This window comes from Mixophyes fleayi, chromosome 10, assembly GCF_038048845.1.
Source record: "Mixophyes fleayi isolate aMixFle1 chromosome 10, aMixFle1.hap1, whole genome shotgun sequence".
In the NCBI taxonomy this organism is placed as follows: domain Eukaryota; kingdom Metazoa; phylum Chordata; class Amphibia; order Anura; family Limnodynastidae; genus Mixophyes; species Mixophyes fleayi.
Genome location: NC_134411.1, coordinates 80,923,460 through 80,995,548, shown reverse-complemented (window position 1 = coordinate 80,995,548; position 72,089 = coordinate 80,923,460). Strand labels below are relative to the sequence as shown.

The window sequence follows — 72,089 nt, the reverse complement described above, 5'->3', positions numbered from 1 at the left end:
AGACGCCAACATTTTAATATTTCGCTTTTTAATTATTAAATTCATTTTTAATGCATATCAATAAAAAAAAATGTTGGTTTTATGAGTTATGTATATGTATTATCCATCTTCAAAAATCCCCTCAATGATATGGAATAATTTCCCAGTATTGGACTAAATATTTACGTCTTTATTGTGCCTTCGTTGGCAGTAGTACTGCTTTTCTTTTTTATTCTATTGTGATATATTACTACTAGAAGTAGCACCTGATAGCAACTACCTCAATTTTTGCACTGCCCTTGTGTGTAAAATATTATAAGAGAAAAAGAGAAAAAAAAATTCTTGTGCGGGGGATATTCTCTAATGATTATCCAACACACAGAGCCATAGCAGGCACACACAGAGCCACAGCAGGCACACACAGAGCCATAGCAGGTACACACAGAGCCACAGCAGGTACACAGAGCCACAGTAGGGACACAGAACCACAGCAGGCCCACACAGAGCCATAGCAGGCACACAGAGAGCCACAGCAGGTACACAGAGCCACAGCAGGTACACAGAACCACAGCAGGCCCACACAGAGAGCCACAGCAGGTACACAGAGCCACAGTGGGGACACAGAACCACAGCAGGCACACACAGAGCCATAGCAGGCACACAGAGAGCCACAGCAGGCACACAGAGCCACCGTGGGGACACAGAACCACAGCAGGCCCACAGAGAGCCACAGCAGGCACACAGAGAGCCGCAGTGCAGACACACAGAGCCGCAGCCTGCACACAGAGCCGCAGTGCAGACACACAGAGCCGCAGCCTGCACACAGAGCCGCAGTAGACCCTTTCCAGCAGAAAGGAGTAGAGGAACAGCTAAACTGCCAATTTCTGATTGATACAGCAGTGCACATTACCTTGAACTTTAAACAGTAATTAATTTATTAGGATTATTCTGTTCTGATTCAAATCAAAGATAAATGTTCTTAAAACGATTTACTTGGCTAATAAATATAGCAATCATTGTGCAATGCAGCATATAAAACTAATAATGCCAGAGTGATCAAATGCCAGTGTGGTTACTGTTGTTTGAATTGTGCTTTACAGCCTCTAAACACACACCGCTCTGTGTAGCTGGGGACAATTTATCAAATGCAAAAAACTTCATTGCCACCGAAAAAAAAAGTATTTTGCTGGAGTTAATGCTTTATTGCTTTGCCCAATTAACGGGATTACTTTTAGAGATTCCTAGGCTTGTACCAGCCACTGTGATGGCCACTTTGTTAATTCCCTTTTCCTCCTACTATAAGGCCCTTAAATTGCCAATGGTATGTGTGACCAGCACCCACTCCCAAACTTTTAGGCTCTCGGGACAGTCCCTCAAATCATTCATCAACAAAATATATCCCTTCCTCCAAAGGGGATTGTCCAGTGCTTCACAAGTGCTGAGCTCCCCCAGACCACTTCCCCTTCTGTAAAATGCACTCCTTCAATGCCGCACGAACTAGCTGCGGGTATGCCCCACATTGAAGGGCCACCTTTAGTGCCAATCTGACAACTATGCTAGAATTGAGACAAAAGCCATGGTCTGCAGAACGCCAGGACTGTCCCATCAAATTCAGGATTGTCCCACCTAAATTGGGACAGTTACGAGATATGGATAAAATAACATCCCTACCTCGTTTAAACCTCAGTTGCCTTGTCTCACTCTCTCAGGTCTTCTTCTCTGTTTTGACATTGGGACTATGAAGGAAAATCCCGCAAGGGCAAGCCTTCTATTCCGAATGTTACATCTGCTCCTGAATGTCACTGTGATGGGCTGTGTTTGATAGCTTGTTCCAAAAACATGCAGAATCCCTAGTGTTAAATCAAGCAGCAGAGCAGCAGTCGACATGGGAGGTTTTTATTCATTGCCCCCTATAGTATTCAATCCCCCAAAACATCTGTAGAGCGCAGCCAGCTGACCCCTATCACCATTGACCCCCTTACTTTCCTTGGTGCCATCCCCCATGGCATCCTATCTGTATAAAATAAATGCAATTAAATCATGGATAATTCAGTCCATGAATAAATATTTATAATATAGCAAACGTAAAATATGAATACAAAACAGCAAAGAAAAACAAAGTGCAAAGAGAGGACAGTGCACCCCTGACGTTCCTGTCACTCTAAGCCACAGTTGTCAGCATCTTAAAATAGTTTCTACGGACACTTGGCCGCTGAGCTGGTGCATCTGAGCATGTTATGTGCGATGCTGTCTTGGTGGATCTTTGAACACGATAATCTTCATGACGCCAAGTTTCCTGCATTTAATAATAAAATATTGCTCGATGTATCATCCTTCTTGTTATTGTAAACAATAGTGCAATAGATTGTAGCAATAAATATCACTGCTTGCTGCGATTTACCACTATGTTATATCCAGAATAGTAAGAGTTGTTTATCTCTCTAGACCCCCGTTCTGCCCTACTGAACAGGCACAGGTGCCTGGTGCATACGTGGAGAGAGGAACAACCTCATACTTGCCAACTTTTATAACCTTCCCTCCGGGAGATCCTGGAGGGAAGGTCATGTGACGGGGTATGAGGGTGCTTGGCCCCGCCCCTGCTATGAAATGCCAAGAAATAGCGACACTGCCTAATGGGGGGGTGGGGCTTGATTATGCAAATTTGCATCATTAAGCCCCACCTCAACCGCACTCTGGGAGAATGCCTACTCTTCCAGGAGTCCGTGATAGTAGGCAAGTATGAATAACCTTCAAGGATTAAGGGCCAAAATAAACTTTTTCCGAATTAGATGAACCACAGAAGCAAGGTTATAGGCTTCCCTCTTCCCATCTGCTATCCTCATACTTGCCAACTCTCCCGGAAAGTCCGGGAGACTCCCGCGTTTCGGGTGGGTCTCAAGGACTCCAATCTCCCGCATCTGCCCACTTCATGGCCAAAATGACGCGATTCTCCAGGAATCTCGTCATTTGCCCCCCACCCCCCTCTGTAAAATGACGCGTTTGCGTCATTACATTGCGCACGCCCACCTCCCCCCGGGAGGCTCCTGGACGCCAACTACAAAAAGTTGGCAAGTATGGCTATCCTTGACCCAATGTCCTCTAGCGCTGGTTACTTTTTTGTTCTATTGCATACTTAGAACTGAAAGCATTGGTTTGAGCTTACAGTTCCACTGTTATTTTGTTAGTTTTACTAAAAACAAACAACTTCTATATATAATAGAATTCTAGATTTAAAAGGGAAGTAGTAATATATCTATACCCCCACCCCACCACCCAGAAAATAATATAGACCCAATTATTGTAAAAACTTAGTTTAAAAAAAATAAATAATTTATTTCAGCAACAAATTATTTTCTGTTTCTCATTATGTTCATCCTGAGAACACTGTACTTGCATTGTGCAGTTTTCTGGATTTTGACAGCATTTAAAAACCTGCTCGACTTTAAAACACAGCATTTCAATGTTTGGCACTACGGACGTTGAAAGAGTTAATGACAGAAGCCCCAAAGAGACAATAGGCCTGGGAATTCATACAAACCAGTAATGAATGATCACTTGACTCATTTAATCATTCCAGATAAATGTGTAAGCTTTGAAAAACACTGCCCCCTACTGTCTGATTGTTAGATTTCCACACTTAAAGTGTCACAAGAGTCTCGAAACTGGAAAGAGATCTAATGCAGGGTCCACATCTACCATCTCACGCAGTTGCTAACGATAATGCTGTACAAATCTCCCTGGATGGTATTAGACTCAGCAGTGCTGTGTAATGGATTTAATTGTGCCCACTTGTAATGTATTCTTACCTCTCTGTCTGTATGTATGACCCAGTATTGTTTTATTACTGATTGTTCCCATTTGTAAAGCGCTACGGAATCTGCCGGTGCTACATAAATAAATGTTGATGATGATTCTAATGTTTGTCACTTACTTTTTCTAATAGGGTTGACCCAACAAACATACATTTACCACTTATAAGTATAAACACCAGGGGCCTGATTCATTAAGGATCTTAACTTGAGAAACTTCTTATTTCAGTCTCCTGGACAAAACCATGTTACAATGCAAGGGGTGCAAATTAGTTTTCTGTTTTGCACATAAGTTAAATACTGACTGTTTTTTCATGCAGCACACAAATATCAACTTTAAATTTCAGTGTACCAATAAGCTATCAAATATTTGTCATCTTATACCCATTATAAAATGCAAAGCTACATATATGAAAATGATACAGACCCACAGCTCATAATCAGGATACAGTATGGACCGTTCATCTAATGACCAGTATATAATGCAGAGCGCCCCCTGGTGGCCTGTATACAAGGCAAAGACCCATCTAATGTCATTAATGTCATGGCATTAGAGCAATAAATATAAAGGAGCAAGTAATGAGTAGGAGTATATGGAAAAGTGAGGGGGGGGGTTAATAGAAAGGTCTTTCATATTGACTGGATTATTTATAGGGTTCCTGATACTCATGGGGCAACACAAGCTGTGATATTGGGTCAACTGCCCAATGTAACTACAGATAGAGTGTGTGGCCAGTATAACGGGATTGATTACCACTGCTGACTTATTAATAAATCTATTTGCAGTTGATGATCATTGTACGGTGGCTTAGTGGTTAGCACTTCTGCCTCACAGCGCTGGGGTCATGAGTTCAATTCCCGACCATGGCCTTATCTGTGTGGAGGTTGTATGTTCTCCCCGTGTTTGTGTGGGTTTCCTTCGGGTGCTCCGGTTTCCTCCCACATTCCAAAAAAACATACTGGAAGGTTAATTGGCTGCTATAAAAATTGACCCTAGTCTCTGTGTGTTTGTGTGTGTGTTAGGGAATTAGACTGTAAGCCCCAATGGGGCAGGGACTGATGTGAATGAGTTCTCTGTACAGCGCGGCGGAATCAGTGGCGCTTCATAAATAAATGGTGATGATGATGAAGTATTGTTTATTCTTCCATAGCTAGTTACATTGTACATAGCAACACATTCATTCCATCGAACAGCCCGCAGTATTCTCCACAAGCACATAGACAGCATGCAGAGGATGCCATGGACTTTCTAATCTCAGACCAATGCCAAATCCTGGAGTCCTTAGAACATTAGTTCAACCATTTATTATTTTATCACTTGTTTACTTCTCACAAGAAAACCGGCTATCAGGGTCACACCCTGGGTGTTGTCAGAGGATCCAAAGTACAGGTCCATTACAGAACACTTACACATTAACAAATGCATCTTTCGCTATTAAAATCTCAGTTTTCCATTAAACTCATTAATAATGTAGATCATCAACCAAGATTGTTTGATGCAGGTTAGGGGATTGTAAAGATATGTTTTTTTCCCACAAAGAAAATTTGTTATTTCACCAGCTCATGGAACTGTCTAAAATGCAACTTCTGACTGCATGAATTAGCCATCTGTAATAGATCATTTATAGGGTCAGACCCTTTAGAAATGGGATTATCCTTACTGTTAAATGCTGCATGTAATATCCTGCAGAATGTATATTATAGTAAAATGTGCTTCTTTAAAACATACAGTAAAATAATAGATTCTGCACTTGCAGACAACTCTGATTTTCCTTTGTGAAAAGCGCCCACTTCATTGTCTGCAACTTACTGTGTTTAAAAGCAACTGTTTGGTCAAGTCCAGTATTCGACCATTGTCCATGATTTGATCATTAGAAGGGCTTTTCCGTTGGAGTTTATGGGTTGTTGTAAGCAATAAAGCAACTGGCATTTACGTATCTTAAAGTATTGTTTACTAGTTCCCCTCTTTCCTCACCACCAGTGCTGCTCATACCCAGACATAGCAAGGGTGACCTGACACAGTGGGCCTCATGTGGAGCTGGGTGTCTATAAAGTAAATTACACATATCCAGACAGCTCATGCACACTAAAGATGTGTACGCGTAAGTCCCTGTTTAGACACATCTTTGAGTTACTACTATGTATGGAGGAGGGAAGGGGCGGGCAACTATTGGGACAGTACAGTAATGGCTTATTGACATCATTACGGCGCATTCCGAGGTTGAATCACTCGCAGATACGTCTGTCAGGAGGCGCATCAATCGCTGGTAATCGACCACTGGGGCAGATACATGCTGATGATGATCAACAACGCGGACCTTGTTAGTGTTCAACATAAATTATATATATATATTATTTTTTTTTTTAAACAACGTGACCACCCCAACACTCCCACTATAGCCTAGGCTGGAAGATGCAATTCCAGCTGAACAAACAGCATGAGATCTCCCTGCAAAACCGCTACCAGCAGTTGGCTATGATAGGCTAGGCTGGTGACACTTGAAACCCGCAGCGCGGAGTCCCGCTGGGACCTGCTGGTGCATCTGTAACAAAATACAGTAACATAAACATGTACACTACAAAAAGTTCTTTAAAACTAAAAACACAGCCATGCACCCTCCTGCACCAATATATTTCTCACCTAAATCCTTTGCGGGAATCCCATTCTTCCTTCCTGCTTGGTAACCGCTTTGGGAGGGGGAAATTGTCCAGCATGGCTGCACCCCGCTAACCTGTAGATCACATAGCGGGCACGTCACCTACAGAGGCGGTAGTTCAGCTCTGCCTCCAAGGCTGCTCTGTGTTCCAGTAAGGGTCCTACATGCTTACTGACTCCTTAACCGCATGCAGACCTGGGAGTAAATGTATTAATCTGCGCTTCTAGCAAATCGCCCATATTCGGCCACTTTGCCAGGGCAAATTTAAAAAAGCAATGTGTTTAAAGACGACACTTGACTCGACTCAGCTGTCTCCTCGGTTACCTGACTTTTTATTGTAACCTTATAACAGACGCCGCTATCTCTGTGCATAAGTCCAGCGAGCACATCTAGCGCTAAAGGAATAGGGGTTGCTATGGGTTAAAAAGTGCACCTAGCTGGGTTATTGGTGTTCAACAAAGGGGTTTAAGTGTCTGACATTACAGTTCCATGGATCCTTACACATAATAAAATAAATCACTAGCAGAACTGGATTAGAACGGAAACGTTATTTTGAGAATGACATTAGTATAGCGTTTCGCTGCCAGGTAGGATCACAGTTCACCAGTGTAGTAGTTTCATGTACTCCGCACACCACCCTAATTATGGCTTCCCTGGGAGCCTACCTTACATCAAGAGAATTATGTGTAACATATATATATATAGTTGATCAGACGAAAACTGCAGACAGTTTTGTTAACCCACTTGCTCCGGACGGCGAAGTGGTTAAGCAGCGAGCACATGGCCTGGGCTGTATAACCATAAAACAGCAGCAATAAAGGAATATGACCTGGATGAGAAACAATTTGACACCGTTTTGACCATAAAATTGCACAAAAACATAACATGCTCTGCACAAAGCCTTCCACTCCGCAGGACACTCATTTGGATTCATTGAAGTCTGTGTCGTGCTGCCATTTTTTTATTCCACAAAGCAATTTTCATTCTTTTAATGTAACAGCATAATTACCCCCTTTCTCCCCTTTCAAGTTGCCATTTTATTAAATAGAGCGCTGATATAGTAAAGGTTTTTTTTTTTGTTTTTTTTTTTGTCATTTGATCTAAAACAAAATGATTTAGCTTTTAAAGTCGACAAATGCAGAGATCTGCCTTTAACTTCCAGGGGAAGCGTGCGCCTCTCAATTTCAAGCTGTACGACATCAGATGCCAAGGCCTGCAAATTAAATTAATTTTGCTTTCTTCTTTTAATAGGTTTTCCGACATGCTAATGAACAAAGAAATGAGAGCGAGGGATAGACGATGACTAATTTAAGACTCACAGGTCTCATGGAAGAAAAAAATAAAATACAACTACCTCCGCTTCATCCATGTGAGCCGCATGGCTTCATACTTTCAGCGCTCTTATCTCCTTACCGAAAAATTAATTACAAAACCTGTAGAGTAGTCGGTAAGAACTAGAGAGGCTGAAGGGGCTGGTAATATTTATCACTGTTCTGCAGATTTAGTGAGGCCCCCTTTCGTTTTCTTGAAGCCTACTCGACTTGTCACAGCAGGAGCACTATGGAATTGGAAATCCCCATAACACATAACTTAGTGGTTATAATCCTCTGCTGTGAGATAGGCATTGTTTACCATTCATAATATTCTGCTCTAAAATGATTCTAGTACTGTCTACACTCGTAGCTACAAATACTGCACTGAGACGAACAATAAATAATAGTTTTTATTTTATATAAAAGAAACGTGTTTTAGATCTCAATGAAACCAGCTGTTATGTTGTCCTATTGGAGACTCCTAATTAGGAAAAACAGGTTCCTGACCAATAAAGTCTTGCTAGTATTCAAAAAGGGATTTACACCATTATGCAACTTTAACTCCTTTTTTTCCTACAACTTTAACTAAAATACTATTTTATTCTGCTTGCTTCTGTGTTTTTTAAATGATGTCTTGTAATATATATTATACTTTTGTATAGTTTTGTATATGGCTTGCTTAACCACGTACATGCATAAATCAAAGCATAGCTAATGTGTGTTATATCTAAGGGCAACCAAATATTCTGTCTGGATAATGCAAAGGGCCTTAGCAAAAAGGAAGGATTGCAAAAATATAAATAAAGTAATGTTGCAGGAGGGCATCTACAATATTGTAAATTAAAGTTGTCTGGTCAAATCGTGGTGGGAAACCCTTTTAAATTAGAAAACAAAAGAAGAAAAGCCCTGTTGCTCCACATAGCTGCCAACACTGGTGGTCGTTTACGAAGGGCAAAATAGCTGAGGCGCAGAGTATGCGAAGGAGCAGAGGTTAGCACTGGCGACAAGACTAGTTGGGTAAACAGAGGGTGCACCTTGCAAAGTACGGAGTGGGCGCAAAAGTGTATGGCACAGAAGTTTTAAACCATTATTTCATCTTGAAGAGAGAGGTGTTCCTAGCTGTGTGGAGGAGTGTACGGTCAGAACCACTCTGCAAAAGGACTTGACTTGCGTTTACTACGAGCTGGGGATATTGGGTCTCATTCTCTTGCCCATTCCAGTGTCACTTTGGCAGAGAAGCACATTCCTAAGCATATTTTCTCAAAGCAAAACAAAGCTTCACACACATAAAAGTGCCCCATGTAATTAGACTGCCTTAATGGCCATTCGCAGGAAACGGGAACTCGAAGGCTAATGGGGAAGGTATCCGCCCCGAAATGTATTTATTTTTTTCCCGTGGATGGGCTAGCGGCGATCCCAGGTAAGCATGGCGCCCTCCAGCAGCAGTCTGGGTAGGAAGTTTTTGATGCAACATGTACACTTTTGCACATTGCGTGTCTTGAGATTTTTCAACCGGTTTGCACACTTAGGTGCTATGGGGCAAACGCAGGATTTGCAGAGGGGGGTTTCCACACCACGCTGCCAGTGGGCGTGACCAGCATGCATGGGGGCGTGGCTATGATTTTAGAGAGTGCTTGGCCGCTCTCCAACTCTCCCTATCCCCATTATATACATGGGCAATACTGCGTGCACTACTGTTAGGTGCGCACAGCTCTCTTCTTTCAAGCAGAGCCGTGTGAAGCGGGGGCAGGGTCCAGCCACCTCAATTATACAGTGCCCCGGACTTGGATGGGGGTTTCCAGGCACTAGAAACCCCCCTCACTTTGCCTATGGTGCTTTTAAGCTTGCAGACACATCTCCCAAGAGTGGAGAGTTGGCAAGCACATCGATGTGCGCTAGGCAGTACAGATAGGTGCACAGGTGCAAAGCCAAGGTGTTATGCAGTACGCATCGAGTGTGCTAGAAAAGTATTTCCAAAGTAGGGTCACATTACATTTAATTAATAGTAAATGAATAGAAAAATAATTAAGCAAAATAGCATTGTATTAAATACACAAATACGGAATGGAACACATGACAGCCACAGAACAACTTGAGAGGCCTAGCATCAATCGCATATGTATGTATATAACTTAGATGTGCAACACAAGGGGCCTGATTCATTAAGGATCTTAAATTAAGGAGTTTCTTATTTAAGTCTCCTGGACAAAACCATGTTACAATGCAAGGGGTGCAAATTAGTTTTCTGTTTTGCACATAAGTTAAATACTAGGGATGTGCACCGGCGACTTTTGAGGTCTCGTGTTTTGTGTTTTGGATCCGGATTTTCGTTATTTTTGAGGTTCGGATTTGTCTCGCAAAACACTTGACGAAAGGTCTCGGTTCGGATTTAAGGTTTTGGATTCGGATTTTTTTGCAAAAAAACATAAAAAGTTTAAAAATCAAGTTTTTGGGCTTATTTTCACTCCTAGACTATTATTAACCTCAATAACATTCAATAACAAGCATTTCCACTAATTTACAGTGTATTCTGAACACCTCACAATATAGTTATTAGTCCAAAACGTTGCAACAAGGTATCTTTCTGGACTGCGTAGAGGAGTGGGTCACCACAATATATATTAAAAACCCTGAACTTTTATGATTCGCACCAATAAATGTACCTGGACTGCGTAGAGGAGTGGGTCACCACAATATATATTAAAAACCCTGAACTTTTATGAATCGCACCAATAAATGTACCTGGACTGCGTAGAGGAGTGGGTCACCACAATATATATTAAAAACCCTGAACTTTTATGAATCGCACCAATAAATGTACCTGGACTGCGTAGAGGAGTGGGTCACCACAATATATTAAAAACCCTGAACTTTTATGAATCGCACCAATAAATGTACCTGGACTGCGTAGAGGAGTGGGTCACCACAATATCTTAAAAACCCAGAACTTTTATGAATCGCACCAATAAATGTACCTGGACTGCGTAGAGGAGTGGGTCACCACAATATATATTAAAAACCCTGAACTTTTATGATTCGCACCAATAAATGTACCTGGACTGCGTAGAGGAGTGGGTCACCACAATATCTTAAAAACCCAGAACTTTTATGAATCGCACCAATAAATGTACCTGGACTGCGTAGAGGAGTGGGTCACCACAATATATATTAAAAACCCTGAACTTTTATGAATCGCACCAATAAATGTACCTGGACTGCGTAGAGGAGTGGGCACTGGGCACCACAATAAAATATATAAAAAACCTTCAACAGGTCTGCATTACACTACACATACGGCTGCTCCTCCATCCTCTCCATCATATACATGTTGGAGTTTTAGCGTGTGACAACCTCTTGTTTTTGATAATGTCAGTGCATTTTGAATATTTTTCAATTTGCCCCACACCACTGAATGTACTTTATCTATGATACGCATCTATCTATCTTGACTGCGTAGTGTGGTGGCCCCGGTACACAATTTGGTACCGAGGCCACAATATAATTAAAAAACCCTCCACGTGTCAGAATACCGGGGCCACAATACCTCCTCCAAACATGGTACAGACAATTCGTCATTGAGATCCCAGACAGACAGGGTCAAAGTGTTATTGTTTGACTTTGTAAACCCAAAAAACTGTCCCTGTTGCACATAGTCGTGCAATGAAGACTGACTTTTTCATTTAAAGGCACCATCTTTCAAGTGTAGTGTTTGTAAGTCTAAGTCATATTATACTTTTGGTAAAATTGGTTTATTTTGTTCCTCTTTATGGTAATTAGTAATAGAATTAAAGTATGAAATAGAATTAAAGTATTAAATAGAATTAAAGTATGAAATAGAATTAAAGTATTAAATAGAATTAAAGTATGAAATAGAGTGGTATAGAGTTGTAGTGTGGTATAGATAGAGTGGTCCCCACAATATAATTAAAAAACCCTCCACGTGTCAGAATTCCACCAAAAAAGGGTATGGACTGCGTAGTGTGGTGGCCCCGGTACACAATTTGGTACCGAGGCCACAATATAATTAAAAAATTGGGCATCAACTGTCACCGTTGTTTAATATCTGATACACCTAAATATGGACAGCACAGTGGAGTGGCCCCGGTAGTAAATTTGGTGCCGGGGCCACAATACCTCCATCAACCCTCTAAATCCCACTCCACTGATGGCGGACACCGGGCGCACGTCTAACACCAACATTGCAGTTACAGCCGCAGTTATACGCTTTGCAATAGGGTGACTACTATCGTATTTTGTGGTCATGGCAAACGACTGTTGGACGGTCAATTGTTTTGTGAAAGACTTAGCGGTCTTACGACTTCCCCTCTGGGAAGATGACCGACTAACAGCAGCAACAGCAGCAGTGGCAGTAGTAGGCGTACCGCTGCAGGATTCCTCGGATGAATCCCGTATTGAGGAGGACTCAGTCTGGCTGCTGACTTGGGCTGCAGGACTGAATCTGATGGAGATTGTGGAGGAAGTTGACGAGGAGGGTGTTGCTGGTGTGTATCCAACTGGACCACGGGATTTAGGTGTCCCTGTACCGATGAGGGTCCTAGCCCCAGTTCCTGAACTAACCACTGAACTATGAAGGTTATTCAGGTGACGTATAAGGGAGGATGTTCCTAGGTGGGCAAGATCCTTACCCCTGCTTATTTGAGCTTTACATAAGCTACATATTGCCATACATTGGTTGTCTGGATTTGGATAAAAATAACTCCAGACCGAAGAGGTGCATTTTTTGGTCTTCTGACCAGGCATGACGATGGGCTTTTTCATCCCATGGACATCAGCTGTTTCCCCCCCTGGTGCCTCATTTACAATAACCACATCACCATCCTCATCATCAAGTTCCTCCACAGCGCCAGCTACATCATCAATAGCCTCCTCCCGAGCCACCTCTTCCCGTACAGTGATGGGAAGGTCAGGCTTGACAACCACCAACATCCTTGGACTCGCCTTGTGGATTTGTGATAATTTCTCTTTAGAAGGCAGAGTTGTTTGCTGTTTTGTTGCTGACAGCATAACTCTCTTCAATTTTTTGTAGGGGGGGGGAGGAGGAGGAGGGCTAAGATCCGTGGGTGAAGCTGAACCACTAGTCATGAACACGGGCCAGGGCCTAAGCCGTTCCTTGCCACTCCGTGTCGTAAATGGCATATTGGCAACTTTACGTTTCTCCTCAGATGATTTTAAGTTTCTCTTTTTGCTACTTTTTCTTAACTTGGGCTTTTTGGATTTTACATGCCCGGTACTACGAGATTGGGCATCGGGCTTGGAAGACGACGTTGATGGCATTTCATCGTCTATGTCATGACTAGTGGCAGCAGCTTCAGCATTAGGAGGAAGTGGGTCTTGATCTTTCCCTACTTTATCCTCCAAATTTTTGGTCTCCATTATATGTAGCACAAGATACTGCAGAATGTGTGAACTTGGTAATATTGCAGTACCAATGGACTTATACTGCTGTATTGGTTTTGCAAATTTGGTTATAATTATTATATATTTTTTTTTTTTTTAAATTTTTTATTTTTTTTTACTTTTTTTTTATTTTTTAAAAACTTGGGAATAATGGGGAAATAACTATGCCCTTAGAAGCACAGAGCACAGGACACAGCACCACTGGACTGAACAGGACACGGCACAGGACCCAGCAGCACTACGGAACTCAGCAGGACAGAGCACAGGACACAGCACCACTGGACTGATACTGCAGAATGTGTGAACTTTGTAATATTGCAGTACCAATGGACTTATACTGCTGGATTGGTTTTGCAAATTTGGTTATAATTATTATATTTATTGATTTTTTTTTTACTTTTTTATTTTTTTTTGACTTTTTTTTATTTTTTAAAAACTTGGGAATAATGGGGAAATAACTATGCCCTTAGAAGCACAGAGCACAGGACACAGCACCACTGGACTGAACAGGACACGGCACAGGACCCAGCAGCACTACGGACCTCAGCAGGACAGAGCACAGGACACAGCACCACTGGACTGATACTGCAGAATGTGTGAACTTTGTAATATTGCAGTACCAATGGACTTATACTGCTGGATTGGTTTTGCAAATTTGGTTATAATTATTATATATTTTTTTTTTTTTTTTAAATTTTTTATTTTTTTTTACTTTTTTTTTATTTTTTAAAAACTTGGGAATAATGGGAAAATAACTATGCCCTTAGAAGCACAGAGCACAGGACACAGCACCACTGGACTGAACAGGACACGGCACAGGACCCAGCAGCACTACGGAACTCAGCAGGACAGAGCACAGGACACAGCACCACTGGACTGATACTGCAGAATGTGTAAACTTTGTAATATTGCAGTACCACTGGACTTTTACTGCTGAATGTGTGAACTTGGTAATATTGCAGTACCAATGGGCTTATACTGCAGGATTGGTTGTGCAAATTTTGTGGTAATTAAAATAAATTTAAGTAGTTTTTGGTATTTTTTAAAAAAACTTTTTTTTATTTTTTTAAACACAGGGGAATATTGGGGAAATAACTATGCCCTTAGAAGCACAGAGCACAGGACACAGCACCACTGGACTGAACAGGACACAGCACAGGACCCAGCAGCACCACTGACCTCAGAAGGACAGAGCACAGCACACAGCACCACTGGACTGATACTGCAGAACACAGCACAGCACAGCACAGCACAGCACAGAACTAAACAGCACGGCACGAGATCTACCAGGACAGAGGACCACCTAACACACCCTCCCTCTACCCTGATCAATGCCCGAGTGAAGATGGCGGCGACTAGCGGGGAATTTATAGGATCCGAGTATCGCGAGATCCGACAACGGGATTATGAGTCAGAGCCTCAGTTTCACATTTGAATTTGGCGCCAATACCCGGATCTGTCTCGGATCCGACTCGGATCCGCAACGTTCGGGTGGGCTCGGATTTCATAAATCCGAGTGCGCTCATCCCTATTAAATACTGACTGTTTTTTCATGTAGCACACAAATACTTGATAGCTTATTTGTACACTGAAAGTTAAAGTTCATATTTGTGTGCTACATGAAAAAGCAGTCAGTATTTAACTTATGTGCAAAACAGAAAACTAATTTGCACCCCTTGCATTGTAGCATGGTTTTGTCCAGGAGGCTTAAATAAGAAACTTCTTAATTTAAGATCTTTAATGAATAAGGCCCAAGAGCTGGATTTAACTAGCACCCAATATGTTACACATTGATTTAAAGGATTCTACAGTTCTCTGTGGAGTATGATCTTTCTCTGGACTTTCAGAAGCGTTATTTGACCGAATGACAGTGGGAAGTGTCGGCTAGAAAGATTACTAGAGTTTAAAAAGTTGCTTGCCTGCCCCTGATCTGAAGTCGACCTAAAATAAAAGTGAACTATTGCCTCTCTGTGAATCATTAACATTAAATAAATGGTAGTTCGAATCTGCTGGCTGATTGTGCACATCAGAAAAAACAACTTGTTAAACCATCACCTGTAAAATAAACTCAATGGACCACGCAGCTGACGGACATGAAAAGCAGAAACCCATGGAGGATTGTGCGAGAAAATAGTGAACAACTTGTCGAAGATTCAATGTCAATTAGAGTAACATCCACGCTTATTAGAGCGTCATTTTTCACTGCAAACTGTGAGACTGCACTAAGACCCTATCTAGTGTACAGAATATCTCATACAGAATAAAGCCACAATAAATGGGAATGTAAACTTCACAGAAACATAAGTCTAGACCAGAAAATTAAAATAGTATGAGAAAAAAATATACACACAAAAAAACCCACAAAATGATTGTGAGGGCACCCGACCGTCTCCTGCAACTTATTTTCCAGGCCGCCCTACACTGTTTTCTCCTATAGCGTTCCAGGGTGGTCACTACGATTATTTTTCCAGAATTCTTTTACATTCCCATAATTTCTTTATCTATCAATGTTCAGGAAGATCAAATGTAAATTCATCAAGAAGTCTAGGAATGACCATTTTTGCTCTGCACTTCTTAGAACTTCTAACAGTTTTACATCAAAGCAAGCCTGATGATGTAAGTATACATAGAATACTATCCAGCACCTTCCAAAGTGATTAGGATGTCACCACATTAACACTGCAAACTCCATAGTGTTATTATAGGAGTGCAGTGTGTTTAGAGTTGAACAGGAGTACCAATAGGGGGATAAGAAGTGCAAAGATCCCGGCCTCCCTTGGGAGCCCGGTGGTGGCAGTGATTTTTGCGGGCGGAGGTGTGTACCTAGGGAGTCTGCATTTTAACACCTTTTAGGCTACGTATGCAGCTCCAGCTTTTGTCAAGGCTGCACTCACAGCCTATGGGGATCTGAAGAAAGTTAGGTAGCTCTCTGCAGCCCTGGAGGTGAGTGGTGGGATTGGCATGCCATTAGTCTAAAAGTGGCTTGTTTAATCAGATATATCAACAGGCCTCGCTCTCCAGGCTGTGTGCTCTGAAGATTCATGGACTGTAGGAGCCGACATTGGTGTCCCCCCTAACCATGCCTGGGACCCGCGGCATTCTGTAGCAAAAGGCGGAAATTAAATTAAAGGGACGTTAAGTTAGCTATACAACCACTCGCCTCCTCCTTATATAGAAACCAAGCAAGAAGGTCATGGGTGGTATGACTGCCTCTGTAGCATCCAGATTTGGGCAACATACTAGATTCCTCTTACAAGCAGTCAGGGGAGGGCTGGCAGACTTTAGCCCTCGGGGGCAAGTACACAACACTGGCCCATAAGTAGCGGCCCATCCTTAAAGGGTGGTTTTTGGTACAATATATATTTATCTATATAAAAAGAGACTATTTTTAGTGTCTATTAACACATATATATTTTTATGCCCAGGCCCAGAGCTGGATTAAAGCTCTGGCGGGCCTGGGCACTTTAGACAGGGTAATCTCCTATGATGTAGCATGATTATCATTTTAGACAAATACACAGGCAATACTGTGTGCATTACTGTTAGGTGCACACAGTTCTGCCTTCACGAGCAGTATACGGTGAAGCGGGACATTCCTCCCAACTGTCCTAAGCGAATCAGTCACCCAAATTCAGGACTGTCCCACCAGATTCAGGTTGGCAGACTGTCCTGCTCTCTCCTACCTGTTCTTGTCACTTTCACCACTTGTGGCTGCTGGTTACTTTGCTGGTTGTCTGGATTCTGGAATATTGGAGGCCCCATTTGGAAAAAATGGGTACATAAAATTTAGAAAACTCCAATCAGTCCCAGTGTTAAATCAATAGCACCCACATTTTATAATTAGGCCTCCCTCCAGCCACAATATTAAAATAATAATATTCACATTTGCTAAATAGATCTCTTTCCCTCCAACCAACCCTGACATTAGATAGCAAACAGCTCCAGCAATATTTTAAATAGCATTTAAGTTTAACAAATATAACTATTTCCCACAACAATCCCAGGCATTAAATAATTCATGTTCACATTTAATAAATAGTCCTCATTCTCCCCAAACAGCCCCACAATCAATTAAAAGCTCACCACCCCAGCATTAAATTAAAGGTCCAATTACTCCATTGTAAATTCATAGGACCCACTATTAAATTAAATTGCCCCACCATCACCCCACAAATAAAATAGCACCCAATAATTAGCCCACACGTGCACTCCACAATTAAACTAATAGCCTACCTACATTATATTAAGACCTCCCCCCTCCCTCTCACACACACATATATATTCATATACTGGCCCCCTAACATACACACTTTAATTTATTATACTGACACAAACATACACTATATTAATATACTATCACGTGGTGCGCTTCCCATGTTACACTACTAGACGTCAAATGGTTGAACTGACGGAGATCCGTGCCGCGGCCAATTGGAGAAGGTGGCTGGCCTGAGGGAGGGGCCAGTCACTAAGTAGAGACCACAGGAACCGGCCCAAATTCATCTTTGTTGGCCCGGCCCAGGGGGCATGTGCCCCCTCTGCTCCCCGGCCCAGCCCGCCCCCCGCAAGCAGTCAAAAAAAATGGAGACTTATCTGGCAATTGATAATAAAAGTCAAAAACATTATTTATCTCATATTAAAAGTGCAAAAGCAGCATCCCAGCAAACCAGGTGTATAACCTCTCATAACTTTTTATTATTCCTGTTACAAATAGATTGAGTTTTGGCAATCATGGAGAGTATGAAGAGGGTCAAATCAGCCTTAATGGCCAAGAGATTTATTGGTCATGTTCATGTAACAATATTCATTGAGAAGGCATAGGTTTATAGTTACAATATCTAATATTGCAAAGTACTGTAATACTGCATAGTAATAGTAATTATACAAGCAATCTATTTAGCACACACACACTAAACACTTAAACCAAACAATGTCACATTGGCAATGGTAGGGCTATTTACTTATGGCATCTGCATGGATAATTAAGCAACCATAAAATTGATTTTCCGTAGGATACAATGTCATTCTCTCCTGCCATTGTGCGTGTAGGCAGCAAGTGTGCCTACTTGTTCAATAAATAGGATTTCTGCTCTGAAAAATCCTGTAGAAGAAAATCATTTAGTACAAATGGCAGCCACTGTAATAATGAGAGGAAATGGTAATCTATGGATTGCATGCAATTAAAAGCTATTGTCTCCAAAGTACTTTGAATGAGGTTGCTCATCCTTCAATACTTCAAACCCTTGTGCTTCAATACTGTCAATTACGGGATGAGCACTGCTGATGCTGTGTTCAATATGGAATCCTGGGCTGCACTTTTCCTCTACATTACTGTCAGTCACAAAGCTATTATATGCCAGTGTCTGAAGTCCGATCTCCGAAAATAATGCTCCTTTGTTTTAAAGAAACCTTAACATAGGCTGTATAGAACAGAAGATGTATGGATGAACACTTTAGAAAAGCATTATACATTAAGAAAGCTATATCACACTGCTATTGCTTAATGGGTATGGAATTCCACATTACATGTAAGCAATAGGCAGTGGGGCTGTGTTTTTTTGCAAAAGTAGACATCCGCTCTGTGTTACTTAGCGTGACATGAATGTTTTTTTAACACCGCTGTATGCGACGCATGGACAAGGGGAGAGATTTGCGGAGTTGTTTGGGAAGTAATGCCCAGTGCAATGGAGCTGAAATTTTGTGAAGCCCCATCTCTATATTATTTTTTTCTTTAGAAGATCTATACAGGGGCAAAAAGGAAGCAAAAAAAATGTTTTGGTTTTATTTAAAAAAAAAAACACCTCTCTTACAGTTTGACACTTCATGGAATGGTCCTAAAGGTCAAGTGTTTTCTTTGTAGTACTATAGCCTTAAGATTACAGTATTTTCCTTACCAGTATAAGAATTTAAAAATATGTAAACCAAAGAAAGAACATAAATATTTATATCAGCTGTAGATGAAGAACGATAGATATTTTTAAGGCACATGTTGACTACAAGCTGTTTAAAAAGTTTGACTAGCCATCCCTGGATCTAGCAGTAGTCCCTGCTTTTACAGGGCTGTCCCCAGATCAAAAATGTCCCAGGATGCATATACACGATCCACATCCCAGTATCATTGCCTTTCCATACTTTACAACTATTAATATACACTGATAAGCCACAACTTTAAAAAAAAACCTGCCTAATATTGTGTAGGTCCCCTATGTGCCACTAAATCAGCTCTGACCCGTCGAGGTGTGGATTCCACAAGACCTCTGAAGGTATCCTGTGGTATCTGGCACCAAGATGTTAGCAGCAGATGCTTTAAGTCCTGTAAGTAGTGAGGTGAAGCCTCCATGGATCAAACTTGTCTGTCCAGCACATCCCACAGATGCTCGATCGGATTGAGATCTGGGGACTTTGAAGGCCAAGTCAACACCTTGAACTCTTTGTCGTGTTCCTCAAACCATTCCAACACTTTTTGCAGTGTTGCAGGCGGCATTATCATGCTGAAAGAGGTTACTGCCATCAGGGAATACCGTTGCCATGAAGGGATGACTTTGGTCTGCAGCAATGTTTAGGTAGGTGGTGCGTGTCAAACATCCACATTTATGCCAAGACCCAAGGTTTCCCAGTAAAACATTGCCCAGAGCATCACAATGCCTTCGCCAGCTTTCCTTCATCCCATAATGCATCCTGGTGCCATCCCTTCCTCAGGTTACCGATGCACACTTACCTGGCCGTCCACATGATGTAAAAGAAAACATAATTCATCAGACCAGGCCACCTTCTTCCATTGCTCCATGGTTCAATTCTGACACTCACATGCCCATTGCAAGTGCTTATAGAGGTGGACAGGGGTCAGCATGGGCACTTGGACCGGTCAGCGGATGCGCAGCCCCATATGCACAAGCTGTGATGCACTGAGTGTTGTGACACCTTTCTATCATAGCCGGCATTATCCTTTTCCGCAATTTGTTATACAGTAGCTCTTCTGTGGGATTGGACCAGACGAACTAACCTTGATTCCCCACACGCATCAATGAGCATCGGTCGCCCATGACTGTTGCCGGTTCACCGGTTGTCATACTTTGGACCACTTTTGGTAGGTACTAACTGCTGCATACTGGGAACACCCCACAAGACCTGTCGCCTTGAAGATGCTCTGACCCAGTCATCTATCCATCACAATGTGGCCCTTGTCAAAGTCACTCCGATCTATTAAATTGCTGCCTAATATATCCCACCCCTTGACAGGTGCCATTGGAACAAGATAATCAATGTTATTCACTTCACTTGTCAGTGGTTTTTATGTTGTGGCTGATCAGTGTATAATACTGTATGTGTATATATATATATATATATATATATATATATATATATATATATACTGTATATATGTGTAAAAAAATAGAGAACCTACTATTTAATACAAAGTCAATGCTGGCGTTAAGTGTGCAGTACACAGCCAATTATCATCATCATCATCATCTATTTATATAGCGCCACTGATTCTGCAGCGCTGTACAGAGAACTCACTCACATCAGTCCCTGCCCCCATTGGAGCTTACAGTCTAAATTCCCTAACATACACACAGACAGAGACTAGGGTCAATTTGAAAGCAGCCAATCAACCTACTAGTATGTTTTAGGATTGTGGGAGGAAACCGGAGCACCTAGAGGAAACCCACGCAAACACGGGGAGAACATACAAACTCCACACAGATAAGGCCATGGTCGGGAATTGAACTCATGACCCCTGCACTGTAAGGCAGAAGTGCTAACCACTGAGCCAACGTACTGCCCTTGTATACAATAGAGTGCTATTCTGGTCACTAGTAGCCATCACGGAATCCATTCTGATGGCAAGTATACATTACATAATACCATATAGAGCTGTAGTAATATTAACACTAAGAAACAAGCACTATATACGCTATGCCAACCATAACAAACAATTTCAAAATCAATATAACCATATATATATATATATATATATATATATATAGGTGTATAAAAAATATACACAAAAATATGTACATATAGCCACCACTTTTATGTCCTGAAGGAGGCGAATTCAACTCCCTAGAGAATTGATGTGCTTCCAATTCCTGATAGAATATTTATAATTTATAGAAAAATAGGAGCGCTAGACACTTTCTCTTCAGTACTATGTCCTGACGCAGTAGTAATAAGCCCAATAATATGTGTGGTGGTATTTCCCAGTCATATGCCCAGCACTGATAATGCTAAGTAATACGTATAGTATTAGGAATGCCTAATGCATGCCAGCTATAGTTATGTTCAGTTATATACTCAGTAATATGTCCAATAGTAATGCCCATTAATATTCCAGCTATAATAATGTCGTTATATGCCTAGTAACATGTACAATGGTATAGTAACGAGTAGGCCTAGTAGTATGTAGAACAGGAAGCAGCCCCAATAATATGCGAGAAGTAATTATAGTAAGATATATGCCAGTAGTAGAAGTGCCCAGTATATTACTGGTAATGACCAGTAATATATCAACAACAATGTCTAGTTATATGCAAGTAGTACCAATGGGCAGTCAGATATAAACATTAATATGCGTTGGGCTTACTGACCCATCCCGGTCCACCAGGACTTAAGAGATTTTATTGGTTGTCACCAACTTATCATCACTGACGACTATTTCTGGTGACATGTGGCCAAGCTTGTCACTCACCGAATGTGAGTGTCAACTGCACATCATTGTTGTGTTGCCAATTGAGGAGGATATCACCGCCAGTACCAGGGTTCCGTCAACAGCATTCTAGAATTTCTTGGATAATGGGTGCCACAACTCCTCTGTACTGGTTGCCCTATCTGAAGCCTTCCTGATCACTTACCATCATAATCATCACCATTTATTTATATAGCGCCACTGATTCCGCAGCGCTGTACAGAGAACTCACTCACATCAGTCCCTGCACCATTGGAGCTTACAGTGTAAATTCCCTAATATACACACACACACACACACACACACACACACACACACACAGAGAGACAAGGGTTAATTTTGATAGCAGCCAATTAACCTACTAGTATGTTTTTGGAACGTGGAAGGAAACTGGAGCACCCGGAGGAAACCTACGCAAACACAGGGAGAGCATACAAATTCCACACAGATAAGGCCATGGTTGGGAATTGAACTCATGACCGCAGCGCTGTGAGGCATAATGCTAACTGCTTGAGCTGGGTACACACTACACTGTTTTTGTCCAATAATCGGCTCAAACAGCCGACATACAACCGCTCGTTCAAAAGTCGGGTCAGTGTGTGCAGTGACACGATGGTCGAAAGTCTGCCCAAATGGACGATTATCGCCTCATTTGGTTGGTCGTATCGTTTAATATTTTCGTTCCAATCTCGTTTCCGCTGTGTAGTGTGTATAAACTTCCGACCGATCCACAACAGTGAGTACAAAATTACAGTCATTGCTCACGACAACATGGCTGTAAAAAGTCGCTAAAGGGACGTCCGCTCTTCATTTTATCGTCCTAAACAAGGCTAGTGTGTATGCAGTCCATGGACCGAGCGATCGGAACATCGATCGCATATAAAATCGCTCGGTATAAAAAGTTGGTCGAAATTTCTGTAGTGTGTACCCAGCTTTAGCCCCCGTGCTGCCCTGATGTATCAGGATTGCTGGATAGCTAGCAAAGCACTGACGACAGGCGTTGCGCTCAACGCAGCAGGATGGCTTAAAGTGTGCTCTTTATTCTGATTGTCACGGGACTACATCAGGATCCGACATCTACCAGGAACAAGCAGGACCTTAGTGTTAATTGTGTTTATTGGCTCATATAGTGCTTACTAGAGTCGTTGATTCAAGTACATACATGCACTACTAGAAGGCAGTGATGTTGGACAACTGGGGCAGGGGGGTAAGATAAGATAAGATGTAATAAGATTTGAATTAAAAAAAAATGGGTGCAGGAATGGGCACTGGGTTCTCATTTGAAAAATATGGTCACATTACTTTAAAAGGGCTGTATGTGAGAGTAACACATTATCACCAAGAGAAAGGCTTAAAATATAACAACTAATCATTAATCTAGCATCATCATTTATTTATTTTCAGCGGAAAAGTTCAGAAACGCCATCTAAATTTGGAGCACCAAGTTCACTATGGTTAATGTTTAGTAAATATTACACCAGAACATAGTAACGTCTTTAGTTGACATGTCGGTAATTACATAATAGCTGGAACAGATTAGCAGGTGGTTTAATATTTGTTTTTTGGTGTTTTCTGTAGTAACAAAGTGATTATATCAGTATGTGATCAACTTTGTTCACCACTGTGCTACATTCTTATGGGGTAATGTACATTTTACCTTTTGAACTTTATTAGTAAATAACTCCCACTCTTAAGTGATCAATATAGAATGTGGTGCCTTTGTTCCCTATTAGGTGTGTGATGAGCATGGTTCTCTATTGGATATTAAGACAGATTGTGCTGATCCTGGTCCCCTAATGGAGGTCCGACAGGTACATAGTGAACCTTGCTCCCTAATTTTTGATGAAACAACATGGGGTCAGCCTGGCTCCCTATTGGTTGTTAAATCAGTATTTGGTGAACCTGGCTCTCTATAGGTCGTTGCACTAATATGTGTGTGTGTATAAAACATCCGTCTCAGATGAAATCTGGGATTCTTAATAATTAAAATTGAATACTACCTTTTCCATTTCCCCCAAACAGTGTTAGTGTTGATCTTCAACGAAGGTCCTCCTCTGATATATTGAGCCCATTTACATTCTTCCAAATAAGGCATATCCTGTACTCACTACCATGGGCTCAGATCCTCCTAAGCCTTACTCCATTCAAGTGCATCTGCAAAAACAGCCCCATGTCTAAGGAAATTTGCTAAATCTATAGAATCTTGTTTGATTCAGCCCCTGCCTCTGCAGAACTATCTCGAAGCAGAATGGGAGAGAGATCTTGGCCCCCTACCAGAGAAGGGGGCTTTGGAGGACATGAGACATTGCTAAAAGCCCCATCTCCACCAAGATCAAGGGAATCTCCTACAAGATATACTCTAGGTGGAATTAACCCTGATTAACAGAATATCCCCTACCGCTTCGTCCATCTTCTGGAGAAACTACAGCCATAGTGGCTCTATGTTCCACATCTGGTAGTCCTGCCCTGAGATTGCCCTCTATACAAAATCCATAAACTCTCGAGCAGCCTGTTTGAAGCCCCGGTAGCATGGGACCCATGAGTATTTCTCTGTTATCCCCTCCAGAACCTCAACAAATTATCCAGAAATTTAGCCTCACATATTTTAGCTGTTTGCAAGTTTCTGCTTGCCGAGAATTTGAAAAAAAACCATTGCCCCCTTTTTTTTTTTACTCAAAAAAGCAAATCTGGCAATTGGCGGTTATGGAGAACATCACCTGTTACCTCCATGATAGAGGTCGTTTATTTAATCAGATTTGGGATCTTTGGCTTTTTGTATAAAGCAGGTCCCAGCCATTCACCTTGGCCTCCTGATTCCCCTCTTTGACCCATGATTGACCTAAGATTCTTGCTCTCCCATACACCCAATTCTAATGCCCATCCTTCTTTTTTTCCCATTTTTTTTAACTTCCCCAAGGTCGATAAGAGGTCTGCTCTAATCCTGCTTGCCCTGCACCCCCTTCCCTCCCAGCTATTCCCCACCCACTCAGCACAGATTATTTCTTAAAAATAAGTATTGTTCATGCATCCCTTGGTCCCAAAATGGCCTATACTCACCGTTCTGGTTCTACTGTTAAGTTGCTTGTATATAGATTTTTTGGACCAACCAAAATAAAAAATTACTAAAACAAAAACATCACTCTAAACATTTATTTTTTATTACCTGTGTGAAATAGAAAAACGTAAAGCTTTAATTTGTAATGACATTTTCTTTCCCCTATCGCTGCAAAACTATCAGTGGCCAACTTGAATTTAAATCCACCGGAATGTCTGTGTGTCTCAGGTATTAGAGAGTGGCCATGTTTTAAACAATAGAAGGAAGTAAACATGAAAATAATTTAAAAACATTGTTGCATGCTAGCTAAAAATGTATCTAAGCAAGCACACAGATGGAGTAGACTTCAGTACAAATCTTGTGTTGCACTGCAGTGAGTATATCACAGCGACAGCCAATGTATTTAATTGAAAAGGGTTTAATAATTGACTTTTATTAGTAAGACACATAATTTGCAAAGACTATACCAACTGCTGTAAATGAATAAGATGGGTAGGCTGTTTGAAGTCATCAGTATTTTTGTGATGTCAAATTCTGTTTCTTTGTTCTCAAACTAGACTATGTTTCATTACAGTCAAGTATCATGGTTGCAAAGAAAATGATAAGATGCCCTGCAGGAGTAGAGGTCTCTAAACCAGAGACAATCGTTTAAGTGCCAGTTCCTGTCCTATTGTTTTTCAGCAGCTATGATCAACGTAGTATAATCTTTGATGACCACAGTACACAAAAGAAAGACAAAGTCCATTTTAATCTGTAAATTAAATACCGATATCATCAAGATAGAAGCTTTAGCCTGATGGGGCAGTTCTTGTGGCTAAGTTCTTATCTGACAAATAAATATATTACTCGGTATAGCAGTGAATAGAACAAGTGCCACTTGAGAGGGAGGACCCGAGTGAGTCTGGGCATTCTGCCTAGTGTTGCAAACCGAGGATTAAGAGCTTTGTGGGACATGTGAACTCCACACAAATGCAAACATTAGCATGATTAAAATTTAGCAAACTATGATGTACAACCCCTTGGGCTCAATCCAGCACAGCTGTATATATAGATTGCTACAAAGAAGCACTGTTACGTGAACCCAGCGAGAAGTAGCTCAGAAAAGATTACTTTTGTCTTTATTATTTTAATCTGTCTGCCATAAAAATGTATCTCAAGTCCATATCTGAGTTGTCCTTTGCATGGGCTATCAAGAAAGAAAAGCAAAGACTCGCACAAGTAGTCAAAATTCAATGAATCTAATTCACTCAATAGTAACACTATCTTATCGTTGGCCCAAAGACAAGTATACTTTATTACTGTGCATTTAATATGCATATTATGCAGCTTGTAGGACTGCCACAGCAGTAGTCCTGAGATGCCTTTTATGTACATGGTGTATTTAGCTACATGTGAAAAAGGTTTGATACATTTCTGACAGGTTCTAACAAGGAAGAAGAGCAGAAGGAACCTAGAGTAGTCACCAGTTACAACAATGTTCCATATACATATGTAGTTCGGAGTTGCAGTTATCACCAAACATACTGGTAGGTATATATAAACTGTTTTATTAGCGTTAAAGAGAAAATAATGTTTCTACTATGACAGAAATCCACTATTGCAGAAGCAAGCATCATATAGACCCTACATATACTTTCCCCAGCTCTCTATCTGAGTGCACTGCCGAATAGGCAAAATAGGCACCAGGCTAAGATTTTGAGCAGGCTGGGCTGGGGGGCAGGCTGGGCTGGGGGGCAGGGGACATTTGCCCCCCCCCCCCCCCCGGGCCAGTCCCACAGTGGTTTATTTTGGACTGGGTCACTGGGCCACTTCCATTTTTTTCCTTTAAAATAGACTTGCCCCCCGGGCCAAAATCTGCCAGCCCTCCCCAGATGTGGAGACCTAAAGTTTGTGGGGAGATAAAGTTTCTTCTAACATAAATTTGTAGCTCTTGATCATGCTTAGCTTACATGTCACTTCCCCAGTGTCACATTACTCCCCTAGTGCCAGAGTCTATCTAGGCCACAGAGTCTGGTTTACCTGAAGATAGACTGGGGGGGGCTGAATCTCCGTTCTCATCGTATTAGACTCAGTTTGGTGCAGGGACGTTTTGTGGCAACATTGCATCATTATTGCTGATGCTGTTATTTAACTTATGATACTATACCAGATTGGCTTTCAGAAGAGTTCCATTGGTAATGATATGATAACTTATAGTTTTAATGATAGGGGATATCCGATATGGACACAACACACAGTTAGGATTTGCTTTGCACTTTCGGCGTGCTACATTCACTTTGACACAGTGTGCTGGTGATTGGAGGGACAACCACAAAATCCCTCAGTTCCTGCCCCTTGATCTGGACACCTTGGCTATCAGTGACAGCCCAGGTGTAACAATGGCAGCCGGTAAGGCATACTAAAACATTATTAGTAACTGAGCCACTAGCCTGTTAATTAGGACCCAAGTTTGACATCATGTGAATCCCATGTCTGCAGTCTTTACTTTATGTGGCAACTCCTGTCCATAGTGTATCAAAAGTAATCTGCTCAATGCTGAACATAGTGCTGTATGTGGTGGACATGGTGCTGCATTTACTGGACATGAGGCTGTAATGCTGAACACAGGGCAATGAATGATGAACATGAGGCTGTTATGCTGAACACAGGGCAGTGAATCAAGGACATGAGGTAGTAATGCTGGGCACAGGGCAGTGAATGATGGACATGAGGCTGTAATGCTGGGCACAGGGCAGTGAATGATGGACATGAGGCTGTAATGCTGGGCACAGGGCAGTGAATGATGGACACAAGGCTGTAATGCTGGGCACAGGGCAGTGAATGATGGACATGAGGCTGTAATGCTGGACACAGGGCAGTGAATGATGGACATGAGGCTGTAATGCTGGGCACAGGGCAGTGAATGATGGACATGAGGCTGTAATGCTGGACACAGGGCAGTGAATGATGGACATGAGGCTGTAATGCTGGACACAGGGCAGTGAATGATGGACATGAGGCTGTAATGCTGGGCACAGGGCAGTGAATGATGGACATGAGGCTGTAATACTGGACACAGGGCAGTGAATGATGGACATGAGGCTGTAATGCTGGGCACAGGGCAGTGAATGATGGACATGAGGCTGTAATGCTGGGCACAGGGCAGTGAATGATGGACATGAGGCTGTAATGCTGAACACAGGGCAGTGAATGATGGACATGAGGCTGTAATGCTGGACACAGGGCAGTGACTGATGGACATGAGGCTGTAATGCTGGACACAGGGCAGTGAATGATGGACATGAGGCTGTAATGCTGGGCCCAGGGCAGTGAATGATGGACATGAGGCTTTTATGCAGAGCTGTGGGCTATGAATATATAATATGCTATACAACACATGTTGATTTAATTTTTCACCATTGCTTGTCGCACTGGTTACACCCATTTTCACTTTACAAAGCCTGATATCTACTCTTGCAACATGCCCCCAAGCGTTATCTGACCCTCTACCATGTAAATCCCAAAAATGTCACCCATTATAGCTAAGCAGTTAGACAGCATTCCCTTAGATCATTATGTACTGCTCCTCGTTATCATAGGATGTTCAACGCCATTACTTTTTTTTCCGAAAACGTTGTCATAGTTTTACCAGTGTCTAGAGGACAAGTTGTCCATGTCGACATATCAAGATGTGGCTTTGCAAAAGGCAACTCTTTTTGTGCTCAGCTAATTTATGTGTCACATAAGCCCCACCCCGTTGTGTCACATGACCCATTGTGAACATTTTCAGCACTAAAAGGCACAGCAATAATTGAAAGCCCACCTAGATAAAAGGATCAGCTCATACGAGCAACTTGTTTTTGTCTTGAAAACCTCTTGGCAGTCTTAGCTGTAACACAGCTGCCTCATAGATCTTCTCTCAACTCACTCTCCAAATTGAAAGTCTGTAAATAAGGGAAAAGATTAAAGAGGCTGAGAATTATAGTAAATAGTGTTACAGGATGCATGTTAATGGGTATTAATGGGAACTTGTCAATTTTCTGATTGTTCTGAGCTGACATCGATATCCGTTCTCCAAGGCTGTGAGATTTATTACATTTACTGAGAAGTAAGCAGAGAATGGCATACACTATGAGGAACGGCGCAATGTGCTATATTTATGGACATGTATATTCCAATTAACTTTAAAATGTATGCAAATACAAATAACTGAAAAAGGCTTACCACCATCAGCTGTATGTTATTATCTTTAAGTTATTTCCATATATGTAGTTTTTGTTTTGTCTTTTCTCTGTAGTTACTTCATAGAGTATAGCAAAATATATTTCTGTAAACAGTCATTACCACAAGCAAAAACAAACAGCAATGGTCTGCAGAAGCTGTGATGCAATTAAAGCCATACAGCCGGTCTTCTGGGATTTAAATACATGTTTTATCCTGCATGTATGGCAAGATTCAACTTGCATATCCAGGATAGTTTTCATTGTTTAATGACAACGTTGCAAACTGCTGTGACGATATTATAAAACGTTTATTCTACCACATCAAAATACACAATAAGAAATATAAAATAAAGTGATTGGAGATGAAGCCCTTTGATGTTGTTAGGATGTTGCAGACTGATCAAAACTCCAGGTGTGAAACTGCAAGTCCCAGCATGCTTTGCCAGCTATTGGCTGGCTATCTACTGGCAAAGCATGCTGGGGCTTGTATTTTAACAACACCTGGAGAGCCACAGATTGACCAGGACTGTACTATAGACTACATTAGCAGTTATGTCACAAGAACACTAAGCAGATGCGTGGTGGCTGCACTCTGTGGCCATGGTGTGTGCTGCAGGAGAATTGAAGGCATCAGTAGCAATCTTGGGGAGATGGAAGAGTTCGTAGAGGTCCCAAGTAGAGCCACAATGATGTTTGTTGAGCTTGTGGTACCTGAAAAGTTGAATTGAGAGTTGGGTGGGTGAAACTAAGCTGAAGCTGTGTTGTGCTCCTTTGATCAAGTGCCACAGATACCTAGAGAGAGTTGTTCCAGAGTTTACAATGATACACCAGGGGGTAAATGTATCATAGTGCGGGTTGTACAAGTCGACGGAAATCGGCGAGATGACAGCTTAAATTTAAAGCGGCGCTGCCTTGTAAAGGGAAGTTTCCCTTTACAAGGCAGCGCCGATTTCCGGCGACTTGTACAACCCGCACTATGATAAATTTGCCCCCAGGACTTTGTATATCATCAGTTACTTGGAACTTGGACAGAGATCAGGTCATAGAGAAATCTCACATGTGGTCATGAGCGAAACTGGGTGTAGCAATTTAAATACCCACTTGGATTGGAATAATGCATCTGTTATATTCAAGCTGTTTAGTTAACAGCTATGCTACATGGACTCAGTTATCATGCAGTATAGCGGCCTATAGTGTTGATTGCTGGAGGAAAGATATAGTGCTACTTTAATCTGGCACTGTTTGCCATACGAGTGGGTTACTAATATGTTACTTTAAACAGACTGATTGTAAAGGCAAAGTGGAAATTTACATACAGATACCTCAAACATTTTTGTCTATTTCATCGTCGGGAGCTCCATACCCCGAACTAGGCAGTGGATGATGGACATGTGGTCATTATGCCGGAGAGAAGGCAGTGGATGATGGACATGTGGTCATTATGCCGGAGACAAGGCAGTGGATGATGGACATGTGGTCATTATGCCAGAGACAAGGCAGTGGATGATGGACATGTGGTCATTATACTGGAGACAAGGCAGTGGATAATGGACATGTGGTCATTATGATGGAAACAAGGCAGTGGATGATGGACTTGTGGTCATTATGGAGGAGATAAGGCAGTAGATGATGGATATGTGGTCATTATGCCGGAGACAAGGCAGTAGATGATGGATATGTGGTCATTATGTCGGAGACAAGGCAGTGGATGATGGACATGTGGTCATTATACTGGAGACAAGGCAGTGGATGATGGACATGTGGACATTATGGAGGAGACAAGGCAGTAGATGATGGATATGAGGTCATTATGCTGGAGACAAGGCAGTGGACATTGGACTTGTGGTCATTATGCCGGAGATAAGGCAGTGGATGATGAACATGTGGACATTATGGAGGAGACAAGGCAGTAAATGATGGATATGTGGTCATTATGCCGGAGACAAGGCAGTAGATAATGGACATGTGGTCATTATGCTGGAAACAAGGCAGTGGATGATGGACATGTGGTCATTATGCCAGAGACAAGGCAGTGGATGATGGACATGTGGTCATTATACTGGAGACAAGGCAGTGGATGATGGACATGTGGACATTATGGAGGAGACAAGGCAGTGGATGATGGACATGTGGTCATTATACTGGAGACAAGGCAGTGGATGATGGACATGTGGACATTATGGAGGAGATAAGGCAGTAAATGATGGATATGTGGTCATTATGCCGGAGACAAGGCAGTAGATAATGGATATGTGGTCATTATGTCGGAGACAAGGCAGTGGATAATGGACATGTGGTCATTATGCTGGAGACAAGGCAGTGGATGATGGACTTGTGGTCATTATGCCGGTGATAAGGCAGTGGATGATGGACATGTGGACATTATGGAGGAGATAAGGCAGTAGATGATGGATATGTGGTCATTATGCCGGAGACAAGGCAGTAGATGATGGATATTTGGTCATTATGTCGGAGACAAGGCAGTGGATAATGGACATGTGGTCATTATGCTGGAGACAAGGCAGTGGATGATAGACATGTGGTCATTATGCCGGAGATAAGGCAGTGGATGATGGACATGTGGTCATTATGCTGGAGACAAGGCAGTGGATGATAGACATGTGGTCATTATGCCGGAGATAAGGCAGTGGATGATAGACATGTGGTCCTTATGCCGGAGATAAGGCAGTGGATGATGGACATGTGGTCATTATGCTGGAGACAAGGCAGTGAATGATGGGCATGAGGCTATAATGTTGGTCACAAAGAAATGAGTTATGGACATGAGGCCATTATTGGATGGGCACAATAGGTGCCTGTGTGTCAATGCTATATCAACACACCTATTTTTGAAAATTCCTTTTATTGATTGCCTTGAGGAAAAATAAATGGAGGAGTGGGGTGTACATAAGAGAAACAAAGAGTAGGGTACAGTGTAAAGTTTGTCAAATAGTATAACATACAAAGTTACACTGGAGCTAATGCAGAGTGAGTACTACCCCAGTTTACATAGCATATCTTAGGCAAAACCACTCTGCACATGTCCAGAAAGTGGTTGCACATATATGTGCCAATCATCATCATCTTCACCATTTATTTATATAGCGCCACTGATTCCGCAGCGCTGTACAGAGAACTCACTCACATCAGTCCCTGTCCCATTGGAGCTTAAAGTCTAAATTCCCTAACATACACAGACAGACTAGGGTCAATTTTGATAGCAGCCAACTAACCTACCAGTGTGTTTTTTGAGTGTGGGAGGAAACCCACGCAAACACGGGGAGAACATACAAACTCCACACAGATAAGGACATGGTGCCTGATTCATTAAGGATCTTAAATGAAGAGGATCCTTATTTCAGTCTCCTGGACAAAACCATTTTACACTGCAAGGGGTGTAAATGAGTGTTCTGTTTTGCACATAAGTTAAATACTGACTGTTTTTTCATGTAACACACAAATACTTGATAGCTTATTTGTACACTGACATTTAAAGTTGATATGTGTGTGCTAGATGAAAAAACAGTCAGTATTTAACTTATGTGCAAAACAGAACACTCATTTGCACCCCTTGCAGTGTAAAATGGTTTTGTCCAGGAGACTGAAATAAGGATCCTCTTCATTTAAGATTCTTAATGAATCAGGCCCATGGTCGGGAACTGAACTCATGACCCCAGCGCTGTGAGGTAGAAGTGCTAATCACTGAGCCACCACGCTACCAATGCAGATTTTTGTTATTCTGGCACTTATGACAGCACTTGGAGAGGCAGGATGGGGCTGAGTACAGAACACATGTGTTTGCACAATTGCAAATCGATGCAGTCTGGGAAAAAGACGCATGTATGTCTGAGAAAGCCTTATTATTTGTGGGTGGTCAGGGGCAGGTGCAAATAGCAGATGATGATGACAATCTCTGGCACTAGCACGCAGCTTGTGATTGGCTCTTTGCATCTACATGAATAAGGCTGATTGGTGCTTTCTTCATTGCTCGGGCATGTATTATGCTGTTGTATGTGTGGTGAAGCAAAACTATTTTTTTTCTATACAATACAGAGACTTATTTTTGCTGAAAAAAAAATCTCAAAAGGGTGCATATGATGATTTTATGATACTTACGTCTCAGCATAGGGACATAAATATGTTATTTTTACGTCCTACTTTTTGACAGTAAATTACGCCCAATTTGTGACCAACACTGCATCAGTGCGACTGTCTCTAACCCTCCAATCATCAATCCCTAGATGAATTGTGCCATACTCATTAAGACTTGAAACTATAAGACAAGGGAAGGGATTCTTACTGGCATTGAGGGCGGGACTGTTTTTCCAGCAAAGAGCAATCTCTCACTTTACTGCATTTCGGAAATGTCAGATTAGTATCTGTATGTGTTTGGGTGTTTCCGGGTTGTGCTGTAATAGGAGAGGGTAGGACAAGGAGTTCGGGAAATATATTTCGGCAATATTGAGTATGAGGCAGTAAGACTCTTTTCACATAGGAGCCAGTTTAGGGCACTCCCACCAGACTTGGCACAGGAAGCCAATTCGTCCGCCCAGAGAGTCTCCAGCACTGGTTGGTGGAGCCTGGGATAAAGACCTGTTTCTATGGAATCCACGGCCACACAAGACACACATATCTTGACGTGATGCCCTCTGTCGTAAACGACAGCAACAAAAAAGAGCAATCGACTTTAATCTCTTATTGGTTACTACGGGTTACTGCACGGAGCAAGTTTACACTTATAACTGTGACGGACGGAAAGCTGTTTATTTGTGATCTGTGAAAAGGTTAAAACACTCTACCTTGTAGAAACACTGATGGAAAAGCAGCGCTGACCATATTAAAGACAAAAGGAAATGTATTTTAAAGTTCCAGCATTTTCAGGACAAGTCTAATCCCATTATAGTTTTGGCTAGATCTAGTGTAAATATTTAGCAAGAACAGCTTTGGGAGCCATGTCCGCTTACAACTATTAAAAAAGGAGAAAAGTAGGAAACAGACTTCACACTTTTCAACCCAACAATGAGTCATAATTTGCTGTGATAAATGCAGATCTTATTAACTTGGGTCTGGGTTACGGCATTAAAGCATGACTCAGTGTTTTGCGATCCCTCTGCGTGCAGCGTGCCGTTGGAATTTTTTTCACCAAATACAATTTTTGCATGAACTATGAGGACATCACAATAATAGTACATTACATAATGCAGAGGCTAGCGGGGGTCCTGTTATGTTGTGATAACACTGCATACAATAAGGTGATTAGAAAGCATGAGGTCAGTTTTGTTTTTGGAACTGTTCCTGTTGAGGTGGAAAAGATGAGGAGTTGTTACAATCTTAAACTCATAATAATATATTGCAAATCTTTTATCAAGTGCATTAAATATTCATTAATACAGATATAGCAAGTAGCAAATGGTCTTTAACGCTGGCTGGTTCGGCTGCCATTGGATAGCCCACTTTATATATATATATATATATATATATATATATATATATATATATATATATATATATAATCTTAAAGAACGCTGTCCATTCTTGGTGGTGTTTAACAGCCAAGGTCTGTTTTTCACAGCAGCAGGGGGACCCCACACTTGTGGTCATCTTATTATTTTGGAAACTAACCCAGGATGTCTAGCGCTGAAGCTGGCTGAGTATTTACCTGACTTCTTGTGCAATCCCAGATTATCTTCAGCTGCAGCTCATAATTCATCAAAAGGGGATAGTCTGCATCTCACTGCAAAATATAGGAGACAATGGCTCCCATGTAATCTCTATGTGGCACTCCAACAAAGACGCATTCCACCTGGGCAGCACAGTGGCTCAGTAGTTAGCACTTCTGCCTCACAGCACTGGGGTCATGAATTCGATTCCCGACCATGGCCTTATCTGTGTATCTAAGACATAGTTGCCTACTCGACTGGGAGACTCCTGAACTTTTGGGAGCTCTCCCGGGAACAAAATCCCAAATCATCCCCGTTTCGTTGGTTAAGTGGGTGGGGGTGGGGCTAATTGTGCCATCCTGGCCCCGCCCCCCTGCTATAATAGACCAAAATTGGTTGATGCTATTAGTTTGCCCACGCCCCCAGGACACGGCTAAGTTGGCAAGTATGATCTAAGACATGTACCAACCATCAAAGGCACACACTGGCGGTATGCGTTCCAGCTTGGAACGCATTAGCCGGAAATGCAATGATGCACTTAATGTATAACAAGCGTTTTGGTCCAATATTTTCCTGAAAATTATATTTTGCCACCTTTTCAGATCACATTTTGACGCAAAAAATCGAGTTGTGTTTTGTATCTACTCAGAACCCCAAATCTCGGATCTGTCGGATTTCTCCAAATGCGAACCGCTCATCTTTAATTATTATTGTGGGGGCACAGTGCTGATATAATTAGGGGAGCCAGAGCTGCTATAATTATGGGAGGCAGTGGTGACATAGATAAAACGGCGTGTGGACAGTCTGCAATAATCACAGATTGCATTGCTAGAATAACAACAAGTGTGGGTAGTATAAACACCAATAATCTTTATCTATCACTGTGCGTGGGTAGCACTGTGGAGATTGGAGGAAATGACCCCAAAGCTGCTACTGTGGGCCTCATTTGGTCTTCATCCAGCTATGTGTACGAGTAGTGTAAGTATTATTAACTTGAGTTATTATCTATAGACCGAGGTCTGCACTTTGTACATGTGGGTAGATGGATATTAAAGTGAAGCAATGAAGAAAAAAAAAACAAAGCATTACCTCTAATGTTTCATGTCAGTGCTGCTGTCATTAGGTAGCTGGAAAGATTTCAAACAGATAACCCCCTCTCGGGATGCCAGAACACTTTGGCAGTCTATTGCAAGCCTTGATTTGCTTGATGAATTTGTTGTGACAAGACAGGATAAAGTAAAACCATGGTATGGGATAGGAATATAGGAAATTATCTGGCAAAGTTGTCAAAGATAATTAACTCTCTTACTCTGTGTGACTATGCAGCCTGACATAAGGAAGTCATTTAGAAAAACGTGTCAACATTGTGACAGGATTTGGTGTTGATCAGATAAGCACTTTTCATTGTACTGTACGATGCTGCACAAGCTTAAGTGCTTCATCGCATTATTTATTTTCCTGGGCTTTAACTGGGTTCTTATTGTGTAAAAAGATACACTACAGGGGCAAACGCAGGATTTGTAGAGGGGAATTTCCACACCATGCTGCCAGTGGGCGTGACCAGCATGCATGAGGGCGTGGCTATAATTTTAGACAGTACTTGGCTGCTCTCCAACTCTTCCTATCCCTATAATATATACGTGGGCAATGCTGTGTGCACTACTGTTTTGTGCACACAGCTCTCCCTTTTCAAGTAGAGCTGTGTGAAGCGGGGGCAGGGTCCAGCCACCTCAATTATACAGTGCCCCAGGCTTGGAGGGGGTTTCTGGGCACTAAGAACCCCCCCCCCCCCCCCGGTTTGCCTATGCACTATATGGGCATAAGTATTTGGCCACATCTGTTAATTATTTAATTGAGGTGTTTCAATCAGACGAGTTGCCAGAGGTGTATAAAATCAAGCACCTAGCCATGCAGTCTCCTTTTGCAAACATTTGTGATACATAATGAGTCATTCTGAAGAGCTCAGTGACTTCCAGCGTGGTACTGTGATAGGATGCCACCTTTGCAACAAGACGGTTCGTGAAATTTCATCCCTGCTGGGTATTTCACGGTCAACTGTAAGTGATATTATCAGACAGTGAAAGCGTTTAGGAACAACAGCAACTCAGTCACGAAGAGAAAGACCACGTAAAATCACAGAGCAGGGTCAACGACTGCTAAGACGCATGGTGTGTAAAAGTCGCCAATGCTCTGCTGATTCCATAGCTGAAGAGTTCCAAACTTCCACTGGCATTAATGTAAGCACAAAAACCGTGTGGCGGGAGGTTAATAGAATGGGTTTCCATGGCCGAGCAGCTGCATGCAAGCCTCACATCACCAAGACCAATGCCAAGCGTTGGATGGGGTGGTGTAAAGCACACAGACACTGAACTGTGGAGGAGTGGAAATGTGTTCTGTGGAGTGACGAATCACACTTCTCTGTTTGGCCGTCAAATGAGCGGGCCTGGGTTTGGCGGATGCCGGGAGAACGTTTCCTGTCTGATTGGATTATGCCAACTGTGAAGGACGGATGATGGTATGGGGCTGTTTTTCAAAGTTTGGGCTAGGCCCCTTATCTCCAGTGAAGGGCAATCTTAATGCTTCAGCATATCAAGTCAACTTTGTGGCAACTGTTTGTTTTCTATTCCAACATGTCTGTGCTCCAGTGCACAAAGCAAGGACTACAAAGACATGGTTTGATGAGTTCGGTGTGGAAGAACTTTACTGGCCCACACAGAGCCCTGACCTCAAACCCGTCGATCACCTTTGGGATGACCAGGAACGGAGATTGCGAGCCAGGCCTTCTCGTCCAACATCAGTGCCTGACCTCATAAATGCTCTACATAATGAATAGGCACAAATTCCCACAGAAACAATCAAACATCTTGTGGAAATCCTTCCAAGAAGAGTGGAAGCTGTTATCACTGCAAAAGGGGGACCAGCTCCATATTACAGCATATGTACTTGAATCATTACAGTCCCTGTTAGTGGAATGGTCAAGCGTCCGAATACTTTTGTTCATATAGTGTAGAATGAGGCACATAGGGTCACCTGATTATTTAATGTCTTATGAGCCCCTCCTGATCTTCAACAAGCAGCTCACAAGTGTGAAGGATAGCTCAGCCATGGTAATAGGAACGTTCAGTTAATATTCACTAAAGATGTTGAAACAAAGGCTCCCTCCTGCTAACCAGATGCTTACCAGGCAACAGGGTCACTCTCAGACTGCTTATATTTAAGGCCAAGAATATTCAATTATGCCAATTTATATCACAAGCTACTGGCTAGACTTTCAGTGCTTTTCCAGATGCAGGAATGAGTGCACAGTCTTTTATATCAGAGAATTTTTTTTTTTGCATTTTAATAGATACTAATAATGTGTTGATTCTATATAGTTACAGAGTGGTCTTCATGCCCAATTTGATGCTTGAGTAACAATATTCTACTTTTGCTGGGTTTTCTGGTTTTCTACCTATAGTAGGAGGATCGGGAACGATGAAAAAGCTGTCTCAAATTCATTAGTTTTTAGAAGTATCAGGAATATGTCATATTTTTACTGACCTCTAGTTTTTTCATACTGACACATAATAATTTGACCGCATTTGTTACTGATTATCAGTTAATTCACTGGCAGTTGCCAACCTTCATCATCATCATCATTAACATCATCAACATTTATTTATATAGCGCCAGCAAATTCCGTAGCGCTTTATTTATATAGCACCACTGATTCCGCAGCACTGTACAGAGAACTCACTCACATCAGTCACTGCCTCACTGGAGCTTACAGTCTAAATTCCCTAATATATACACACACACACACACACACACACACACACACACACACACACAGACTTGGGTCAATTTGATAGCAGCCAATTAACCTACTAGTATGTTTTTGGAGTGTGGGAGGAAACTGGAGCACCCGGAGGAAACCCACGCAAACACGGGGAGAACATACAAACTCCACACAGATAAGGCCATGGTCAGGAATTAAACTCATGACCCCAGTGCTGTGAGGCAGAAGTTCTAACCACTGAGCCACCGTGCTGCTCCAACCTTTTCTAGTATACCTGTGTAGGTAGTGTCTCTGATTACAATTGTTTCATTTAGCCATTAAAAGTTTGGAGATGATCTTCTAGAGGATACAAGCTGTATATAAGACCTAATTTATTTGCCAATTTTACATTTCTGATTGCAAATTCCAAGGCCACTGCATAATGGCCCATTCAAAAATTCAATGGGTCACAAATAGCGCAGCGAGATATCTGCATTGTTACCATATTTGTTTTAGAGTTTTGGAAGGGATTGATCCTAGATCTTATGTTGCAACATTGCTTGAATTAATGTTTATAATGTTAACAGACAACAATGTTGAATGTAACAAGACAATTAAACATATTGAATTAATTAAAAATGACCATACACTCCATAAAGAAAACGTCCACCCTTTGGTCCATCACAAAATAGCTCCAAGCATATCAATCCACTTAAATAAATACCATGCTCGCAAAGCCACTATTTTATTTTTCAAATTACTGAGCTAATTTTTATGCTATACCAGGAAAATAAAGCCACTTGGTTACACCTATGGCCCATCTGCATCTGCCCATTGTTAAGCAAAATTCTGTGTATGGTTGCCATCAGTGTTGTAACAAAGAAGTATGGGGCTCAAGGCATGACCAAAATATGGTGAATATCTGTCTGACTTGTTATACCACTTTCACATTGCCACCCTGGCATTATCCCGGGTATATGAACCCGGGATATTGCTGGGTGACAAAGCCTCCCACCACAACAGATTCACGGATCGACCGGGTTCACACTGAACTCAGGTCTGCCCGGGTGTCCCTGGCAACATCACAAGAGGAGCTTTGATTGGCTAATCTTGGGATGGGTTTTTTTTTACTTTTCAATGGAGTTCGGTGAGACCCGGGTTGTAAAAACTGGCTTCTATCTGGGTTGGACCAGGAAACAACCCTGCAAAAGTTCTGGATTCAATTCTCAGGTCATCCAACCCAAGTAGATGCAGGGGACCCCATTCACAATGAGCCTCAACCCGGATCATTGGGGCTCCCCCTGGCAATAACCCAGGATTTTGAGACAGTGTGAACGTGGTATTAGTTGGTCTTTAAAGGTAAATATTTCATCTTAGCAATTACCAGATTAAAAAATGTAGCCTGGAAAATGAACAGCAAAGAAACCACAGTAAAGGGTGATAGAACTTAGATAAAAATAATTGGTAGCAAGTAAATCCATGTTAGCACCAGAATAGTAGAGGTACAGTGTAAAAGAAAATGGTGCAAAAAGTTGCTGTAACTCATAGCAACCAGATTCTTGCTGTTAGTGTTCTTCTATACTTTGCAATATGAAACCACTAGCTGTCACAATTGGCATTTATTATATTCTGCATAAATAACTGGGTTAAAACATTGCGTTAGAGTTATGGAAGAACCAGAAATGGCCACTCTGACGCGTCTTTACAGAAATGAATGTGTTGATTTTCAGGGTCTAACAGGAATTCCTAAGCTGTGAACAGGTGAGAGGCTTTGGTGTCGCTATCAATGACAATCAGCACCTCTGTCACAAACACTTCATTATAGAGCCATAGATGCACTGTGCTTTTTCTCCCTCTCGATGTATCCATTAAAAGCTATGCTCAGATGTGTACATTTCAGCTCTGCTCTCCATCTGACAGGACCTGCCACATCAGCTCCTGTCACCGTGCCTGCCAGTCTCGGCAGATGCACGCTGTTGATCTATGTATCCTTTCTTAAATGACAATTTGAAGGTGTCATCTTTGGTTGGGTATAATAAATACTTACTGGTACAGTCTAGTTTGATGCATGAACCTACTGGAAGGATTTTTCTGTCCAGAGTTTTAGATTTTTACAAGAATTTCAATAAGCTGCCACCCACGTATTATGGGAAGCTGGTTTCCTATGCTCACACCTGAACTCAGAGTGAACTATACATCGCCACTGGTAAGGATGGAAAGAATGCTCCTTTATTTCTTGGCACTTGTGCCTTTTCCATCTCATTTGCAGGCTTTACAAATGTATTTGCAAGTGTGTTCAAACCTAAAGACTGCACTGAGTACCTTACACCAAAGGTATTTTGTTTTAAAAAAAATTCAAGTAGACAATGCACTTTATGACACTGGTCATTTTTATACTACAAGTATGTAGAAAGCTAGAATGGGGCATTTCGTGGGGTTATTACAGATGGGCTGGATACCACTCAAATCAGGGCAAATAATGTCCAAAATGCCCTAGGTGCCCACCCCCCTCTCGCATAGGCGCTTCCCCCTCTCCTCACTTGTCACCTTGTGTGGACAGTGGACTGGGTGGTAATTTCTCTTCTTGGGAACTTGGCACTGGGTTGTGACATTCTATCTAATAACTAATAATAACTTCACTGGTAAACAGCCGGCGCTCAATGAGGGGCGCAGATAAGAAAATATAGACACTGAATGTGTGACGTTAGTTTATTCATCCAGTGTTTTAGGTGCCCCTTAAATCCTGACCTAAGGTCACTTAGTGAGAGCCTTGACCCTAAATATACACTTAGATCTGCCGACACTTCAGCTACGCATGTGTGTCTCCCTCTGTAGCTGTTCCCTGCATTTCTGCTTTCAATTAGTCTGCCTTCCCCTGTGAGTTTATTGGAACACTTCACTATTTAAACACTAACTTGCCATGCACTCTTGACCAGTGATAGCATTTCATTGCTTTTGACACCCATGCTCTTTGGCTCCTGTATCCTGACCCGTTTGTTCCTGTCCCTGCACCGGTTCCTGTCTCAACATTAATTTGTATCTTGATTTCTGCACTGCACCTTACAGTTTTTCTGGTTCTGGCTTTGCTTATGTTGCACACCTGAAACCTGGTTGTTTCATTCAGTTTGTTTCTTCCTGGCATTACTTCTGTTGTCTCTTGTCTTCAGCTCTGCAACAACTCCGAGACACGGACTTCAGTATTTATCCTTTGCTCTCCAGTAGGGCTTTGCAGTTATAATTGGACTCTGTGAGCATTTGCACCAGCCTTGCTACAAGAGACATTAATTATTACCTTGCACCAGAAATATCTTCAGTGGTCTACTTCATATTTTGCATTGTCTCAGACTGTCACATTACTGTATGATTCCTATGTAATCTTGTGCTTTATCGTCATACCAGAACTTCTTCCGAGACTGTCTGATTTTGAACTCTTGAATAAACTCCATATTGTTTGCAAATACAAAATATCTCATTAATCCACTGATTTCCTAACAACCCTCCTATATACTGCTTTTGCCTCTGGAAGTTCTAAAACTGCAGTAGCATAACATATTTTTGAACCATGGGGTTCTATCCATCAAGTTGTGAAGATTTATTCGGCCACATAATTTATCAATAAAAGTTCATCTGAGCAGCTGAGTAATGCTTAGCTCCCTGGCAATACTGGCGGGGAGTGGTAAGAGGAGCCTTACCGCTTGTCAGGACAATGCAGAGGGCCTCTGCATATGCATGAGCAGGCTTGCTGGGAATAATAAAGTTTTTTGAAAACTAGAAAAAAAAATCATAGCAGTGATAGGAGGATGGCGGTGGTACTTGGGCGTTCCCTGGCGCATTGACCACAGCGGCTTGGCACATGCGGCAGCTGCCTTTCAGTGAAATCATCTACAAGGACGGTACAACAAAGGGATACAGGAATCTTACCATTTGTCTCTCAGTTTCACTTATTAGCAATACAATAGCTTAACTAAACACATTTACCAAGCTTAAAACATTAAAAAAGTGTTTATTGCCAATCTGGTTGTCAGTATAGGAAGCAAGTGTCAGAAATACAGACAAATGGATGGGAGCAAATCCATTAGCTACAGATTGTAATATTTTCCAAATTGCAGCAATGTCCCGCCAAATCTGTTATTCGGCCAAACACTGGTGGGAATTACGCAACAGTCCGTGAATGGCCAAAAAAACACATAACAGAACTAGTTTTAATGTAAACCAACAAAGAGAAGAGAGAATGGTTACTTATCTTGGTGCACCCCTTGGATATTTAAAAGATTTTCACACGGTTAAACACATACAAGCTTTTGTGTCTAATCTTTAAAATGAATTGGTAGCGAAAGCTAGGGGAAATATTAAAACCAATTGAGAGGTGATTGGATATAAGGGATGTGAATTTAAAGAGAATCAGTGACTGCAGCAATGGTTATGAGTCATAATATTAGTAGATTATATGGTCACTATATCGATAGTGAGACCAGTGATCATAATTGGTCTATTCAGTAAATATTGGTATTGGTATGAGCTCTCTAAATTATTACTGTGATCAGATTGTGTGTTGAACAGATCCTTAATACATTAAAGTGCAACCCTATAATATGAATCTAAATATATTAGTAGGACACAGTCAAAAAGGTGCTTTTAATGTCTCTTAAACCATCACTTATGTCCGTCGGTGTCTGAGTTAATGGCAATATTAGTATGAACTCTCTTGGTTTCTCCACAATGATCGAGTTTTTATCTTACACTGATCCTTAATTGATTAAGAGCAGCAATGTAATACTAGCCCAAATATGTTGTTCGGACACATTGCTGGCATATTAATTAAATAAATGATCTCGTTTATCACTTTAGTCATCCCTAGTGTCCATCAGTGTCTATTGGAAATGAAAGCCAGTACGATCTCAGGTTGCCACAGCCAGATTGGATATCTCTAAAGGTGTATTGATACCCCCTAGTAACCCGTGTGAAATCAGGTATTAACTGGGGCACCCTTATCCGGCAGGGGAGCTGAGCATAGGTCATACTACTGGGATAAAATATTAGCTTTAAGGAATCAAAGCAGCCGACACGCGTTTCGCCCCTGTGAGCTTATTCATGGGTAGCTCACACCTAGCTTTAGTTACTATTTGTTTTTAAATATGTGTAATTCTTTTGATTGTCCAAAGTGTGCACCAAATTTAGTAACCATTATTCTGCTCTTTGTTGGTTTACATTGTATATATACATATATATTGGTTACACGGTGACACCTTACCCTGAATTTGAATTGAAATATCAGACATTACAAGAGGGATAAGTACCTAGTCTTTGTGGATTGTAAAACTTTTCCCTACAGAGATTTTAAATAATTTTTAAGCCAATATATTTAAGGAAATTTCAATATTTAGTAGTTGGTTCAACAGCTATTAATGTATTTTTTTTAGCTACAGTTATCACAGAGATAAAAAAAATACTTGTGGCTGCTATCTACCAGTACTTTATTGCCCTGGCAGAGCAGTATGGGGGCCTCTTTGGAGCATGTGTGGGTCTGGTGCATACGCAGAGTAGCCCTAACTGGGCTTTCACTGCGCATGGGCCACACTTGTGCATGCCCAGAAGAGGCCCGGCTTGTGCCGCACTTGTGCATGCCCAGAAGAGGCCCGGCTTGTGCCGCGCTTGTGCATGCCCAGAAGAGGCCCGGCTTGTGCATGCCCAGAAGAGGCCCGGCTTGGACCGCACTTGTGCATGCCCAGAAGAGGCCTGGCTTGGACCGCACTTGTGCATGCCCAGAAGAGGCCCGGCTTGTGCCGCGCTTGTGCATGCCCAGAAGAGGCCCGGCTTGGACCGCACTTGTGCATGCCCAGAAGAGGCCCGGCTTGTGCCGCGCTTGTGCATGCCCAGAAGAGGCCCGGCTTGGACCGCACTTGTGCATGGTCAGAAGAGGCCCGGCTTGGACCGCACTTGTGCATGGTCAGAAGAGGCCCGCCATGTGCAGGACCGATGGATGCTCAGACGAGCAGAGAGGAAATATCTACCGAGAGTAGAACAGAGGCCTCTAGAGGTGACTTGGCGTTGCCTGGCTTTGTAGGGCGGCACTCCATGCAGTGGGGGAGGATCGCCACTTATTTGCACTCCAAAAATCTCAATTCTAATTCTAAATTCTGTACAGTTTGCAGTTCAAAAGCATTATTTTGATTTCTTGCCTTGCACAGGCCTCTCATTTTTTTTATTAATTACAATTTTTAACTTTATGTCCGCCTTCTCTGTTTTTCAACCACATATTTATATCATCAAACAGAGGTGTATATTTTAGTTACCCCGGGATACTCTGCTATGCTCTAGACCAGCTTTGGGTCACAGGGGAAAAAAGTAACCAACTCAAACCGCCCAACCACCCCCATCCATCTCAGCAAAGACCCATTCTCTTTCTGAAGAACGCAGAGAAGTTAGAGTTTCGGGATTGCTGTCCCCCATCTAATTCGTTACGATCATCCAACAGTTGTCAGCAGTATTAGAAGTGAAAATTATCCTGAGCCAAACAGCTTTGCAAGCTGGGGGGAAATAGCATTCAATTCTGCTTTTATACTTCCCTCTGTCAAACTTATCCCTTCAGTGCTCGGCTATAGAAATAAAGCTCCCACATCCGCTGTTATGTTATTGTATTAAGTGTAATTACTTCTTTGGCCCAATTAGTTTCTGCATTTTTCATATTGTTTCCCCCCAAAGAAACGTTCTGAAGCCAATTCACCCAGAGGAAAATTTAGCAGGTGTGAAACTGGTTCATTATTCAAACTGTCCTATTCTTGTTCAGGAACCCTCCTCCGTCCCACACCTACGTCAAGGTACATTATGAGGAACAAGGCAGGTGCCTACTGACGGGTAACTCAGGGACGAACAAAACAGAAAAAAAACCTTACTATTAATATGCTATTTGTTTACACAGAGAATTGATGGACCTACGGTCAGGTCAATTAAATGTACGGAAACATCTCTCTTTTCCACCCTCGCTGGGCTTTATTATTACTTATCCTAATCTGCCCTTGTTCCCTGTAGCAAATCATCTTCTACCATCTCGTTCCTTTATCTTGCTGAGTGCGTTATTGTGCAGCTTGGCACAGGTTTCCTCTTATGGGGAAATATTGGTATACTTTCTTTTTTATGGATCCATAAAATGCCCATGAATATTAATTTCTTAAGAACGACTTCACACCATTGCTTTAATCATTGCTACGGTGGCAGTGTAACGCTATTTATTTAGCAGTTTGCAAGGGGACTCACACAAGGAAGTACAGTTGCAGAGTACATATCACACAGCTGGTGCGGCATTCATTAACTTCATCGTCACCGGTGCAGGCTCAACACAGGTAGAAATAAAATATATAATTGTAAAATAATGTGTGTTAAAAAATACATATATACACATATATATATATATATATATATATATATATATATATATATATATAGAGAGAGAGAGAGAGAGAGAGAGAGAGAGAGATATGAGATAGATAGATATGAGAAAGATATAACATAGATATGAGATATATATAAGACAAGTTAACCCGTGCATGATACTCATGCATTCTAGTCAAATCAAGCTACTTAAGGTGTTAAAAAGGTTCTTGTCATGCATTTGGGCCATAGCCCAGGTCTCAACCACCAACCACTCCCCACTGTCACCCCCGGCAACCACCAACCACTCCCCACTGTGACCCCCGGCAACCACCAACCACTCCCCACTGTCACCCCCGGCAACCACCAACCACTCCCCACTGTCACCCCCGGCAACCACCAACCACTCCCCACTGTCACCCCCGGCAACCACCAACCACTACCAACTGTCACTTCTCCTTCAAGAAATATATATATTTTTTTTTAAATCTTTATAAACACTTTTAACAATTAACAAATTAAATGAACAAATTAAAAACATCTTAGTATACCAAATTTCAGCCCTTTCTGAATTTTTTTTTCCACACACACTAAGAATTTAGTAGGTCAGTGTATAACTCCGCCCAGCAGGTGGCGCTGCAGCTTGGTTTTATTTTTTCCACACACACACCGACAGACTAACACACGCCACTAGACATTTATATTATAGATAGATAGATAGATATGAGATAGATAGATAGATAGATATGAGATAGATAAATAGATAGATATGAGATAGATACATAGATAGATCTGAGATAGATAGATTGATAGATTGATAGATATGAGATAGATAGACATGAGATAGATATGAGATAGATATGAGATAGATAGATAGATAGATAGATAGACATGAGATAGATATATATGAGATAGATAGATATGAGATAGATAGATAGATAGATATGAGATAGATAGATAGATAGATAGATATGAGATAGATACATAGATAGATCTGAGATAGATAGATTGATAGATATGAGATAGATAGATAGATAGATATGAGGTAGTTAGATATGAGGTAGTTAGATATGAGATAGTTAGATATGAGATAGATATGAGATAGATAGATAGATAGATATGAGATAGATAGATAGATAGATAGATAGGAGATAGATAGATAGATAGATAGGAGATAGATAGATATGAGATAGATAGATAGATAGATAGATAGATAGATAGATATGAGATATATAGATATGAGATAGATAGATAGATATATATGAGATATATAGATATGAGATAGATAGATAGATAGATAGATAGATATGAGATAGATACATAGATAGATCTGAGATAGATAGATTGATAGATAATAGATAGATAGTTAGATAGATAGTTAGATAGATAGATATGAGGTAGATAGATATGAAATAGATAGATATGAGGGAGTTAGATATGAGATAGATAGATAGATATGAGATAGATAGATAGATAGATAGATAGATAGATATGAGATAGATAGATAGATTGATAGATATGAGATAGATAGATAGATATGAGATAGATAGATAGATAGATAGATAGATAGATATGAGAGATAGATAGATATGAGATAGATAGATAGATAGATAGATAGATAAATAGATGTACTCCTTTATTTGCCTTACTTTCCTCAATGACTCAGGTCCTGAGTGTTTTACATAAATTATTTTACATACATTATTTTAACAAAATAAACCACCTGTTGCATGTTTCACCAAATGAAATGTGTAACTACAACTACAATATGGAAGTCTGCATATTTTGTTTTCCATTTAATAAAAAACAACATTTGCTTAAGAGTCTGTAAACAACACAAATGATATTCACACACATATTGTTACATTTTCCCTATAAACATTTTAAACTAAAGCAGCAATTTCACCCGTAATAATTAAACTGTTGAGACGTCATGTCTGTAGAATTCATGTGGAACATGGTTACAGTGAGGAATCCACCCATGGCCTCATGTAGAGTGGGACGCAAGCCCGTTAGCGTAGCATGAAATATGGATTTTATTACTGCGCATGCCGACAAAAAACACTTACGCCTGTGTCTGTATGCAGTCAGTCACAACTTGCGTATATGACTCCTTACGCTGTTAGAGGCGGATCGGGGGAACCAAGGGACGTGCAGGGTAAGCCAAGTACAGATAGATAGATAGATAGATATGAGATAGATAGATATGAGATAGATAGATAGATAGATTGATAGATATAAGATAGATAGACATGAGATAGATAGATAGATAGATAGATATGAGTTAGATAGATAGATATGAGATAGATAGATAGATAGATATGAGATAGATAGATAGATAGATATGAGATAGATACATAGATAGATCTGAGATAGATAGTTAGATATGAGATAGATAGATAGATAGATATGAGATAGATACATAGATAGATATGAGATAGATAGATATAAGATAAATAGGAGATAGATAGATATGAGATAAATAGATATATATGAGATAGATACATAGATAGATCTGAGATAGATAGATAGATAGATAGATAGATAGATATGAGATAGATAGATAGATATGAGATAGATAGATAGATATGAGATAGATACATAGATAGATATGAGATAGATAGATATGAGATAGATAGATAGATATGAGATAGATAGATAGATATGAGATAGATACATAGATAGATAGATTGATTGATTGATAGATAATAGATAGATAGATAGTTAGATAGATATATATATATATAGATAGATATGAAATAGATAGATATGAGGTAGATAGATAGATAGTACAGGGTAGTAAATGGAACCGATGCAGAAGCAGAACCAGCGAGCTGTGGGCTCTGGGGCAGGAAAGCGGGGAGGAGGGAACTAGTGTCCACCGCTCGCTAGTTCCCTGTGCACTAGGCTGCATTATCTTCATGGGCCCCGGTGAACCGATGTAGACCTGGACACAGGCTTAGATATACCTGTCAGTAAATATATCAGATGTGGGGGCTATCCCCCCGGTGTAAGAAACAAACTGATAGTGATGACCATTATCTGAGATGTGTCCAGCTCCACATACTAAGTAGAATGTGTTCTTCTCCGGATGTTCTAGACGGAAATTACGTCCAACTCTACACGAGCTCCTGATCCTTAGTTTTGGTTTCAGCTGAATTTGGAATACATTTGCAAAACACTTTACTGTATATTGAACTGAATCCTAATTTCCAACATTAAGCTGATGAATCCTAAGATATAAAATCATATAATTCAAGCATCTGGAAATAATAACTGTATCCTGTGAAAATGTTTGGAACGATTATATTTTGAATTAACCGCATTTTAAGGATTCATTTAAACCTAAATCTTACCAAAAACTTTTGGATTTCGCTATATCCTTTACTGAATCCTGGATTGTAGACGTACTTAGTCACAATTCAAAATTGGGCAATAGTAATATTTAAATTGCGGTTTTGCAATTTTTTTTTTTTTTAAGATTGACAGATAACATGGCAATAGTAATAAAACAATGGTCACATGAAAACATAAAGATACCAGTGAAAACATTTGAAAGGATATTGCAACTTCCAAATAACAAGCTTACATATTTGCCAATACAACATAATGGGTCTAATTCATTAAGGAAGGTTAATCAAAATTAAGTAAGGCATGTTGCATTGGAGGGGGAGGTAAATTTAAAATGTGATGGCAGAGTTATATTTGGGGTAGGGCATGTCCTAGATTAACTTTAAATTTCAGTGTTTAAATAAACTATCAAGTATTTGTGTGCTACATGAAAAAACAGACAGTATATGTCTTATGTGCAAAATAATAAACTAATTTGCACCCCTTGCATTGTAACATGGTTTTGTCCACAAAACTTGAGTAAGAAAACGTACTCAATTTTTTGCTTAACTTTCCTTAATGAATCAGGTCCAATATCTGTGTGCTTTAGTTTAACCGATCCAGCAATTCCGGTAGAGTAATATTGTTTATTTTGACTGTGCTAGGTATCATACATGGTTATGTAACATTGGGACTGTCTCCGTTTCTTCAAACTATATTATATTTCTCTGTGCATGATTCAATCACTATTTTGTTTATGATCTCACAAGAGAAACAGAAAGGTTTTAGTGCTGTTATTAGATGTATATCTGCAATGGATTGATTGCTAGTAAAAATGTGCCCTACATGTAGACACAAAATACATCAACGTACTTGCACCTTAAGTGTATATTTTGTGTTTCATGTGTCTAAAGAGCCCAACTCACAATAGAGTGTATAGATATGGCATATAGATATGTCCAACTTACAGTTGGGCATAGAGATGCAATGCAAGACAAAATCCATGGATCCTAAATACCTTATGATTCCCATGACATAAACTCTCTGCTTTTGGAATGGTACCTGTTCCTATTCTTAAATTCCCTCTATGTTTTCACCACTTGTGCATGATAAGAATCAAGGTTTTTATTGTAACAATATATATCATGTAATAGTTTTCGTTCTTTTCTTAATATAACTAGAGATGTTCTGGTTTTGGTTTTGGATCTGGATTACCTTTGTGTTTTGGTTTTGGTTTTGCATCCCGATTTTTTTCTAAAATCCCTATTTATTTATTTTTGCTAAAATCACATATTTTTGCTTTTTCCCCCTACATTATTATTATTATTATTAACCTCAATAACTCTAATTTCAAGTCATTTGCAGTCAATTTTGACCACCTCACAGGTCACAATATTATTTTCATACACTTTCAAACGAAGACTGCAGATTTAGAAGACCAAGCCTGCCAGACCTATTATTTCTATTTCAGCAATGACAATTAATAATGGAGCAATGGAACTCTCCTGAATGTCACTGGAGACTTTGAAGAACACTGCTACCCCTCCTCTTTCTATTCGACCTATGACACTGCCCAACTGCACTAGAGACTGCCAAGAACTGTGCTACCCCTTCTATGTCCCTCTGTGAAATGACGCTGGATTGCCGTGGAGGGCGGTGCTTATGGAATCCAAAGCTCGCGAGATCCGATGATGTAACAATGACTTTTTGCCTCATTTTCAATTCCAATGGCGTGCAATGGATCTGCTAAGTTCGGGTGTGTTTGGTTCTCGGGGAACCGAGTCTGAGCATTTCTAAATATAACATAGCATCAATGCAGAGTCATTCTAGTTTTGTTTCAAAGGTGACTGTGTATTAGAATATCTGAATTGTAATTTGTTGTTTTGCTCTTTGCATAATATTATGCATTCACGTTAAGTCTTTCAGCCTTGCCAGTTAGTATTCCTATTCATAAAGGCACAAATTGAACATATTCTATTGAAAATGCAACATGTCTGTCCTTCGGGGCCTATGGTGCTCAAGTTATAAGGATAACACTTCTTTTCTACATATGTCCTATAATTTTTTAATGCAGTATAGATTATTTGTATTAAGCATGTATCTTACAAATGAATTTGATTTGGAAGTGGGCCAGTATGCAGCTTGTGGATGAATTTGATTTGGGGGCAAATGAAGAATTGGGTTAATTGTTTCCACATGGACAAATCAGTCTATGTTTCTGGAGGATAAAAAAATAAAATGACTGATATCTGAAATTACAGATACTCACCCATATAGATTGTACAGCATTTTGTCATGAAATTCATACAATTTCCCACATTCACATGTTATATTTATGTAATCTATTATAGGAACCTCTGCCGCTTCCTACTCCAACTCCTCATCGAAGATCTCAGTTGTCACCTCCTCCTCCTCCGTCACCTGCCAAGATGGCACCGTGGCAGCTGATTAATTCTGTTGGTCCCATAAACTGCAGTGTTGATGAGAAAAAAGTGTCAGGATTTCAAGAGAGGGTTCAAAGACAAGGTCAGTGACCAGCAGAGACGTCTTTGGTAAGGAACATTTAGTTTTAGTGAACACTTATTCAGGGTGGTTTGAGTATTGACTACCCAGCGAATCTCACCAACGCTACTGTTATTGCCAAACACAAGAGACACTTTTCTGCTCATGGCACCCCACAAGAACTCATCACTGACAATGTCATGCAATTCATCGCTAGAGAGTTCAAAGAGTTTGCTAATACCTGGGACTATCAACACACTACCAACAGTCCCCACTATCCTCAATCCAATGAGCTAGCAGAAAGAGCTACCAAAAATCTGCTGGAAAAATGCACACGTGACCGACATCTTTGCAGAATTGCTTAACCTGAAAAGGACACTACGGTTTACCAGCACCTGCCCAGCGGCTATTGATGCGCCACATCAGGATTCTCATCTCTAATACAAGACATCAATTGGAACAGCAAGTAGAAACATGAATACAAACAGTACCTTCCTCATAGCAGCTGTCCAACAAAAGAAGTTATATCCAAGCAGCACATCGTCTTCCACATCTAGTTCCAGGTCAAGCTGTCCAAATGCAAACTCCTTGTGGATATGATAAACCTACAACTATCCTCTGAAAATCTGCTTGTCCCACCAGTTACATGGTACAAGCTGAGGGTGCCACCTATGAGCATAACCATCACCACCTGCTGAGTGTGCCTGAGGAAGGTCCTCCAGCAACCAATTCAACTATGTTTGACCCAGAACTCATTCTCACAGGAGTCAAGATCTGATGGACCCATGACCGTACTTTCAGACTCAAGACTATCCCTGCCTGAATGCTCAGATGGGCTCTTGGGAAATCATCAACCAGTGACGCATCCTATCGTCACGCGGTCTGGTTGGGTGTCCAAGCCTAACCCGGAATTCCGGGACTATGAAACTTAGTGGAAATTCTTCCATGGCCGCTTTAGGCCTAACCCATTATCTGTATCTGGAATGGATGGATCTAAATGTATGACCTGCCAGAGCCTGGCAGGAAGTGAGGTCATTGGCAATGCATGCTGGGAAGTTCCTGTTCTCTTGTTCCGCATTCTAGTTATGTAGGTCATGCTGAGTAAACACGTCATGTTTCACTCCTGAGAGTTGTCACTCCAGTCTTTCTACACCCACATCTACATTTCCCAGAGTATTCAATCAGATTCTAGCTATCATTTTCTAGATTTCACTAGAAGAATGATAGATAGAATCTGATTGGTTGTGATGGGCAACACTTCCACTTTTCCTTTTTAGAAAGTTTAGTTAATCTATTCCAGAGTCTTGTCATCAATGGTGTAAGCGCAGGTGAATTGCAGGTAGCCAGAGGAGCAACTCACGTATTAGTCCTGGTTCCTGATTTTTGCAATGTAGGCATTAGTGATATTAGAAGTCGTCTACAAGGAAAGCTATGCCTTTTATCAAACCTGGAAAGATTTGCAACAGGGTTGATGAGCAGGGCCGACCAAGAGGAATTTTAGGCAACTTCTTGGGGCCCCTTCCATAGGTGCTGAATGGGGCATGGCCACACCAGGTTGGTGGCTCCTCCCACTACACATGCAGGCCATGGCCCCCACGTAGGCCCGGCTCCCCTCCAATTGTGCCCCTGTTGGTAACTAATGATTTAGAGAAAATAAAGGAATGGACCAAAGAGTGAAACTTAACAGGGAAAGGGACCTTTAAGTTATAGTTTCAAATTATTTCAGAACAAGTACACACTGTAATCAAACAGTTAGAAAAGTAAATGTGGTACCCCAAAGCCCTGCTGAACAGCACAGAGGAGTGCATAAACGCTTTTAAAACGCAGGGCTACAAGGGGTTAATTGTGCTCCTGAAAACTTGTGCCCAGGAGTGATTGACAGGAGGAGGATGAAGGCCCTGATTGGCTGGGGGAGTAACAGGAAGAGGATGTGCAGGAAGGAGGAGAGAGAGAGAGAGCAGCAAGGTAGAAGGAACAAGGGGGAGGACGTGCAGCCGAGCAGAGAGAAGATAAGCTGCTGCCAGAACTGTGACATTGCAGCAAAGCGGACGGAGAACAGCTGGGGACATGCAGTGGGCACCAAAGACAGTTTCCACTAACTGCAGAACCATCTCAAGGTAAAACCCTAGCCTGCAGTGTACTGCACACACCCCAGTGTCAGAGGGAAGAATGATGAGAGAATCTATCCAAAACTGACATTGCATTCTTGTACAAGGAAGGATTGTGAGAGCTTTTCCCCCAGATTATACTTTTACACATGCTGCAGGGAACAATTAGGACGGTCGTTTCAGCTATATCCTGTGTGTGTGTTGATATCTGGACATTATACCCTGTTGCAGAGCACATGTGCTGATAGAGATTCATTGACTGTTGAGAGAACAGCGCCATCTTGTGGCTGAAATGAGCAACAGCCCTGCTTTCTACTATAATACTTAACCCTTGATGGAAACCTCTGCAGGGCATTGGAACACTACCAAATTCCTGTGCACAGGTCAGCCCAGGACTGAGTGGAAAATATGGTAACGTTACCAGGGATAATATTGGTGCACCAAATGTTGAGATGGATGTTAATGTTATGTCATTTACCTAAGAATTGATTTATTAATATTGAAGGTGTGACATTCAGTGTTAGTGGTACCGCTGCAATTCAAGTTAACTCAGCAGTAGATGCTAAAAGTGGGGCACCTGACCCATAGGGAATAGCACGGTACCCCAAACACCTGAATAAGAAGGAGCCCTCTAGTGGGCGCGGCAGTGACCGTAAGAGTCTTGATGGGTTATTATTGATGGTTATTGCATCATCACCAGTCAGATATTGTTAACGTGAAAGTAGTAACTGTGATTACCAGTGTGCCTTATTAGACAATGTGTATTGAAGATGTTATCGTTATTCTGCCTTATACTCACCAAGTGTATGTCATATGTTAAATGCTATTGTACTCTATGCTGATCAGACGCATTATTTTGTCATTACTATTGAGCTGAAGGGGTCAGTGGCGCGGTGTCTTACCGAAACTATCCTTACCGCATTCTCAATAAACCCAAGTTGTTTGACCAATCCTTGTCCCTTTCATTGAAGTATTTATCTCCTGACCACCGGATATCCGAACAGAAAAGAACCTGACTCGTGTCTGGAGGACAAGGTAAGGGAAGGATTCCCATCAGTACTCGACCACCACATAAGTAGAATACTTGACTGTATAGGAGGAGGAAATAGTAGCAGGAAATGCCAGGTTATGTTACCATTTAATAAATCACTGGTAAGACTTCACCTTGAGTACAATTCTGGAGGCCCCATCTCAAAAAAAAGACATAAATAAAATAGAAAACATTCAGAGAACTGCTACTAAAATGGTCTATGGGCTGCATAACAACACGTATCAGGAAAGATATATAGAGTTGAACAAGAACAGGACGGACAGAGGTGATATGATCAAAACGTTAAAGTATATCAAAGTATTAATAGTAGCCCTCTGATATTTTTTATATGTATTATTTACTAATAAACTAAACTTTAGGCTTATCAGCCAGTAGCAGCCCGTGAGTTGATATTAGGCATCGGGCTTTATACAACAGAAGTCGGGAAGCTGATCTTAATCTTAATCTTGACACCTGTTAAAATATTACATGAAAAGCTCAGTTATCATTGCTCATTAACAGACATTTTATTCCAAACTACATATTGATTAATAAAAATGCCCTGCTCATTTTTTATTCGGCTATTTCCCAGGGGTCTGCTAACTTTCAGCAACATATCAGAAAAATTAATTAGGATTTTTACCCCATCAATAAAACAGAGGAACAGGAAGCCACTGGGATGTGGAGGGTTAAGGAGGCTTGTGTGAGCCAATGCTCTGTGTGTGGTGTATCGCATCTGCTTGGTGGGGATACAGATAGGATTTTCATTAGTTACAATCAACCCCTTTAATATTTAGAGATGTTACTGAGCACATATTAATGATGCATCATCAGGAGGATCTTGTCTGATGAATCAAAACAGTCCACAAGCCGCTAATAATTGCCAATGAAGAATGTGGAAATTCTTCCCGTCCAAGGTGGAGATTTATAATTTGTGCAATTTACATTAAGTGTACCTGTCATGCAGTTTTGAAAAATCTACCATTAACAATACAGCTCGAGTAAAAGCCTAATTGCAGTGTAAATTTATTAAAAGATGATTTCAGAGTGTACAGTTTTGGATAGAATATCATAAGTTAAAACCCAGTCCCAAAAGACTACTTACCTGGATGACAGCGTTTGTCCGATACAGATGATCCCCTGAGGATTTGTTGGGATTTGTTTAGTAGAATTGCAATTTTGCATTTATTGTAATATAATAAAACATGAAATCAGTTAAAAGATGCACATATTTAAAAGCAATATAGTAAGCTGATATAAATGCTCAATGTTCTAATACAATAAAAAGTATTATACTTATCTACGGCCGATTGCCCACTGGTGTTAAGAAAGTGATCATGAGTGACGTGCGATGGAGCACACAACATCTAAGATTTTACCGTGCCACTGACGACCGTCGGTGGAAGTGAGTTTGGGATAATTAGGACCAATATGTTCCATCCTCATGCTTTTACCGGTGTATAAGGTTCCTAGTAAAATCATGCGTTTTGATGCCAGTGGGTAACCAGCCTAAGTTTAAGTGAAGCCCTAAGCTGAGGGCAATTAAAATATCGTGTTCTACTTCATCAGCACTGACCATTAGGGGTTAAACAATTGTGGCAGCCAGCCTATCTCTCCTTGGGGAGTGGTTTTCCAAGAGGGCATAAATTAGCTTGGATCAGTGGGCTGGCTCTCTCTAAGTCCTGGATATCAGATACCTCCCTCCCGCCCGGCATAAGCTGGTCATGCTAAAATTTAAGTCCTTGTCTTATGACAAGGCTCAGTGGGTGGGAGAGCAATGCAGTCAGCGACTAATCGAAGGTACTACCGTTTAATTGGCCGCACGTCACTGCCCCTTTTGCAGTAACCTGACTCTTGGCCTCTGGGGCGGAGGATATCCTGTTGTATGCGACAATGTGAGTCCAGAAGGGGGCAGTCACGATGACGCCAAGTTTAGTATCGACCAATCGTAAAGACTTGGGATCCGTAAAGTCTTGGGACAGCGGTATTGAGTTTCACCTTACGCTGTATTGGTTTAAAGTTTAGTCGTTAGCTGACTGCTTCGCTCTCGTCGCCATTCAGAGTTTTAAAATAAAATTCTTCCACTAAATAAATACGCCCCTTTTCTGCCAAACTTATATTTGGTGTCTGTGTCGTTATTTTAGATAAAAAGGTATTAAGTGTTCAACCACTAAGGTATAAGTGCAATGATAAAAGGTATTAACACTGAGCATTTTAAGGAAATATCTTGTTTGGAGTTGATTATGAAACAGTAGCGAGTTTTGAGGGTACAATGTTATGACCTTCAAAAACGAACCATTCACTAGGAAACAGGGAAATCACAAAGAGAGGAGGCAGTCTGTGTCTTGTGCCTCCGGTGACTTGACTGGCTCCTAGTGAATTAATAAGTTGAATTATCAGTTAAAAAAGTAAAATGGTTCAGTAAGCAAGATGGCTGCCTCCGCTATGTGTGTAAGCAAGGGGTACACTTTAAGGAAGCACTGTTTACCTCAGATCACTGTTTTGACAGACGAAACAAAGGTAAACAATAATTATTGTCCAAGAGTGTTTTGTCTGGGCAGCACGGTGGCTCAGTGGTTAGCACTTCTGCCTCCCAGCACCGAGGTCATGAGTTCGATTCCCGACCATGGCCTTATCTGTGTAGAGTTTGTAGGTTCTCCCTGTGTTTGCGTGGGTTTCCTCCGGGTGCTCCGGTTTCCTCCCACACTCCAAAAACATACTGGTAGGTTAACTGGTGGCTATTAAATTGACCCTAGTCGGTGTGTGTGTATGTTACGGAATTTAGACTGTAAGCTCCAATGGGGCAGGGACTGATGTGAGTGAGTTCTCTGTACAGTGCTGCGGAATTAGTGGCGCTATATAAATAAATGGTATTGATGATGATGATGAAGAGTGTTAGTCAAGGTATATTCATGAAACCAGTAACACAATGAAATAACATATCTGCCAAGCATACAAGTCCCCATATTCATCCTTCCTAAACTCCTCGGTAACTGCCTGCAACTTCAGTCTTACCACTAGTTTACAGTGACTGAATCTGGATGATTATAAATGCGTAAAGCACTACAACAATTGCATATTAACAAAGCCTGGGGTCCAATTAATCATTACACCATCAATATCTCATTTGCATAAAACTATTCTCTTTAAAGACTCTATGTGTAAGGTGACAGGGTTACCTCATCGATTATGTAAATTCCACATCAAGCTTTACAGAAGCTGTCTGAAGAAATAAAAGGGGCTGTCTGTCGCAGGCAACTCAATATCAGACGCTCCTGGCAAATCCGACTGCAAAACAAAGCCGGAGAAATGGTACGCCATTTACATTTTAAAATAAAGTTCTGAGTCAATGGTAAACAGATAGCTTGATTGTCTGCGTTTAGCCACAGTCTCGGTTCTGTCTGTACGCATGGGCTAAAGAGTTAATACATGTCTCATCATGGACGGGTCTTCATGTTTAGGTGGAACATAGGCAAATGGGTGACTGCACATACCTCACGGAGGAAACTGTTTTGCTTTGCACTCTTTACTTCCTCCCAGTATTACTTCATGTCAGTATGGCATCTACTATTCGCAGGCCTGGCCAACCTGTGGATGAGTGAAACTACAAATCCCAGCATGCCCTGACAGCTATCGCCTGGTTATCTACTGGCAAAGCATGCTGGGGCTTGTAGTTTCACCTGGAGAGCCACAGTTTGGCCAGGTCTGGTTTACAGTTTAAGAGGCTTGTCTGTAATTAGTTGCACCATGCCTCAATTGTACTAAGTTCCATTTAAATATGATCCTTATTTTTCCCTAAATCTTACAAAAAATACACCCGATTATTATGATAAATGGCCAAACTACCATTAAACTGTGTGGTCATTTTGGCTGTTTACCAAAATAGGGTAACATGGTAATCCCATGACTTTCAACAAAAGCATGTTCTCCATTTTAAATACTTTAGCACTGCTCATCCTCCATTATTTTTAATACAAATATAAACAGTTGGTATCTACCAAGGATCAGTGGCCCCCTGAACCATACAGAGCTAGGCATGTGCCTAGTTTGCCTGCATGGTAAACACCAGTGTTCATGGTGAGGTTGGGAGTAGAGATCTGCAAGAACGTAGTAATATATTGGTACAGATATATCATACTTGACAACTTTCGACAAGTGTATTCCGGTAGATGGGCGTGGCTAGAGGGCGGGGCACGGCCAAACGCGTCATTTTGGTCCCGCCCCTGCTACGAAAATGCCGTTTTGACGTGGGGACAGGCCAAAATGAAGCGATTCACCGCAAATCGCATCAATTAAGCTAGGCAGGATGCGGGAGACTTGCCTGCTCTCCCTGGAGTCCGTGAGACCGACCCGAATTTCGGGAGTCTCCCGGACATTCCGGGAGAGTTGGCAAGTAAGTATGAGATATATTGCTTTTCCCAGTTTAATAAATCATAGTGTCTAAATTTACTGGAATAAAATGACAATGAGAATGTTATAAACTAAGGAAAAAAAAGTTAACTAGATTGGAAATAGGGGAAATAACATTTTTAACAGAAAAATAATTTCTTAAAAAAAAAAAAGTAACAATATTTCCTTCCGTGATAAAATAATTCACTATAATTCACAATCACTGTTCTTTCTAACGTGAATGATGTGGAAAGAATAATGTTAACAACTGAACTCATTCCGATAAAACCCCGTTGTGCAGCTCTCCAAGGTGGCGTTCTGATTGGATAAAACATTTAACTCTTAATTCCAGATGGCACAACTGTAAATGAAACATGATAGGCTACTTCTAACTGTATCACCTCCCCATATTTCTCTAGCGATACTGACATAAAGTGATTCTACATATGAAACACTGGACAGCGTGTTGAAGAGTTTTAGCATTTATGGAGGTATCTGCTTGCAGCTGCTTATTACCAATACATGTTAATTGTATGCAAATGCTCTATTATGTAGATGTGTGAAACCTCACCCTGTGCACCAATTAAAATAAGGACTCTGTAAATAAAGAGCAGCTCGTTAAGCTTGTTAGGAAATCGGTTTGCTTTGGGTTTCAACAGAAAGTGCGAGAAGAAATTTTGTTCTTGATTCCCAGATACTGGATAAAACAGTGCGTAAAGCCGTGAAGTAATGAAACATATGCAGATACGTATGTTTTTGATGCATTTCATCATCATCGTCTATTTATTTATATAGCGCCACTAATTCCGCAGCGCTGTACAGAGAACTCATTCACATCAGTCCCTGCCCCATTGGACCTTACATTCTAAATCCCCTAACATACACTTACACAGACACGGGCCGAGAGAGACTAAGGGCAATTTAATAGCAGCCAATTAACCTAGCAGTATGTTTTTGGAGTGTGGGAGGAAACCGGAGCACCCGGAGGAAATCCACGCAAACACGGGGAGAACATACAAACTCCTCACAGATAAGGCCATGGTCGGGAATCGAACTCATGACCCCAGTGCTGTCAGGCAGAAGTGCTAACCACTGAGCCACCGTGCTGAAAAGCAGCCAGAGAAATTGAAGTAACACCAAACTTACTGTTTATACAGATTTAAAGAAGACATTTTAAAATTAATTTCATATGCTATTAGAGTGCATTATCTTGGGACGACAGTGGGACAGGCAGTGTTTAGTTTTGGACTGGTTAGGACACATCCTGCTGTTAGTGCTACTCTGTAGACATGTATTCAGGTTAAAGACCATTGAGTGGGAGAGCCCAAATACAGAGGAACAGGGGTGTCTCTACCATAAGTACAGGGGGCGCAGCTGCTATGTGGCCCAGAACTGAGGGGGGAATGCCAGCCTTTCCTGTTAAATCCCCATTGGGTATTAAATGGGACAAAGTTTTTCTATATGGCACACAAATGTTTAGTTATGCCCCTACAGGGGGAGCAAACTTCATTGTATGCACTGTTTTATATATATATCTAGCTGTGGGGACCCAACGCGTTTTGTCAAAGACTTCTTCAGGGGTGTGAGACGCTTCAGTATTGAAAGGAATAAAGGATAACCCCATCGGCAAAGGTAACGCCGTCATAGGCAAACCAAGGGGGTTTTCTAGTGCATGGAAACCCCCATCCAAGCCTGGCGCACTGTATAATTGAGGTGGCTGGACCTTGCTCCCGCTTCACACAGATCTGCTTGAAAAAGGAGAGCTGCGTGCACCTAACAGTAGTGCACGCAGCATTGCTCATGTATATTATGGGGATAGGAAGAGTTGGAGAGCAGCCAAGCACTGTCTAATATTATAGCCACGCCCCCATGCATGCTGGTCACACCCACTGGCGGTGTGGTTTGAAAACCCCCCTCTACAAATCCTGCATTTGTCCCTGGCTGTATAGAGCTTTTTCTGCAAGATGTGGATGTAACAGTGTTTTTCACTTGTGATTTTTTTTTTAAATTAAATGAAAAAGAATTTGTTCATGAGAGGCCATTAGTCTTGTCTTTCTCTGGGGTTTGTTTGGTGTGAGGGTATTTTCTACCTCCATCCCTTGCTCTCTTACTCATATATATATATATATATATATATATATATATATATATATATACTATAAAGTAAACATGTCTGCAACTTTCCAACTAATTACTATATTTGGTTCCCTTACATATAGTAACCATTTGTCAGTCTTTCCTAAATTCATAGGAGTAGCAGGTTGCAGAGTTAAAGAGATTAGAACAAATGTTTACATATCACCACTGACAGAGGGACCTGTGGGGGGAGCGAATCAATCCAAAAAATCCAATATCCATTTTGTTAAGAATAAGCAGTATGCCTGTACTCCCATTATAAGTTATAAGAAAAGGCGATACAACATGCAAAACACACTGGTCAGTTACTGGGCGCTGCCAATGACTTGATGGATAGTTTGCAATCTTTGTAAGCAGTGGTTAAGCACTTACAGACCTATGTAACCCTCCATGCTTCCAAGCAACCTTACCTATAAACATGACTCCTATACTAATACCATACTTGCCAACATTTTTTTTTCTTTTTCCGGGAGATGCCGGCTGGGACGTGGGCGTGCAGGGGGCGGGGCTGCGAAATCGCGTCATTTTGGCCCCGCCCCCGTGATGGAATGACGCAAATCGCGTCATTTTACAGTGGGGGCGGGGCTAAACGCCGCGATTCCGGGTGAATCGCGGCGTTTAAACTAAATTTTTCCCCCTTCCTATCAGGGAGATTGCCACACTCGTCCAGGAGACTCTCGCAAAATGCGGGAGTCTCCCGGACAATCCGGGAGAGTTGGCAAGTATGACTAATACAGTTTAATTAACAAGTACTTGGAGCAGTATAGTTAAAAAGGACTCAAATTTCTGTAATTCGGTACAAGTGGGAGAAGGACTGAAGTGAATGAATACACAGTCCTTGTTGAGTGTCATGTAATATGTTGGCGTAATAATAATCATAATTATAATACTATTACCACTACTGCTAATAATAATAACAATTCCGTTAACAACAATAAATTGACACTGACGTTTAAATAGTGTATCATTTAAACGTATGTATAAACAAGCATATAGCTGATAGATATTTTGGGCCTGAGTCATTAAGGAGAGCAAGATAAAAAAAAGAGTAAATATGATCCGGGAAAAACCATCTTACAATGCAAGGCGTGCAAATTAGTCTATTACTTTGCACATAAGGAAAACACTGGCTGCTTTTTCATGTAGCGCACAAAAGCCTGATAACATTATTTCTACACTGAAATTTAAAGTTGATCTAGGACATGCCCTACCCCAACTATAAATCTGTCCCCACATTTTAAATTTACCCCCCCCCCCCCCTACAATGCAACATGGTTTTGCCTTGGTGCAAAGTTACTCCTTTTTTATTGCTGTGCTCTCCTTAATGACTCAGGCCCTTTGTGTGGATACATGTTTGCACAAATAATCTCCATATATACTGCTTTACTGTTGGAACTGCTATTACTGTCGCTTCTCTTACCTCTCCCTTACGTTGTACCATAATATTAAATACATATCAGTATCCACAAGGCAGTCAGTTTTGGACTCTTGCACATTTTAGGATATTTGGCATATCCTGCTAAAACTGTAGAAGCTCATTATGTTAAAAAGTACCTCAGAAAACAGTCATTTTCATGACCCCATACATGTGTGCCTTTGTCTTCAGAAATTACATATGCTTAAGATTTTCTTATATCGTGAAATTAAGAGATGGTGGTAAATTTAAAGTATATAAGGACACGTAGTCATGATAGCGGAGCTTGGCTTGTAGAACTGTTCCAACATATTGGTTTCTGGTTGATTTTCACATTTCAGTGCCCTATGATTATAATGTCAAAATGGCGACTGCTGCAAGTTAGCTACTAATTAGCTTGAATCTGCTGGGCTGGGCTAGTACAGGACACGTCTGAAGCACAACCGAGAGTCTGCTTCAATTCATCTTCCGCCGTCATTGTAGCACAAGTAAGATTCTTTCTCTGTGTCCTTTTTTTTGTAAATACCATGTAAGAGTTAACCCTAGGTAAAGTACATTAAAAACTGCTAAATGCTGGCATACCTTGGAAACAATTCCACCTAGCCGTGGGCAAGGCTGACTCTATGTCCTGGACTGTCTACACGAATAAGCCCTTTACTGGATCAATTGGAGATAATTCCGAATGGGGCCCAGTACAGAAGCCAGTTCGGAGCCTAAAATCCATTATGCCAGTTTTAGCAAAAATCCGTTCATTGAGCAAAATGTAATACATTTGAATTAAATAATGTATTAAAGGTGTGATTTTCTTTTATGTATTCACTTGACATGTATATATAGAAACACATATATAACAGTAAGTCTATGGGGTATATTTACTAAACTGCGGGTTTGGAAAAGAGGAGATGTTGCCTATAGCAACCAATCAGAGTCTAGCTGTCATTTACTTAGTGCATTCTACAAAATGACAGCTTGAATCTGATTGGTTGCTATAGGCAACATCTCTACTTATCCAAACGCGCAGTTTAGTAAATCTAGCCCTATATTTCAATAAAAAATAAAAAGATTATCTGTTCACAAAATTCTGATTGTGTATGTAAATACTTTTGAAGGTTTTTAAAATGTCTGTCTATCTACCTCTATAAACCTGAAGAAACGTCCACATATATACACACAGATGATATAAATACACATAGGTGCTCTCCTGATTGTTTACACTGTAAAAAAAGCATTGCATTTGTCACATAGATCCCAAGGATATCATCTAGTTTTCTACTTACAGCGAACAACACTGTACAAACTGGAATCATTTTTTGCCCTGGAGCTAATCTAAGACAACACTATAAATCATTTCTATACCAAAGCATTTCTGTGTTGGTAAATATGCTGTAATTTACTCTTACCATCAAGACGAAGCTAGACAGAGATTGTTTTAGGCACTAATGATTCCCAAGGAGCGTCGCCACACAGTGTGCACCAGTGACCGACTGTGGGAGACTTGTTCTTTTCCTACGGAGTTTCAGTAGACGGCTGAGTGGCAGACAGTTTACTACAGGATTGTGGGGATATTACATTTTTTTATATATATATTATTATTGAGGTCAAGTCAATATTTCAGACTCAGAAATGAAAATTACAGAATAGTATGCAGACTCCAAAAATGAAGTTTAAAAAAAAAACAACTGAAATGCCTGAGGGTAAATTTGAGTTGCCCATAGCTCCCCAGGGGCAGGTCTAAACTGTGTGCCGAGCTATTTGTGTGTAAATCACTCAAATTCTAATTGTAGCATTCATTAAATTGGGGCTATTCCCATGCCAACGCTCCAATCCCAAACCTCGCATAATGGACCTAGAATTTAGGTCATGCACGTTTAACCCCTCAGCTGCCAAGTGAAAGGGTCTCTGTAGAATAGTCACAAGCTGTCCTTTGGTGATGTCAGGGTTAAACATCAAGGACCTGAGTCATTAAGGAGAGCAAAGCATAAAAAAGGAGTAACTTTGCACCTGGGCAAAACCATGTCGCATTGGAGGGGGAGGTAAATTTAAAATGTGGGGACTGATTTATAGTTGGGGTAGGGCATGTCCTGGATCAACTTTAAATTTCAATGTAAACATAAAGCTATCAAGTACTAGTGTGCTAGATTAAAAAACAGCCAGTATTTAACTTATGTGCAAACATTAAACTAATTTGCACCCCTTGCATTGTAACATGGTTTGTCCAGGATCAAACTTACTCCTTTTTTTTTCTTTGCTCTTCTTAATGACTCAGGCCCCACCTGTGTGAAACACCATATTCTGTCGGAAGACACAAGCTGATACGGTTCGGTTAGGAGGGTTAACTCCTGCGGAGGTGAATAATCATTACATCCACTTGGACTCAGAACATATCTCAAGAATGCAGTTGAGAGACAGGAGAATAATTGCAAGGGTTAAAAATAAAAAATAAAAAAAAATATGTGAACCTCACTGCTCCAGTTGGTCTTTATAAAACAGATTTTTATTTAACAAGTACAGACTATTTGCCAAAGGGGGTAATCTAATAATAAGCGAATATAATGCTAATTTACAGCCAACCTTAACATTTAGGAACATTAAATATTCACCTGGTAAGGAACAGAAACTTTATATCCATGGCCCTGATGTTTGGGGGGTACAGATCCAGTGTGACACAGGCCAGTGTTCCCGAAAAGTTAGATAAATGATTTATAACTGATACATTCTGATAAACTTTATTATGTGACAACTAACATGCAGTCACAGGGTCAAAATATCAGCAGACTCTCTAGCATGTGGACATATTGAGGATAAATCCCGTGGGTTTTGTGATATCACACACCTATTTTTTTCTCAAAAGCATCCATTTGTGTGGGAAAGTTCATGGACTTGTAAGACACAATGGGCTTCATTTAGAGTCGGACGCAATGTGCGTCTAAGACTTACATGAAAGAGTAGGAGTGGGAGTGTGCCGCAGCTTGGTAGGGTATTACGAGTGGCATGCAACCCCAGTTGCGTCCCACTGGTAATACCTTACCAAGCTGCGACAAGTTCCTGCAGCTAGCTAACTACTTGCACCACCTAATTCCTGCCGCACTTTTTCAGTCTTGTTTGACGTGTGTTCCGCTTGTGTCTTGATCCGACTAGGGTAGTTTTTGCGGGTAGACGCCCATAGTATCTGAATTATTCACGGTCACGCCTACATAACTCCGTGTTCCACCCTTTCCCTCGTACTGAGACGCAAGCGGCCGCAAATGTACACTGCGGCTGAAAAGCAGACGGATCTGTTGCTTACTGCGCATGTCCCATCAGTGGAAATGTGCAGGATGCCCCTGAAATGGACTTTGCGTCCGACTCTAAATGAGGCCCAATGTCAGCGTCTGCAGAACTGCAAACATGTACATTGGAAAATGGGAGGAGTTGGTAGATTGGGGGCGTTCCTAGCTGGGTTAATGGAAAATTATTCTGATTATAACAAAATGGGATTAAGGGAGAATGATGATGACGATCAAGAAGAAATGGGGTTATTGATGGAGGATGAGAGGTTAATAAAGATTAAAGACAAGAAGGGGTTAATGATTAATGATGATTGCTTTGATGAAGAATGTTGATGATGAAAGGGGTTAATGATGGAAGAAGAGGGGTTAATGATTAATGGAGGAATGGGGTTAACCATGTAAGGTTGAGGAGTTGATAGATAATAAATGGATGTTCACCAAAACAAATTCTTGGGTGCATGCCTTAATGAAATGCTCAGCCCATATCGATGTATCCCAGGGTTTCCCAAACCCAGTTCTCAGGGCTCCCCAACAGTGCAGGTTTTCCATATCTCCTTGCTGGAGCACAGGTGTATTCATTACTGACTGACACACTGTAACAGATCCACAGGTGGTCCTAATTATGTCACATGTGATCCGGAAAACCTGCACTGTTGGGGAGCCCTGAGGACTGGGTTTGGGAAACCCTGATGTATCCAATCTATAAAACAAAACAATGTTTTACCAGTTCATCAACCATATAATTGTGAATATACTTTTACACCTAAATCTGACAATAATACTAAGCAAACAATTAATGAACAAAGAAAGCCCCTGTCAGCGAAGCATTCGCACGCAGCCAATCACAAGTGGTTTGCTATTGCTGTGACCGTCATTATCATCATTCGCTATGTGCCCCTGCCCTTGACCACCCACAAGTAATATGGCTTGGTGTGTATCTGTTTGCAATTGCAGGATCACATACTTGCCAACTTTTCCTCATTGACTTCAGGGAGATCCCGAGTAAGGTGGGTGTGCGGGGGCGGGGCTTGGTGACTCGCATAATTTTGGCCCCACCCCCTAAACAATTGTTACAATTTCGGCCATTTATGGCCAATGGGACTATGATGATGCAATATATGTGTCGTTAAGCCCCGCCGCCATTACTTATCTATTACAGGGGCGAGAACCGTGAGCTTTCTCTGTTCTCATGGGAGGTCTCCCAGAAATGCTAGTGTCTCCCGGACATTCCGGGAAAGTAGGCAACTATGCGTTAACGTAAAGCAGCTAATGAATGTCTAGAGACTGAAGTGTCTTTTACATTTCTGTCTCCATTACTGAAGTCATGTTGTCTTACCTGTCAATCTTTGATTAAATCTTGGTCTCCATGAAAATGGCCACCTCCATAGGCATCAATACATGGACATAGGACACAATTTCTGAACTGTGTCATCATACCACAGATGGCGAAGCCAACCACGTCTTGCACTGGCTCAGTATCAGGGAGAATGTCAGACTCTTCAGGGAGTGAGAGATCACCCCTATTTCAGGGAGTCTCCCTGACATTCAGGGAGAGTTGGCAGGTATGCATGATCATGCCCTTATGCTCCCTTCCTGTCCCATCCTGTCTCTACAGGTGCAAGCAAGAGTAAGAGCCAGAACAACGCAATTCTGCAGAGGCTCATGCTGCCATTGTTCTGGTCATGCTCAGTGTGATTTCACAGAAGACACGGTAAGCTAAATGTAGTAGTACTCACTCTGCATCAAACGGTGTTGTTAAATTTGCAGATGCAATCTCTGACATAAAAAAATAGTTTGTAATTAATATACAATGTAATGGCTAATTGATTATTAAGTTGACTATAAAACTATGTACATGGAGCCATGGTGTTAATTATTCTTGCACCCGAAAAAAGGGGGAGGAGCCTCCAGAAACATTGTGCACTCTGTGATGTCCTCGATGTATTGTGGTCTGTAGCCTCTAACAGAGAAATATTGTGCTGTAAACGGAGATATACCAACTTTTATAATGATTAGGGGTGCTCAAGTCCCCCTCCATCCCATATATCTTAAAAATGCCAGGGGGTCATCGTTCTTTCTACACTACAACTAGAATACTATTGAATTGTCTCTCAGGTTTTAAAGATTTGACCATAGAACTGTTCCTATTTTTCCCCATTAGCACTATAACATCCTTTATTTTTCATGTTAGAAGCAATTCTATTGATATACTCTAGACAAATGAAATTTTTAAAAAAATATATATAATTTTATTAACTTTTATTAAAAAAGTACATTTTTATTATCAGTATATGCTATGTATTGTATTGTTCCAAAGTACGACAGGAGAGTATTACTAATAAGTGCACACAGAGCTTATAATAAAGTTATCATCAGGGTTTGAAACAGTGGAGATGTTGCCTATAGCAACCAATCAGAATCTATCATTTATTTAGTACATTCTACAAAATGATAGCTAGAATCTGATTGGTTGCTATAGGCAATATCTCCACTTTTTCAAACCCGTGGCTTGATAAATTTACCACACAGAGTTTAATTTTTACAAACCCATTACTATTATACAGTTGTTTGTATTATCATATATATATGTATATATATATATATATATATATATATATATATATATATATATATATATATATGTACACCACTTATTGAGGTACATTTACAGCCATTCTGAATCCACTTTGTGCCCACCAATAACCCAAAGAAAACAGGTATTTTCAATTATATTTTTGTAAAAACAACATGTACATGCAAGTTGTATTGAACACATAAGTATACACAATATACATTGAAATAAAGACAATCAGGTAACCTTACCAGACTTTACAGACCTGTACGTGTATATTAAACACCAACATCGCTATAATGTACACAACAGGGCTGCACTCTACAACTTGATTCACTACCACCTACACTACATTAATGACATCATAGGAGTGCAATTAAATATTAATAAGAGAGACATACGATACAGAACATGGATATGTCCAAGAGATTAACCTAGCAGACGTAGCTCACAAAGATATTCTTAGAGAAATGATATTATTGATGCATGAAAATCTCTGTTTAAATGGCTATTACTTCATACACTGATATTGGATATACACGATAGGTATTTATAGTAAAAACAACAATCAGACAGATGGTGCTGTCGCTCAGCGACAAATTTAGCAGCTACGAGAATGAATGAATTCCTATGAATGAGCATAATATATATACAGAAATGGGAATAAAATGATTGGTGAATAGGAGCAGATTTAAAGAACCACAGAAGCTAAAATAGTTACTTTACACATAAAGAGCTACTCGTACCTTCACCGATATATCCGTAAGTTCCCATACAACTGACGGAAGATTAGGTTTCTTCATATTACATAGCAGGGCATATAGCTATTATTCTCTGATGCAAACCACTGTCTGTTAATCCTTTCACTGCCAGGGGCCCGTGATAATTTCGACCTCGACTGGCCTACACCATTCATGCTGCAGTACTTTAATCAGGAATTAGAGATGATCAGGCTCGGTTCCTCGAGAACCAAACACACTGAAACTTAGGGGATCTGTGCACGCCCTCGGAATTGAAAGCGAGGCAAAACGTCATTGTGGCGTCACCGGATCTCGGATCTCGCGAGTTTTGAATTCCTTTTTGAGATTCAACATAGTGGGTTGTGGGAGGGACCCACATTTTTCTTTTCTGCCACTGCTGTGTGCCAATGTGTCCTAGATGTGCTAGGAACTGCCGTGTGTTTGTGTCATTACTCTGTCGCTTACCATCCAGCCAGGTCGCTGCAGTATTTGTCCGAAAGTGTATGAAAATAATATTGTGACCTGTGAGGTGGTCAAAATTGACTGCAAATGACTGGAAATTGGTGTTATTGAGGTTAATAATAATGTAGGAACAAAAATAGAGCAAAATTATGTGATAACATATTTTAGGATTTTTTTTTAAAAAACCAAAACCAAAATACATGAGGGCGGTTTTGCCAAAACCAAAACGCAAAGCTAATCCAGATCCAAAACAAAAACAAAAACCAGTTCACGGGGGTCAGTGAGCATTTCTATCAGGAATTACCTTATTACTCAACCCAAGTCAATTTTCAGCTTTTACCGAATAACCTGATGTTGTTGTTCCTTGATTTGATTTTCCAATTTTATTTTGCAGAGATATATTTAGAGCTTCCATGTCTGATACTTTTTTCTAGAGTGAATCTGTGTGTTCCGTAAGTAACGCAACAGTAGCTTCAGGAGCACCAAGATTCCGTGCATGGTCCTTCAACAGCTTTCTAATGCTTTCTAGCTTACAGCCTATCGTCATAGGATACTTTATCAAATGATCAGCTTTAATCATGATTTATTCAATAATGTTAAGCCACTATATGTGAGGGAATAGTGTTTGAAATGCTGCTCAGCTGCTCTCGCTCTGCATCCTTAGACACTTGCTCCACTATTAGATCCAATCCAGCCTCCTTGTCAGACCTCTCCATTCAGCCTCCATGTCTCTGTTTCCCTAAGGACACCGCGATCATTTCCTACATGTAAGGTGGGCACGCCGTGTGCAAGGGGCAACTGCGGTAGGGTCTACAATGATGGCACCCAGAGTGTGGAACAATACAAATACAAATTGCAACACACCCTTCTCTTTGCATTCTATGGGGGGGGGAATTCAATTGGGCGCGTTACTCGTGAAAGTAACTGGGCCCGTGCACTTTTACCGTTAGTGCGGTAATTTTAACATTGGATTTCTGCTTGCGGCTCTCAGAGCTGCGAGCAAAAATCAGCATTGAAATTAATGTTATTAACCAATGTTAATCGTGCGCTATTACCGTAGTAATGGTAATAGTGCGCGGACCACGTTACTTACACGAGTAACGCGGCCAATTTAATTCCCCCCACTATGAGCTAGATGAGGCGTAGCAACACAGGTGTCAACAGCAACTGGATGAAAAAGTATGGGTTGGAGGTGAGTAATGCCGTTCCACCCCCTACCTTTCTAGGCCCCGCTCTCCCCCTGTGACCCAATAACCAAATTTGGGTATGTGATCCAGTGATGCCCTGTATATAGGGTACTCTTATTATATGATCAACCGCTGTTGAATTCTGGTTCAAGACAGAGGGTAACTATAATGTGACAGTGAACATTATTTTGTGACACTGGGTTGTTCTGCTAGTAGTTATATGATGAGCTGTCTTGTGACCTTGAAAAAGACAAATCCCTGTTGACATGCAAATAGCTGTAGACTCTGGAGTATTGAAAGTAATAGATATTGTAAGGAGCAAGAGGGGCTTTGTAGTCCTCCATAGTTCCTCGGTGATATGTTCAGTGAGTGTTAACGCAATCCATCAAGTCATTGATTGTTCAGGGTCACGGAGATATGTAAGGAGACCTCTCATAGAGAGTAGGCAAAGGACAGTAAACCAAGTGTATACTAAGTAGGAGGACAGACACTGACGCTAGTACACAGATATGTGTGTTTGGTAAACTAAGAAACCTACCGCAAAGGTAACTGACCACTCTGCTTTAATTTCATATGTGCAAAGGCATCATTGCAATGATTAATGAAGCACGTGATATAGTAGAGATGTTATTACTGAGATCTTACTGTTCTACACAGTCATCTGGTGTCATTGACAGACCAGCAAAATACAGATACAATGCATATTTTTCTGCACCTGGTAATGTGACTTTTGCACTGTCAATCCGCATCTCTACGCTACGGTGGGGCGTAAATACATACATTTGTACGTCTGGCACAGAAATACGTCTGCGCGTCAAATTGGTCATATTTTGAGATACATGTGACTCAGGAAACACATGTTAAACTTGCTCGTTTTGCAAGAGAATCTTTACGTGCACATTCGGAGAGCAAAATTCATCTCTCAATGCCAATTGTAAAGCGCTACAGAATTTGCTGGCGGTATATGAATAAATGTTGATGATGGTGATGTTCTACAGCAAGGCTGTCCAAGTATTCCCAGCATCTCTCTTATGCATATTGTA

General features: G+C 41.0%; 1 long non-coding RNA gene across 1 annotated transcript; it reads right to left on the bottom strand.

Moving 5' to 3' along the window:
* Positions 1-26,768: 26,768 nt before the first annotated feature.
* On the bottom strand, positions 26,769-58,443 carry LOC142103538 (uncharacterized). Its single transcript, XR_012679390.1, has 4 exons — positions 58,372-58,443; positions 58,057-58,165; positions 34,782-34,856; positions 26,769-28,843 (listed from the first exon to the last, which is right to left on the bottom strand). It is a non-coding gene; the product is annotated as an uncharacterized LOC142103538 (long non-coding RNA).
* Positions 58,444-72,089: the final 13,646 nt, after the last annotated feature.